General features: G+C 38.9%; 6 protein-coding genes and 1 long non-coding RNA gene across 7 annotated transcripts in view; 5 read left to right on the top strand and 2 right to left on the bottom strand.

Annotated features, from left to right (window-relative positions):
* The first annotated feature begins 34,347 nt into the window (after positions 1–34,347).
* LOC138943871 (fatty acid synthase-like) lies at positions 34,348–42,213 on the top strand. Its single transcript, XM_070314800.1, is given in 13 exon segments — positions 34,348–34,497; positions 34,775–35,092; positions 35,626–36,128; positions 36,292–36,596; positions 36,837–37,238; positions 37,338–38,341; positions 38,469–38,500; positions 38,502–38,708; positions 38,938–39,628; positions 40,075–40,903; positions 41,111–41,586; positions 41,723–41,974; positions 42,205–42,213. Coding segments are annotated over 13 exon segments (5,178 nt in total).
* A 1,358-nt stretch (positions 42,214–43,571) lies between these two features.
* LOC138943866 (uncharacterized) lies at positions 43,572–44,148 on the top strand. The gene is made up of 2 exons (XR_011448562.1): positions 43,572–43,827; positions 43,905–44,148. It is a non-coding gene; the product is annotated as an uncharacterized lncRNA (long non-coding RNA).
* Positions 44,149–47,418: 3,270 nt separating this feature from the next.
* LOC138943873 (uncharacterized) lies at positions 47,419–49,221 on the bottom strand. Its single transcript, XM_070314802.1, has one exon. The coding sequence runs from the start codon at positions 49,158–49,160 to the stop codon at positions 48,078–48,080; it is 1,083 nt and encodes a 360-aa protein (XP_070170903.1). The 5' UTR covers positions 49,161–49,221; the 3' UTR covers positions 47,419–48,077.
* A 13,372-nt stretch (positions 49,222–62,593) lies between these two features.
* Positions 62,594–65,570, top strand: LOC138943870 (uncharacterized). Its single transcript, XM_070314798.1, has 3 exons — positions 62,594–63,693; positions 63,778–65,520; positions 65,567–65,570. Exons 1-3 carry the CDS (start codon positions 62,594–62,596, stop codon positions 65,568–65,570), a joined length of 2,847 nt encoding a protein of 948 aa, XP_070170899.1.
* Positions 65,571–65,594: 24 nt separating this feature from the next.
* LOC138943867 (uncharacterized) lies at positions 65,595–66,352 on the top strand. Its single transcript, XM_070314795.1, has one exon. It carries the CDS (start codon positions 65,597–65,599, stop codon positions 66,350–66,352), a length of 756 nt encoding a protein of 251 aa, XP_070170896.1. The 5' UTR covers positions 65,595–65,596.
* A 2,104-nt stretch (positions 66,353–68,456) lies between these two features.
* LOC138943869 (uncharacterized) lies at positions 68,457–69,640 on the bottom strand. Its single transcript, XM_070314797.1, has one exon. The coding sequence runs from the start codon at positions 69,598–69,600 to the stop codon at positions 68,482–68,484; it is 1,119 nt and encodes a 372-aa protein (XP_070170898.1). The 5' UTR covers positions 69,601–69,640; the 3' UTR covers positions 68,457–68,481.
* Positions 69,641–71,899: 2,259 nt separating this feature from the next.
* Positions 71,900–72,089, top strand: part of LOC138943868 (uncharacterized) — a 732-nt gene continuing 542 nt past the window's right edge. Inside the window, exon 1 of the mRNA XM_070314796.1 lies at positions 71,900–72,089. This exon is cut by the window's right edge and continues 542 nt beyond it. Coding sequence (XP_070170897.1) covers positions 71,900–72,089 — 190 coding nt within the window.

The following is a 72,089-nucleotide window of genomic DNA, read 5'->3' as shown; positions in this document are numbered from 1 at the left end:
GCCGCCTCCGGGGGAGCACCGCGCTTCTCGCGGTGCATGAAGAGCGCCTCGGATTTATGAGGCGCCACCTCAAGGGCCATGTCGTGGATCGCGCGAACAACGCACGCCACCGCCACGTTGGCCGTCCTAACGGCTTCCCCCAGCTCCTCCCCCCGTGCCAGCACGATCGTGTCGTCAGCATAGCCGACGATGCTGCAGCCGGGGGGGAGGACGGTGTTGAGGACTCTATTGTACGCGAGGTTCCACAGAGTGGGGCCCAAAACTGACCCCTGTGGAACCCCACAGTACATCCCCCTTCTGCATGGGAGCACACCGCTATCGGTGTACTCTAGCCGCCTGTCCCGGAAGTATGACTCCAGGATCCCCACCAGGTAGGGAGGGAGGCCAAAGTTGACAGCGGCCTCCCTCACCCTATTCCAGGGTAGGGTGTTAAAGGCGTTGCGGATGTCTAAAGACACCGCAACGACCATCCTGCCCCCCTTCATGATGGACTCCGCGAGGGATCGTACGCGAAAGATCGCGTCGATCTTCGATCTTCCCCCGCGGAATCCATACTGATCCTGGTGGAGATCCATTCCATTTCGGGACAGGTGCCGGACGAGGCGGTCCACCAGCAAGCGTTCTAGTAGCTTGCCCACCTCGTCCAGCAAGCATATCGACCGATATGCGGAAGGGGAGCCCCCGAACCCGTCCCCCTTTGGGATGAGGACCAATTTGGCCCTCACCCCTGCCTGAGGCAGCTCGTAAAGAGCTGCCTCAGACACTCGGACAGGTGGTCCAAGGCGAGAACCCAGACCCGGCCGGGGATGCCGTCGGGGCCGGGGGCCTTGGTGCCACGCAGCCTCAACCGACGGATTACCCCGGCCATCTCGTCCCCCGTTACCTCCAAGTCCTCGGTCCAGGGAGGGGCGGCAGTTTCGCCGCCCTCCGAAAACGGGGGGCCCTCTGTGGGAAAGAGGGCCCCCAGGACCTCGTCGAGGACTTGGGGCTCAAGGGACTCCGTCACGGGGGGCGCCCATGCTCTCAACCTGTTGAGAACAAGTTTATAAGGGCGCCCCTATGGGTCCGAGTTCAGGGAGTGGAGCATCTCGTCCCACCCCCTCGCCTCGCCCTCGCCGCGCTGAGGGCGTTCCGAGCGACTCGGAACCCCTCATACGCGGAAGCCGTCCTTTCGGCGTCAGGTCGACGCCGAGCCCGGGTGAAGCGGCGTCTGGCGGCCACAGAGCGCCGAAGCTCGGCAATCTCCTCGCACCATCAGTACGCCGCCCTCCGTGGGCGGGGGTTGGTCCGGGGCATCGCGAAATCACAAGCGTCGCGTAACGCGCCCCGGAACCAATCTACCTCCTCTTGTATCCCCCGCCCTTCACCCCCCGGGCACGGCCAATCAGCCGCGAGGACGGCCGCGATTAGCCTGTCCGAGTTTAACTTCCGCAGGGCCGATCTCCGTGGTCGGGCACCCCCCCGGCCCTGGGAGCGGCTGAGCACCCCGTGGCGGGCGGCGGTGAGGACCATCTCTATATAGAGATAGTCCGACAGTGTTTCACACTCCGTCGCCACCCGCCAGCTACTAACGAATCGCGCGGCAGCAGGGGTGGCCCAGGATAAATCCGGGACCGACTCCCCCTGCCACCGCACGAAGGTGCTTCTCGACCCTGTGTTCAAAAGACACAGGCCGAGTGCCGCCGCCCAGTCCTGCAGGACCCCGCCCCTGGCATCCGTGAACCGGGAACCCCAACGCGTTGATTTCGCTTTGAAGTCCCCGGCCACGATGACCGGACGGGGCAGTTGGCGGCGATAAACGGCCGCCACCCCGTCCAGGAACGCCTCATAGTGGGCGAAGTCTACATTCGGGAAGATGTAACATCTCACAACGGAGATGGGCCCCCAACGCACCGCCACCAGTCCCCGTCCCGCCTCAATGGGCGTACAGCGGGGGAGTAGAGGGTCGTTGCGCCACGTGATCGCGACGAAGCCCGCCCCGTCGCCAATCCAACATGGATTGTCCACCGGGGCTCGATAGGGCTCCGCCGCGATCCCTAAACCGCAACCACGCTCCGCCAGGGTGTGCAGGAAGAGGTCCTGCGCCCGGCGGGCGTGGTTGAGGTTCGCCTGTATCAGGCGGAGGGCCGCTATGTTTAGCGGCCCTTAGGTTCGGCCATCATCTCCTCCGCCATGGTGGCGGGCGGAGTGATGGCCTCCGGCCTTGCCCTCGGGGTCCTTTTTTCTTTGGGGGCCTCCTCGGAGGTCCCCACTTCGTCCGCGCCCCTCTTGCGGGCGTCGGACGGCCGGCCGTCTGTGATCTCGGCCAGTTTAACCGGCCGAGATCCTTCCGCCGGTGCGGGGGGCCTCGTGCGACCCGCAGCAGCGGGTTTCTTTTTCTTGGGGGGGTGCAACGCGGTCCCCCCACCCTATGGTCCGCAGGGCGGCCCAATTCCGTGCAGAGGGGGCACTTCACCTTACTGGCGCAGTCTCGCGCTAGGTGCCCCCTCTCGCCGCAGCGGTAGCAGCAGCCGCTACGATCTATTTTGCTGCTGCAATGCTGTTGGACGTGGCCCCGCTCCAGGCATTTAAAGCACTAGAGAGGCCTCTTGTCCAGCAGCTCCGCTGCGACCCAGTACCATCCAATCTGAATGGTCCTCACCATGGCCACAGAATTGGCCGCTCCCAGCGGGCATTGGGCCCAGACCGTGCCCATGCCCTGGGTCGGGAACCTAACGTTCCCGACCCGCACTTCCTCCGGGAGGCAACCGCCCACACGGGCGATGAATGCGGCGATGTCCGCGGCCGTCAGGGAGCGATCGAGCCCCCTGAGGCGCAGCTCAGCCTTCCGGATGGGGCGGGCAAGCCTCGGGAGTGGTGCACTTGGACACAGTATAATTGGACACGGTGCAAATGGACACGTTACAAATGGACACGAGATTTTGCACACGGTTCAATTGGACACAGTGCATTTGAACACAGTAATTTTGGATACAGTAGCTTTTGGACACATAAGAAAATACGCATCGTTTACATGGACACCGCTCAATTGGACACTGCTCATTTGGACACCGTTCGTTTGGACACAGAAAGATGCGCACCGTTCATTTAAACACCGTTCGTTTGGACACCGTTATTTGCCCACCGTTCGTTTGGACACCGTTCATTTGCCCACCGTTCGTTTGGACACCGTTCATTTGCCCACTGTTCGTTTGGACACCGTTCATTTGCCCACCGTTCGTTTGGACACCGTTCATTTGCCCACCGTTCGTTTGGACACCGTTCATTTGTACACAGAAACATGCGCACTGTTTGTTTGAATATGTAACAGATGGAGAGAAATAAAAATCATTTTGGGAAAATATAATCAGTATTCTTATAACACTTTATACTGGTAAATCTATGTAAAATATGAAATCGTGAAAAGGAGATACATTTGAAGATTATAATATCTGTCAAAATAAAATATATTCATACTTATATATCTCTGAGACTGTCATTAATTTTACATTGCTTTTAGCACTTTGTTTAGCCTTTCGCATATTTGGATGTCATGCATGGATACAGTGGGTTCCGCCCCCCCTGCGGGGGGGCTCCACTTCCGGAAGATATAACCTAACCCAAACCTATTTCTTATTTAAAACAAAAATTTGGTGTGGATTACGTCGTATAATTTAAATCAAATTTTGGTGTCCAAACGAACGGTGTCCAAACGAACGGTGGGCAAATGAACGGTGTCCAAACGAACGGTGGGCAAATGAACGGTGTCCAAACGAACGGTGGGCAAATGAACGGTGTCCAAACGAACGGTGGGCAAATGAACGGTGTCCAAACGAACGGTGGGCAAATAACGGTGTCCAAACGAACGGTGTCCAAATGAACGGTGCGCATCTTTCTGTGTCCAAACGAACGGTGTCCAAATGAACAGTGTCCAATTGAGCGGTGTCCAAGTAAACGATGCGTATTTTCTTATGTGTCCAAAAGCTACTGTATCCAAAATTACTGTGTCCAAATGCACTGTGTCCAATTGAACCGTGTGCACAATCTCGTGTCCATTTGTAACGTGTCCATTTGCACCGTGTCCAATTGTACAGTGTCCAAGTGCACCACTCCCTTCATCATTGACTTTAAATCTTTGAACGTTAATTTTTCTATCATAATATTTTTTACTTATTTCTTTGGATTTTACTAAATTTTGCTTTGCCAAGTCTTGAGATGATTTTATCGTATCGAAAAGGTTAGTAAGATAATCTTGATAAGGGGTTTCGGTTACCTCTTCAGGAGTTACAAAGGATGACGGTATTCTGGGGAGATGTCCAAAAACTAAAGCATATGGTGTATAATTAGTACCCTCATGCACGGATGTATTGTAAGCGAACATAGCGGGTCTGAGGTGTTCATCCCATTCGTTGTTCTGGTTAGTGTACATTTTTAGGTATTCTGTTAGGACATGATGTGAACGTTCAATGGATCCATTCGATTGTGGATAGTAAGCAATGGTTCGACATTGTTTTATTTTAAAATAACTGGCGATAGTTTTCATTAGGAAAGTGAAAAAGATTGGAGCTTGGTCTGTTAATAAGGCTTTCGGTGCTCCGTATATGCAAATAAAATCTTTTATAAAGGCGTCGGCAATGGAAAGGGAGTCAGCAGCTTGCATAGGAGTAGCAATTGAATATTTTGTTAGAAGATCCTGGATAGTTAAAATGTAGGAGTTATTTCGGCTGGTTGTGGGCAATGGTCCTACGACGTCCATGGATATCTTATCGAAGGCAGTTCCCGGAGTATCAGTAATCATCATAGGTTGTTTTGTTTTCACTCGGGTAAGTTTTTTGATTTGACAGCTTCTGCAAGTTTTGATGTATTCTTGTATATCTTTCTTCATTGTGGGCCAATAATAATTCTGCCTTATTCGGTGATAAGTTTTATTTACGCCTTTATGTCCGCCGATTTTTGTAGCGTGTTTTTCGTAAATAATGTTCTGTCGTTCTCTTGGGTCGGGACAACAAATTAGAGATTTACAGATTGTTATTATTAAGGGTAGATCTACTAAAAATCTTTTAAGAGTTTTTAACATAAAGTTCCAGGGAATCGTATCGTATAAGTCACTCTGAGCAATACTAACAGATTTCAGTCCCAGTTCTATCACAACATCTCGTAATGATCGAATACAATTTTGAATATCGCTCTGTTCAATAGTGGTTTTATCATCTTGTTTTATCGGAAGACTTATTAGAAATTTTTTATTATTTAAATTTGTGATCCGCGCTCTCGTGAATGTAAGTTCTTCGAATTTTGGGAGTTTGTTTTCCTTCTGGTAATCTCTTGCTTCTTTATCATAAGGGGCTCCGTCAAGGGTTACGAAAATAACGTGGTGATCCTTCCTAAGCAAAGAGTCACGAGTATCATTTATTTGAAAAGGGCTTTCGTTGTCCGAAGATCTGGGTTGTGGGGAATCTTCATCTGTTTCATTTTCAGAGTTTTCGTCCGTTATTGATTTGTCCTCGTTAAGTTCTATTGGTTGGTCGTTTGAGTTCATTTCTTCTTCCGGGTTTATGGGAAATGGGAACTGTGGCTTATTGGTAATGATAGGAGGAGTTAATAAGGCATCCTCATTTAGATCTCTGATAATTATTTTCTGTGGAGGGCCTTCGGATATATCATTAGCAACGGAAGGTCTAGATTGTTGAGTATTTGATTGGGCTGTTTGATAAGAGAAAAGAGATTCATTGGAGCTGTCGTTGAATGTGATTAAGGGGAGCGTGAAAACATCTAAAGTGTATGGGTTTTTAGAGAGAGCGTCGGCGACAAGGTTAATTTTCCCCGCTTTATAATTTATTTCGTAATCATATTCTGAAAGTTTTAACCTCCATTTCCACAGCCTTGAACTGGGGTCCTTTATCGAGTGTAACCAAACCAAGGGTTTATGGTCAGTCAAGATGGTGAACCGTCTGCCGTATAGGTAGCGGCGGAAGTAAGTAACACAATACACAACTGCCAGACACTCCTTTTCAATAGTGGAGTATTTCCCTTCGGCGTCGTTCAACGTTCTGGAAGTATAAGATATTGGTAAATCTTTTTCAGCTTCGCCTTGACTCAATACGCCTCCTATGGCGTATCCACTCGCATCTGTGGTTAATAGGAAGGGTTCTTTAAAATTTGGATATTGTAAGATAGGTTCCTTGCAAAGTTCATTTTTAAGTGTTGTTATAGCCCGAGAAGGCTATATACGAATTATTAGATACATATTATTTTAGAGAGATATTATTTTATACAATAAGATATTGCTCGACGTGTAACGCGAATACGATCACGTTACGAACGTTGACCGAACGAAGCGCTGACAACGCGAGCCACGCGCGAAGCCCGAGCGACCGCGCAATCACCCATTACGAAAACGCGGAAACCAAGGCACGCGGAATAAGGATGTTGCAAAAATGCAACGTAGAAGTCCTACCGAAAAGCAGAAAGGAAATTGCGAAAATGCAAGCAAAGAAGTCCTACTTAGAACTCCTTAGCTTGCATCCGGATCTTGCCGCAAAATCGAGCGACACGACACATGGTCTTGTCGCTAAACGATCTCCTCCTGGGAAACCAAGGGGAGACAATAAAAAGACCCATCGCTAACGAGCGGCGGGCAGTCTTTACCATCAATTAATATTATGCGGGCCGTAACGCTAATAGTCGCGAGTAGTCACACTTAGTGAAAATCGTGAAGATCGAGAAGCGAGTCTCGCGACGTAAACCCGACTCCAAACACGCGTCCGCGAGTGTCAGATAACGCGATACGCGACACGAGTAGATGATAGACACGAGGACGAATTATAATTAAGACCATTTGTAGTGAATAAAAGTTTTATTGAATATAAAAAGTGTCCAGAATTTCGGGTAACCCGCCAGACGTATCCCAGATTCCTAAATCTAAATCCGGCAACGATCCCGAAAATTACCGTGCCTCACCCGAGGCATAACAAAATTGGTGGCAGCGGTGGGATTTGCCGGAGGACGTCAGCGAATTCATCCCGCTAATACCTGAAAAAGACACAACTGTATTCGAAAACGGGCACGCCAGCTACAAATCGAGTTAAAGTTGACGGACGGAAGCAGCCAAGCCTTCCCCAAGACCTGCAAAGCACCCCGAATGTAAACAGGGCAGGCACGCCAGCACACGTAAAACGTAAGCTGACGGAAACCACAAGTAAAGCAAGGACAACAGAACGAGCATCGCCGCAACAGCTGTAGCAGAAACGTGAGCCGCCAAGCCTCACAACCTACGATAATTCTACGGACAACGCACCGACGCCGGACAACGACCGCCGTACGACGAGCATCGTCAGCCGTATCAGCCGCCGAGCGAAGGACTGCAGCGTCGGCAACCTACTAACACAGCGAGCGATCATGCGAGCCGTCATAATATTGTAAGTCCGAAAAAATTTAATAATTAATTGCGTGAATGTCGGAAGGTTCGAATATACCGAAACCGATAGCGAACCGATCGTGGTTACTGAGCGAACCAGCCCGACGAGCGATTCAATTAAGATTAACACCGCGAGAAAATATTTATAACGCGCGAAAAAACTTAGAAACGCAATACTCGAGCGAAAGCGAGCCCGAGTTACCGGAAAACGTCGTCACAGAACGCGAATTTCCGTTTAACAATTTTGACGAAAGCCTACTCCCGCGTAATACGACTGACCCCACTGACGACACTCAACGCGAGACTAGACTTACGCGACCGTATATTAGTAGAACTCCAAGTAGAGTATCCCTACGGCGCGAATTTTCATTAACTTCCTACGAGAGCGATCTATTCGATCCGGAAGAAATTTATAGCCAACAAGAAAGTAATATGGCCGAATCGCGAAATCCGCAAGAAAACACTCCCGCGAACCTGCCACAAAGCGCGGTAGACGAGGAAATAGAAAGAATGCGACGATCCATTCACCAAATGAACCGAAATATAGTGGAGGCTGATCACACACCGCCCCATGAAACAAACCGCGAAGAAAAAGGAGATTATACACAGATAATCCACATTTTAAATGAAATACGCGCGGACATCCATTCGTTAAACATACGAGTAACGCGATTAGAGAGCGAGGACGCGCAATTACCCCGCCATACAGACATTAACAGAGAAAACGATAATAATGCGTTTGAAACAACATATGGGCGAACGGGACGCGATATCAGAAATCAACGAAGCGTCGCCCCGAATTATCTACCGTTAAAGGAAGTGAGAATAATGATCCCCGAGTTCGACGGAACCTCGTGACATAAATTGCAAGAATTTTTAAACGCGTGCAAATACGCTGTTCAGAACATAAACCCCGCAGACGAAGAATCGTTAATTCAAGCAATCTTATTTACAAAATTAAAAGGGAAAGCGATGCAGGACTTTGAGACGCGAGATATACAAACGTTCGACGAATTAAAGCAGCAACTCGAGACTTATTACCAGTCGAAACAAAGCACGACACATTTACAGATCGAATTCAACTCGCTAAAATAAAAGCCGAATGAAACTGCGTACGCTTTTGGACAACGCGTTGATCTACTAGCGATGAAATTATACGATTCGATGATCGAAGGACAAGAGCATTCCGCATTATCCAAACGCACGATTCAACAGACAATCCAGGCGCAGGCATTAATAAATTTCCAAATCGGGTTACACGACGAATTACAAGTGCTCGTACGCGCGCAGCGATATACGACGCTCCAAGAAGCGATAACGGGCGCGAGCGCCGAAGAAAAACTCAGACCGGGAACAGCGAGAACGAGTGGTTTTGCTAATAAAAATAAAACCGAATTTAGTTACTCGCGAAATAGTCGACATCCGACACCGCAATGCTTTAAATGCGGAAAAAACGGACATTTCGGACGTGATTGCCGTAGCAGCCGATACGCGCTCCCGAAACCGGAAAAACCCTCGCGAATAAACGCGATAAGTAAATACTGCTCGCATTGCAAAAGAACAGGACACAACCGCGACGAATGCTGGAGTCTAAAAGGAAAACCGAAAAACGATACAAATAAACTAAAAGTCGGAAATCAGCAAAAAACGCGCGACAAAAATATACGCGATCGAAAGAAACCGCGACAACAAAACAGAAACGCCGATAGCGCAAGTAGCAGCAGCGAAGACGAGCAGGAAGAAGCGAGAAAGAGACAACCGCGACCTGCATCTGAGTATCGCGTTACGCATATTAAAGATATGCCACGTGCAAAGAAAAAGACGGACTTATTGCTAATAACATTACCAATGCGACAAGTGAAAAACGAAAAAATACAGATGTTGTACGATTCAGGATCGACCATTTCATTAATAAAATTGAAACATTTAAAAGATGACACACTAATACATGAAGGTAAAATCGCGCTTACAGGCATAACCGGGCATAAAGTACACACCATAGGAAAAATGTACGCCACTATTAAAATGGGCAATCACAAGGTAAAATATGCATTTTACGTTGTAAGAGACGACATTCCGATAGAAAATGAAGGAATAATAGGAATCGATTTCCTTCGACAACATTCGGTATCCTGTGATTATAATCAAAATCAATTAAAAATAGGAGACGCCGTGCTAAGATTCCATACGTTTAACAAAACAATTCTAAAACCGCGCAGCAAAACCATCGTAAAAGCGATAACAAAGCAAAATCGGATAGGAATAGTACGAGCAGAGGAAACAGCTCCAGGAATCTACCTTGGAAACTGCTTAGTAGAACCGAAGGATTATACTTGTCCCGTTAGTATCATAAATACAACCGATACGGAAGTCGAGATACAAACGCCGAACGTCACACTCGAAGACATAGAACGCGAAATCGAATTCAAAATACACACGATACAAGCAAGAAAAAATTTTAAGTATACTAACTCGAGACACGGACAAATATGACAACTACTACGCACGCAACATTTAAATACGGAAGAAAAACAGGCACTCCTACGGATATGCGAAGAATATTACGATACATTTCAGTTGGACGGAGAACCACTGACGTGCACCGCGACGGTAGAGCACGAGATAAACACGCGCGCCGACACCTCGCCGGTGAACACGAGACCGTATTGTCTTCCCGAAAAGCACAAAACGGAAGTAAATAAACAAGTGCAAGAAATGCTGAAAAACGGCATAATCCGAACAAGCGCGAGTCAATGGAACGCACCTTTATTGGTGGTACCGAAAAAGGCCGACGCATCCGGAAAACCTAAGCTCCGAGTAGTAATAGATTTTCGGAAGCTAAACGATTTAACAATAGGCGATTCATTTCCACTGCCCAATATCACCGATATACTGGACCAGCTAGGAAACGCTAAATATTTTACTAGACTAGACTTAGCGTCAGGATATCACCAGATACCGATGGCTGAGCAAGATAAACAAAAGACAGCTTTTTCAACGCTCTACGGACACTATGAATTTAATAGAATGCCGTTTGGATTGAAAAATGCGCCAGCAACATTTCAGAGATTGATGAATTCAATTCTAACAGGAATGCAAGGACTTAAATGTCTAGTTTATTTAGACGACATCGTTATATACGGATCGAGCCTAGAGGACCACAATAGAAGACTCAAGGAAGCACTACAGAGACTCCGAGAAAATAATCTAAAATTGCAACCAGATAAATGTGAGTTTTTGCGCAAAGAAGTAATTTATCTAGGTCACATTATTTCGGAGAATGGAATATCTCCGGACCCGTCAAAGCTAACCGCGATAAAAGAATTTCCGACGCCGAAGAAAGTAAAAGATATACAATCTTTCATAGGACTAGCCGGATACTACAGAAAATTCATAGAAGATTTTTCAAAAATAGCCAAGCCACTAACGAAATTAACAAAGAAAACGGAAAAATTCGAGTGGACAATGGAACAGCAAAATGCTTTTGAAATATTAAAAGAAAAATTAATGACTGCGCCAGTGCTAACGTATCCAGATTTCAATCAAGAATTCATAGTGACCACCGATGCTTCCGACTATGCAATCGGAGCAGTATTGTCACAAGGAAAAGTAGGTAATGACCGACCAATTGCTTACGCCAGCAGAGTTTTATCGCGAGCGGAGCAGAATTACAATACAACAGAGAAGGAATTACTAGCAATTGTATGGGCTGTAAAACATTTTAGGCCATACATATACGGTACGAAATTTAAAATCGTAACCGACCACAAACCATTAATCTGGTTATTTAATGTGAATGATCCCGGATCAAGATTAATCCGATGGAGATTAAAACTCGAAGAATATGATTATGAAATCATCCATAAGGACGGACGAGCGAACGCGAACACCGATGCACTGAGCCGCAATGTAACAAGAGAAGCGCATGAAACAGAAGAGGAAGAACGAGATCTTCGCAATAGAAGAGGAAACAAACTCCGACGAAGAAAAAATATACACGGAGGAAGACAAGAAACAGATATTATATGAATATCATGACGCACCCACAGGAGGACATCAAGGAGTTGAACGAACGGTTAAAAGAATCCGACTAAATTACAATTGGCCAGGAATAACGAAAGATGTAGAAAAATACATTGCAAAATGCGAATTGTGCCAGAAAAACAAACTATCGCGAAAAAATAAAGTACCGCTAATAATTACGGATACGCCTACTAAACCGTTCGAAAAATGCGCGTTAGATATTGTAGGACCGCTAACAGTTACAACAAACGGAAATAAATATCTTTTAACATTCCAAGACAATTTAACGAAATTCAGCAAAGCGATACCGATTCCAAACCAAGAAGCGAACACGGTCAGTAAAGAATTCGTTACAAAAATTGTACTTGAACACGGAATACCGGAAAAAATTTTAACGGATCAAGGCACAAATTTCCTCAGCGACATATTTAAAAATACATGTAAATTATTAAAAATAAATAAAATACAAACAACTGCCTATCATCCGGAAAGTAATGGCGCGTTAGAACGATCGCATCGAACATTAGCAGAATATTTAAGACACTACATAAACGAAGACCAGACAGACTGAGACGAATGGATACCGTTCGCAATGTTCACATATAATACGACGCCACACACAGCTACGGGGTATACACCCTTCGAATTAGTCTACGGGCACCAAGCGGATTTACCTACGTCACTAACGAGACCGCCTAAACCAACATATAATTATGACGATTACGCGCAAGAAATGAAAGAAAGACTAAGGGCAACGAATCAGCTCGCAAAAGAGCATATCAAAGAAGAAAAATTCAAAGCCAAAAAACAATACGACAAAAGTACTAGACAAATAAAATTTAAAGTCGGAGACAAGGTATTAGTACACGACGAGACGCTCCGACGCGGACGATCTAAGAAACTTGAATCCCTATGGACCGGACCGTACGTAATAATTGAGAAAAATTCGGACGTGAATTATACAATTAAGAAAGGAAGAAAAGCGGTGCGCATGCATACAAACAAATTAAAGCAATTTATAGAAAATTAAAATAAAAAACTTACCTATTCGTTGCTGGAACGACCGACCATTCGCATCCGATATAAAGCGCGACGCATCTGCGCCATCGAACGACCTCGTTCTTCGAATTCACGGAGTGAAGGACGGAGATGAAAATCAAAAACGCGCCCTCGAATGCGTATAGGCATCTCCAACCAAAGTCGTCGTAATAAGGGAATAAATCCATCGGGAGGCTCATAACGAGGCACCCAAAAATCACTATCGAACCCGTCGTCCACCTCATTCATATCTGTTTCTTGAGGCTCAATAACCAGCACTTCACCATCATTGTCGATATCTTCCTCCGAAGAGGGAAAATAGCGAGATCGATCTTTTATATTAGCACAAACCATGCTAGTGGTATACTCAGTAAAACACGACTGAATAAAAAACCACACGACGCTAAAAGCCAGCAAGAAGAAACCTAATAAAATGAGAACCGATAAGACGGTTATATGAAACATTTAATATGAAATTACAGGATATTCGTCAGCTGGAACAGTCGACAGGCCGAGAGTCGCACGGGACAACATGAAACGGATTCACCTTACAAAATTCAAGAATTCCTACACAATCCCGGCATATATTTCGAAAAAATCGGGCAATTACAGCAAGCGACCAAAGCGTGGAAATTAGTCATTAAATTAGATATAACAACACTAAACGACAAAGTATGGCAAATAAATCAATACATCCAACAAACCAACGAGATGTGCGAACAAATAAAGTCGGAATTCCACCATAAACGCACTTGTGATAATTTAAAGGAAATCGTAACAAACGAGTCGAAACAATTAACGAAATTGATCACTCTAATAAATACGCTATATAAGACACGGACGAACGGACGTAGAGGTCTCATCGACGGAATAGGCGGAATAGCGAAAACATTGTTCGGTACAATGGACGCGAATGATAGAGAATTAATAAACGAACAATTAAATCTCCTACAAAATAACCAGCAAACCATTCAACATGTCGCGAAAAATCAAATAAAAATCTTAAATAGTACGATAGTACACCTAGATAAACTAGAAAATATATTAGACCATAACGGTAAATTATTAAATCATTATGTTCGAGAATATAGTAACCGCGAAGAAATAACCAAACATTTTACGGTAATCATCGCGATGATAACAGATTTAATTCGGGATGCGAAAGATGTAATAGAATATCTTACGCATGTACGCAAGGGCATTATGCATCCCGTACTAACACCTATTAGCGACATTATAACACATTTAAAAGAAGCAGCTATCCAATTACCTCACGGTTTATATTTCCCTTTCGAAATTCGAAACGACGAATGGCTAGCACTAGAAGAATATATTAAAATAACTGCATACCGTGAAGGATCAATCATATTTACTGTATTGCGATTCCCACTAATCTCACAACCAGTATATGATATAATAAAAGTAACCCCATTACCTACTTACGATCATAAAAATATATTTACGCACGCGGAAATAAATCACGAAATAATCGTAGTTAATAGAGAAGGATTAACGTATATCATAATAACGGAGGACGACTTAAAAAAGTGTATCCAAATAAATTCCAGATACATATCTGAGAAAACACAACCAATACACCGTATTAATCCAAACGCGCCGTGCGAAATACAAATGTACTTGCAACCACAAAACCAAAACGAGGCTTGCAAAAGTAAACATGTAATTGCGACAGAAACGATATGGATATCGTTGCAACAGCCACTTACTTGGCTATACTCAACTGTACGCGAACAATCAATAATAATTCAATGCGAAAATTATAACAAGATTAGAAAAGTAATTAAAGGTACAGGGCAAATTACCCTCCAAAATAAATGTAAATTAATAACAACAGAAATGACGATCCAATTAAAAGAAGTCATACAAGGTAACGAAATAGAAACGTATTTACCGGAAATTAATATTACATTTATACGAGACAATACAGACATACTAGACACGAAACAACAGAGTATCGTACAGCATTCAGAATTAACAGAATTAAGAAATAAATTGAAAGATATAAACAATGATTTACAGGACAATAATGACAAATTCTTTACGAAAAAACAATTCGTATATCCTATGGCGACGAGTGGAATAACCACAATAATTATAATAATATTAATAATTTATATAATTGTAAAAAATAAAAAGAAATATACAAAACGACCGTCAGTCAGGATATACGAAGAAGACGAACCACGTATGTCCTACAGATTCCCAAAACCCATACTAAAACGAAGTCAAAGTACACGATTTTAGATAAGTATAGGAATAATAAGAAACGATTATATCTCATATTGTATACGGGAAAAATGTTGTACATTAGAATAAGAAAAAATAATTTTTAAAATAAGTTTGTTTTGCGAAAAACGTCACTTTTACACCTCCGTTTTTCTTTTTTTTACGGGGGAGGGATGTTATAGCCCGAGAAGGCTATATACGAATTATTAGATACATATTATTTTAGAGAGATATTATTTTATACAATAAGATATTGCTCGACGTGTAACGCGAATACAGATCACGTTACGAACGTTGACCGAACGAAGCGCTGACAACGCGAGCCACGCGCGAAGCCCGAGCGACCGCGCAATCACCCATTACGAAAACGCGGAAACCAAGGCACGCGGAATAAGGATGTTGCGAAAATGCAACGTAGAAGTCCTACCGAAAAGCAGAAAGGAAATTGCGAAAATGCAAGCAAAGAAGTCCTACTTAGAACTCCTTAGCTTGCATCCGGATCTTGCCGCAAAATCGAGCGACACGACACATGGTCTTGTCGCTAAACGATCTCCTCCTGGGAAACCAAGGGGAGACAATAAAAAGACCCATCGCTAACGAGCGGCGGGCAGTCTTTACCATCAATTAATATTACGCGGGCCGTAACGCTAATAGTCGCGAGTAGTCACACTTAGTGAAAATCGTAAAGATCGAGAAGCGAGTCTCGCGACGTAAACCCGACTCCAAACACGCGTCCGCGAGTGTCAGATAACGCGATACGCGACACGAGTAGATGATAGACACGAGGACGAATTATAATTAAGACCATTTGTAGTGAATAAAAGTTTTATTGAATATAAAAAGTGTCCAGAATTTCGGGTAACCCGCCAGACGTATCCCAGATTCCTAAATCTAAATCCGGCAACGATCCCGAAAATTACCGTGCCTCACCCGAGGCATAACAGTGTGTTAAAAGAATTTTCTTGTAAGGTGGTCCAAATGAATGATTTATCTTTCTTTAATAGGTCTGTCAATGGTATCGCAATTTTTGAGAAGTCCTTTATGAATCTACGATAATATCCAACGAGGCCTAAAAATTGTTTAATGTTCTTGTGATTTTTAGGGACCGGAAAATTTTCTACTGCGATAATTTTATTAGGATCTGGCCTTAAACCGTCACCTCCTATAACGTGTCCCAGATAAGCTACCTCATGCCTTAGAAATTGGCACTTATCAGGTTGTAGTTGTAGATTTGCTTCTTTCAATCTCTGCATAAGCTCTCTGATTTTTATTTTGTGTTCTTCTAGTGACCTGGCGTATATAACGATATCGTCGAGGTAGACGAAAAGTTCATTTCCCTGTAATCCTGTGAGCACGTTATCCATCAAACGTTGGAAAGTCGCAGGTGCGTTTTTAAGTCCGAAAGGCATTTGTTGGTATTCGTAATGTCCATATGGGGTAGAGAAAGCCGTCTTCGCTTGATCTTCAGCAGCCATGGGTATCTGATGAAAACCTTGGACGAGATCAAAAATAGAAAAATATTTCGCGCTTCCCAACTGGTCTAATATTTCTGAAATATTAGGCAGTGGGCATCTCCGATCGTTTTTTTATTCAGTTTCCTGAAGTCAATTACCATTCGCCATCTTTTCTGTCCGTCGGCCGTGGACTTCTTCGGAACTATCCATAAGGGAGCGTTGTATGGTGAAGCTGATGGTACAATAATTTCGTCAGTTAATAGTTTAGTTACTTGCCTATCTATTTCCTCCTTATGGATAGGTGGATACCTGTACTGTTTTACATGTATAGGTATATTGTCTGTAGTAGGTTTAAGATGTTGGACAAAGGTAGTGGACTTAAGATTTTCTCCTGGGAGATGAAAACAGTCAGCATGCTCTCTGAGTATGCTTTTTACCTGCTCTGCTTCTTCGTCATTTAAATGCTCTGTATTTATGAGAGCTTGAAGCCGTTGTACGCGGCTAGAGATTACATCTGAAATTTCAGAAGGGACCCTCGGGTCTGGAGATATAAGAAATGTGTCAGTTGTTAAAGACATGTTTGAAGATTTCCCATAGTCGGTGAGCTTTCCTTGGCTCTTGGAGTTAGAAGGCGAAGATTTCCCATAGTCGGTGAGCCCTTCGTTGCTCGTAGGAGACTCTGTCAGATTCCCGGTAGCGAGAGGCTGAGCAGAGTTGGTTGAAGCGCAAAACTCCTCGGAGTTCAAAGAAGAAAGTGAAGATTTCCCATTGTTGGTGAGCTCTTCTTGGCTCTTAGATTTAGTAGATGAAGATTTCCCATTGTTGGTGAGCTCTTCTTTGCTCATAAAATCAGGAGTACCCTGATGGTATTCCTCAGAATCACCTAATACGATATAATCCTCTAAGGGCATTGGGTACACCTCGATCGTGTAATTATACTCTGTCAAATTATAGGCTTTGATTTGCCCTTTCCATCGGGAATTTTTGACGAAAGCTTCTCCCAAAAATAAGCCTTTTACTGGCTCGTTACGAGGAACGTATCCTTCCTTCTTTTCTGGATTTGTGATATTAAAAGTGACATCAACCACCGATCGCGCGGATATTGTAACATCTTTGTTTTTGAAGAAAGGAACTTGAATGTCTTCGAATGCCAAGCATCCTTGTTTATAGTCGACAATGGCATTATTATGTTTCAGGAAATTAGTACCTATTATGCCATTTGCGGGTATGCCAAAATCGTCCTTAACGATGTAAAATTTAATTTTCTTCCCCATAATTTCGATAGTGGTTGAGCCCAGTGTTCTTATCGGTTTCTTCGCTATCCCTTTTAATTGGAGTGTATCTTTATTATTTATATGAACGTTCTTTAATATTCCCAGTTTTATTAAATTCACGGAAGATCCCGAGTCTACCATGAAGAAACAGTACCCTTTAAATTTTTCAGAAGTAATCGCTACTTTAGGTTGGTACGTTTCTTATCCCAGATTCGCTATCCCTATACTAACTTCTTTACTTTCAAAGTTGTTAGTTGGTTCGACGGCCGGCGCTGGGTCGTTATAAAATTTTGATGAATTTTTTAAGGAGGACGAGCCCTGATTCTCGTTCCTTATGTTTAGGTCTGGCTCGTCGAGGGTTTTGGTTGTATTGTGATGGAGCGCGCGGTTGTTTGGGCCGGTTCCCTGGTCGCGCTTACCGTCGGGCGGCCCTCCGCGTTTCCCGATGGTTGAACTGCGTTTCTGAATGCTAATTTCCGACATTCGGAAACTCTATGCCCCGGGGCCTTGCAGTAATTACATACGGTTGGCGAATTTGGTCCGGGTTGTCCGGGTATTAAGGGGCGGATCCACGGTCGCGGGACGTAATTATTATTGGGGTTTTTTAATATAGATTTAGGTTGTTCTGCATCTGGAGGTCTTTGGTTGCCTAAATCTGAGCGCATTAGTGGGAATTGTCGCGGCGGATTTTGTCGTTCACGTTGCCTTTCAACTTCCAAATTTTTAGAAATCTTAACGGCCCATTCGATGGCCTCGTCTAATGTGGCAATATTCCGATATTCCATACGCGTGATGACATTTGATGGTAAGCCGTTTATGAATGCTTCGAGGACTTCCTCCTCGACCTCGTCATGGAAACCGCGATGGTTCTTTCCTTGACGTCTGTTCCCATCCAATATTGCGGTTCTTAAATCTTTGATCCTCCCCGCATATTTCAGAATGGTTTCGTTGGGTGATTTATAAGCGTTGGCTAATTCTCCGCGATACTGCGCAACCGACTTGTTTGGGGCAAAGATAGTTTTTAGTTTATCTAGAAGATCTACGACGCGCATATATATATTTCCCTCAACTACTTGATACGCGTCGCCTTCAATTTTGTTCATTATGAACTGTACAAGTTGTGGTTCTTGTACGGGAGGCAATAAATCTCGGGCGCGCTCGCATGCGCGAGCGAATTGGAAAATAGAGGTTCGATATCCGTTAAATGGGAGAATATTCGCTACCACATCTTTTATCTTTAAGGCTGGCATTACTATAGGTGATGCCTCTTCATGTATTACCTGATCTATGCATTCATCGTACGCGGATGCGGCGCGAGAGGCTTCGCTCATCCTTTGCTCTAGGTTATTCACTTGCTCCGGTAATTTTCGTAATTGCGATAGCTCTGATTGTATTTGCGAGAGTACGCTAAATAACGAATTTGCGTCTATTGACTCGTTAGGGCGTTTGGTTGTTTCTTCCCGCTCCTTAAGCGACTTTTTTGAATGCGATGATTTTTCACGGTCTTCTATGTATTTTTGTTTCTTTTCAATTTCTGGGTCGACGCTTACTGTACCGTGCGATCGCGTAAATTGGGCCATAACTCGGGGTATTATATTTTGTTTATTGACGCAGCAACTATAGCGGTATAAAATGGGGCAATCTTTTTATAATTCAGCGGGGATGTACACAGTAGTCTCTATTTTATATATATATAATTTCAAAATTCTATGTCCAAAAATGAAAGTTTATAAATTTTATTTTGAGTTAAATTTTGAAATTAGAGGGATGAAAATTATCTCATATATTCCCCTCTTTTAGAGTAAAATAAAATCAACCGCGTCCTTCTCCGATAGCGCGTTAAAAACAAGATGGCAGAAAATTTTATTTTTCTTTTCGTTTTAGAACGCGTATGCTTTTTCCAATCGGACTGAAATTCTGCACTAATGGTCAGTGGGCTTCCCTGCGTCGAAGGAGCTCACTCTTGACCCTTTACGGTTACGCGTTAAAAAGAAAATGGCGGATTTTTTGATCATTCGGATTTATCTGAAATTTTGCATGGACCTTATTTTGAGTGTTTAAAATTTATCTAGAGCAATTTCGATCCGAAAATCTCACGTATATGAAAAAAAAAGATGGCGGCCAAAATCTTATTTCCTTCCGAAACGCCTAGTGCCAGAATTTCATTAAAATCGGAGATGGTCTCTTATTTCGTGTGTATTTCAGAAAACGTTAGTAATTTTAAAACGTTTATTGGTTTATGTTGTCCTTATACAATAATTGTTAAAATAATATTTAATAATATGAACTTTGTTGTAATACATACATTTGAATAGCGTATAAATGCTATGGTTCCTTAATCCTGTAAGAATATAGGTTAGTACAACAGGTTGGTTTGAGGATTAAATAATACACGTATGAAATGGGCTTAATCTTCCAACCTTATAAATATGGTATAATTTAGTAATAATAAAAATATTATAGTATACAAGATTAAGCAATATATTAAAAGATAATAATAAAAAGACTAATAATTTTAGCAATAATATATCAAAAAGCAAATGTATAAATGCATATGATAAAATAAAGCAGGATAGAAATATATATATATATATATATACTTTCTTTATTTATTCAACTTATTCAAGTTCTTCTTCATATGCCTCAATTGTCAGAACTGTAGTATCGTCGTCAAATGTTGCTTCAGGCAAATCTTCTCGAAATTCGGTAAATCTTAGAAAACACTCAAAACATTCGTTCCCGATTCTGGAGACAGTTAATTTTTTGCGACACTTGTCACAATAGTGACTGATAAGGATTCCGCCAATTATTAAGGTGTGTCTAAAAACTTTACGCCAATTTGGTTTTTCAGACGGATCTATTCTATCACAACACTGTTGGCAAAATGTAATTCCAACCCTTTGTTTCATATATACTGTTGTTTTTTGGCAAAAATAAACTTGTCCCGTTATTGGGGGAGGGGTTGATACTTCGTAAATCGGCGTAAGTGGTTTTGAGAATCTATGTGGACACATGAATATTTATTTTACCTTGTAAGCAACAATAGAATAGTAATATGAAGCGAACAATATAATATATGTATATATATATATGTATATAAATAAGTTATGCGATAAAATATAAGAATATTCCGAAAATAAGATAATACAATTATAGGGCAGGGTATAATAAAACACATAAAATAGTATATGAAAACAACAATGATATATATATATGCTTCTTTTATTCGTCGCTGGCGCTAATGTCTGGAATTTGAGTCTGTGCGTAATATTCGCGACGCGGGTCGTTCTCCGGAATTTCTGGATATTGCAACGGAGACTGCTCGACCGTGATCGGAATCAATTTGTAAACGAAAGTTCTTCTCTCGGTTAGCTGTTCGCGACCTGAGGTACTAGAATTGTCTGTAATATTTAACCCGTCGTAACAATTCGCTGCTTCTCTAAGTTGCGCTCTTATTAGGCGTCGGAACTGGTATTTCTTTCCTGCGCGACGCGTTTTTGGCATGTCTTGTCTTCACAATATCCGCTCCTTGTTTCGTTCCAAATGTGCGGAATCCTGGCTCACCAGAAGGAACGAACAGGGCGAGAGCGTGCGGCGTTTCCTCACCACTCTCAACGGCCTATTGATTGTGTAGGATTTCGCAGCAACAATATAGCGGTCTATCCGTTCAAAGCCGTCGCTCTCAATTCCGTTCACAAAGAACACACGCAATTTTTTTGTAACAATTCGGCGAGTTTAGAAACATGAAATTGGAATAAGGATTCAATTTTAGCAGTGCCTCTCGTGCAGTGACTCTCTGAGGCACTTATTTTGCCCACATAACGATATCCGTCATCCTATTCCAATCTCAGTGTGCGGAATCCTGCCTCACCACTCTCCGTTTATCGTATGTACACAAAAAAGCCCAAAGCAACGACGAGCGGCTTATCCGCCCAGAGCCGTCGCTCCGAGTTTGCGGCACTTCGAAGAGTCAACTTTCACTTTTACCAAAATCAATCACTTCTCTACTGCGTGGCGTGTCTTATTGGCTTTATAAAACTATTTAAACACTGATGTCTGTGTTACATTCGCGTTCTCAACGTGCGGAATCCTGCCTCACCGGAGAGAACGCTCCTGTTACAAGTGACGAGCGGCGTATATACCAGCTACCAAGACACTGTCGCAGAACCAGGTATTGTTCAATAATTCTTTCGTAGTGATAAGCGAAATATATTCGCTCCAACTCACAACGTCAGAATGTCGTTATGCCGTCTTAATATTGCAATCAAAGCACACGCAGTCGAGAATAATCACAAAATTCTAACAGCGTTAATGGAAATAAAATCCAACACGAATATAACGTGTAAATTAAATGAATTGGCAAAATCTAAATAACGCGGTGTATAATAATCGAATAAAATTATAACCGCACTGTAATTCGCAAAATAATTCAAGAAAATCTGAATGATATTAACCGAGACTCAAATTGAACGTTATATCGCGCACAATTCACTTCCTGAAATAAAGTATGATTATTAACACAAAAGATGACAAGTTGGCTTCTGCGATCCCACCGCTGCCACCAAATTTTAAATGTCACGTCCTAGTAGTCGAAGTTAAGAAAAAAAAGGAAATTATATTACTGATGTTAAGTGACTTATTAGAACGCGACTATATTGTTTAAATAGTTGTTAAATTGAGTTTAATCTTTTACTGGTAAGTATTTATGGAAAAGATATTATTTTTGGGTCACTCTGCATTTCACCGAGTCTACCCGGGATCAGAAAATGTCAACTTGTCATTCAATGCTCAGTGGTACCTTAACTTACCAAGTTTTACGTATTTGAATATATGTTAGAGTAACTGCCTATGTAGCACGCTGAATTCCTTTCTACTTAGTAGTCCTCCAAAGATTTCGATTGTCGTGCGATGAATGACGGTCGATCAAGGAAGTAGGAACAACCGGTCGTCGAATAAATTGCAATCCGTAATATAAAGTACTCTTTATTGTTTTATTGTTATACGACGTTTGATTAACAATATTACAGTCGCAAGACTTGCGACTGGTAAACTCACTATTCAATAATGGAGTATGTCTAAGAGTCTCGAAGACTCGTACGAAATTTGTCGACGCCGTCGAGATTCGCGTGCGCCGGATTATTAAATGCTAAACGCCACGGCAATGGAGACAGAGAATGATTTTAGTACAAAAGTAGTAACTGTGTTAACCGTATGAGCGTCGAAATAATAATGCTGGATGTCGGACTTGCACTGAGCTCCTCCGGTCTTCGGGTGTTGGTGGGAGAGATGCTGCAGTGGGATCGCCTCTTGTAGATGGTGGGATATTCTTCCTATGCTTCGCCTTAGGCTTTCTGATGCTGGTGGGAGACCCATGGGCAGGAGCAATGGCAAGTGGAAGCGCCGCTGGTAGGGATCTCTGGGCGAGAAGGACAGCTATATCGTACCCTCGCAACATTCCAACTTGTTTGTCCGGCTTAATCTTATCGAGCGGCCGGATAACAATATCGATCGATGGCTAGTCCGCATACCATGCACAGTTTAAGGCTCTTATAAAACTCTTATAATACTATAGTGAATAAAATATTATTTCCTATACTCCTAATGTCGCATTATTAATAATAAAAGCGCTATGTTATATAGGATACGTATACGCGTAATATAGAATGTATAATGTGTATGAAGATTCTTAATGCTACTAATATAATATTATGGTGTGCATATAAATGTATGTGTACTTAAAATTATTATATTAAAGCGTAATAACGTTACATTTGCATTGTTCACTGTTTCATTCTTTTCGCTTGTATCTCCTAATTGAATTTAATGCTATTGAAGTTAGATCTTTTGTATACTCATATATATATATATATATATATATATATATATATATATTGCGACGACTTTTCTACCGTCTCGCGGCTGAGCGATAAACGCGGCCGCCGACTCGTTCTCTCCGTTGCGCGGGTGTAAATTGCGTCGACGAACAGGAGCTAATTCGCCGAAGGGGAGAAGCGAAATGGTCGTTGACAAAAACGGGAAAACGGAGAAAAAGGGGTCCACGCGCCAGGTGGGAACGGGATGTTAGGAGTTCCGCGCGTACCGTGACGAGATCCGAGAGATAATCGCGAGAGTCGAACTTGGGCGCCAGATACGATCTTTCACGTATCAATTCACGAAACACGCGAAATAAACGCGAGGTAAACGCAAAAGCAAGTTGTCGGAATTCGCCACGGGCTGGCTAGCTCGCCTAACGGTAGAGGGGCAGGGCGAGTGTTGATCGAACGCGATAATTTATGCAAGAGGCGACAATTACGGAAACGACAAACACAACTGAAAAGAAACTCGCCAATTAAACAAAGAGGTTAACAGATTTATTATAATAGCGGGAGCCGCAGCTCCTCGAGAATAGTAATGACAAACCACGCGGATATACGGCTGCAGTAAAAGAAACGCGGCTGCGAGACTGGGTGTTAGACGCGGGGCGCGAAACCCCGTAATGCGTACGCCGAGACCAACCCGTTAGGTCAGCCGGAATGGTCGCTCGGCTTGAATTACGCCTCGCACTGCGAAGAAATTGAATATTACGTTCTTCTATAATTCGGGTGCAAGACCGCATCAATTCTCGATATTGCCTCGCCAACGGCGATATTATCGCCCGCTATTACCGCGAAATTATTACGACGCAACTTAAGATTAACGTGCACTTAATACAACGCAGACATGCTTCGATTTCGGACGGACATCTTACGCAGAATCGAATGCTCGGCACACACACGCACGCCATTCATGCAAGAATCGCGAGGAAATTCTCACCAAAACGCGCTCACAATTTCGAGACGCGGTGCTTTACAGCCGACATGTATCGTCGAATTTACGCGATTCACACTCTCACGTAACCCGTATAATAATCGCGAAAGACAGATGTATCGGGCGTGTACGCACAGTTTCGACGCGAAGATTCACAAACGAGAGACCAAAAAGAATATAACAAATTGACGCGAATCACACTCACACTCAGACGACCGACATACAGTACCAACGAGTCTTAAACGCTAGACGTGCGAGACCCCACGCAAATATAATCTACGGAATCCGAATCTCCAGAGAGACGACACACGGTTTCTTAAAAACGCGAGGTAATGTCTCGATCCGCGGAAACCGATACTTTCGAGGCTCCGGGGCCCGAATCGCTTGACGACGTGGCCGTGACGCGAAAATCTACACTAAAGAATCGGGCTTAGCCCGTACACCAAAGTACGAATTCACGGCGACGACGACAGAACGAAACGATTCCGGGCGTAATCGCGAGTGGCGAATATGGCGGAGGGTAACCTCACCGGTACTCTTCCTCCCGTCGGGACGGTCAGGGGTCGACGAAGTCCTCTCGCGCTCACACTTCTTCGCCGTCGATCGCCGGGATCCTCTCCGCTCGTTCACGCAACCACGATCTCGCAATTGTTCTCGCCACAAACGGTCCTCTCGATTACGCTGTTGCTCGCACGCAAGCTCACGCCAGTCTCCTCCTTGGATCGTCGCGATCCAGAATCGATACCTGTGGGCCAGCCGGGGCTGCGCACACGGGGTGCGTATTATCGCGACCAATCACGCGTTATCACGCGTTGTAGCCGGCGGGCGGCGCGCTCACGGTCGTAACGGGGATGCGCTCGCCCCCGGTATTACGAATAATAATTCGCTGGGGCCCGTTCCGCGGGGCCGTCGCGAGGTCTAAGGCGAACGGCTTGGCCGGAAACATCGCTGCCACCTTTCTTTCCGTCTCTTCCGGGGCCGCGTCACGCCATCGGGTGCAGGATTGCAGTCCCGCCGCGGGGGCCGTATCCGCACGGGCCTGAGCCCTTGCGCGAGGATTTTCTCGCTGTCCTGTGCGTCGCGCATCACGTGTGCGGGTCCTGATCCCGTCGTGACGTAGCTAGCTTGGCCGTTAGATAATTTGGATTTCCAAATTGCTGGCTCCTTGCCCCTCTAAGATCTTCCTTGATTGGCGATCGTAGTTTCCGTGACGTTTCAGCGACTCTCCGCTCCTTCGCCGATGAGGCTCCCAAATGAATTATTCATACGAAAGAAAAGCATAAACTAAATTAATATTAAGCTCGAAATCTCAATTAATGACGCCTCTCTGGAGGTAACGGTACGGTTCTCGCAATGATTCGACTGGCGCGGCCTTTTAGTCCGCGCTTTTCGATCGGAGAGGGACTCGGCGGACGCGCGCGAGACGGCAACGTCACAATATATATATATATATATATATATATATATATATATATATATATATATATAATATGTAATACAATTTTTAAAGCGTTTGAATCGTCTGTCTGATTGTTCAGTGCAAATATAAATTATTAGTTATTCTTATGGTTTATACATATAATAGTTATTTTTGCGTCACCCGCTGGCGCGCTCGAGCGTCGGCTACATACGGGGTGACTCTCAAGTATGAATACTATTTTACAAGTTAGAACCTTGCCTTGAACGAATAATTTTCCCCGGATTTTTACTTCTTTCACCTCCTATGGGTGAATTAACAATAAATATATTGTTTAAATAAAATATGACGTGCGGCTAAGACGTCACACAAGTTTCCTTCGTTCGGAACGTTTTAGCCACGTGTCGGCAAGTGAGATATGCAGAAAATTCTTGTATAACATCAAGGAAATTGAGTAGAAACACTTCTCTGCATACAGAGCTAAGATCGCTATGTACACAAGTTTCCTTTGTTCGGAACGTCTTAGTTACATGTGTTTCAGTTAGATTTGCAGAAAATTTTTGTATAACATCAAGGAAATTGAGTAGAAACTCTTCTCTGCATGCAGAGTCTAGATCGCTATGTACGCAAGCCTCCTTCGTTCGGAACGTCTTTTTACGTGTCAGTGAGTGAGATTTGTCGAAAATTCTTGTACAACTTGAAGGAAATTGAGGAGAAACGCTTTTCTGCGCACAGAGTTGAAATCGCTATGTACGCAAGTTTCTTTCGTTCGGAACGTCTTAGTTACGTGTGTTTAAGTTAGATATGTAGAGAATTCTTGTAAAACATCAAGGAAATTGAGTAGAAAGACTTTTCTGCACACAGAGCTAAGATCGCTATTTAAACAAGTTTCTTTCGTTCGGAACGTCTTAGCTACGTGTCGGCAAGTGAGATATGCAGAAAATTCTTGTACAACGTCAAGGAAATAGAGGAATCACGTTTCTCTGAACACAAAGCAGAGATCGCTATGTACGCAAGTTTCCTTTTTTCGGAACGTCTTAGTTACGTGTCGCCAAGTGAGATATGCATAAAATTCTTGTATAACTTCAAGAAAATTGAGAAGAAACACTTGCCTGCATGCAGAGCCAAGATCGCTATGTACGCAGGTTTCCTTCGTTCGGAACGTCTTAGTTACGTCTTAGTTACGTGTCAGCAAGTGAGATATACAGATAATTCTTGTACAACGTCAAGGAAATAGAGGAATCACGTTTCTCTGAACACAGAGCAGAGATCGCTATGTACCCAAGTTTCATTCGTTCGGAACGTCTTAGTTACGAGTCGACATGTGAGATATGCAGAAAATTCTTGTGCAACATCAAGGAAATTCAGGAGAAATGCTTTTCTGCGAACAGAACTGTGATCGCCATGTATGCAAGTTTTGTTCGTTCGGAACGTCTTAGTTACTTGTCAGTAAGTGAGATTTGTCGAAAATTCTTGTACAACTTGAAGGACATTGAGGAGAAACGCTTTTCTGCGCACAGAGTTGAAATCGTTATGTACGCAAGTTTCATTCGTTCGAAACGTCTTAGTTACGTGTCGGAACGTGAGACATGCTGAAAATTCCTGTACAACGTCAAGGAAATAGAAGAATCACGTTTCTCAACACACAGAGCAGAGATCGCTATGTATGCAAGTTTCCTTCGTTCGGAACGTCTTAGTTACGTGTCGGCAAGTGAGATATGCAAAAAATTCTTGTACAACGTCAAGGAAATAGAAGAATCACGTTTCTTTGAACACAGAGCAGAGATCGCTATGTACGCAAGTTTCCTTCGTTCGGAACGTCTTAGTTACGTGTGTTTAAGTTGGATATGTAGAGAACTCTTGTAAAACATCAAGGAAATTGAGTAGAAATACTTCTCTGCACACAAAGCTAAGATCGCTATGTACACAAGTTTCTTTCGTCCGGAACGTCTTAGCTACGTGTCGGCAAGTGAGATATGCAGAAAAATCTTGTACAACGTCAAGGAAAGAGAGGAATCACGATTCTCTGAACACAGAGCAGTGATCGCTATGTACGCAAGTTTCCTTCGTTCGGAACGTCTTAGTTACGTGTCGGCAAGTGAGATATGTAGAAAATTCTTGTACCACATCATGGAAATTGAGTAGAAACACTTCTCTGCACACAGAGTCAAGATCGCTATGTCCGCAAGTTTCCTTCGATCGGAACGTCTTAGTTACGTGTATTTAAGTTAGATATGTAGAGAATTCTTGTAAAACATCAAGGAAAGTAAGTAGAAACACTTCTCTGCATGCAGAGCCAAGATCGCTATGGACGCAAGTTTCCTTTGTTCGGAACGTCTTAGTTACTTGTCGGAACGTGAGACATGCAGGAAATTCCTGTACAACGTCAAGGAAATAGAAGAATCACGTTACTCAACACACAGAGCAGAGATCGCTATGTACGCAAGTTTCCTTCGTTCAGGACGTCTTAGTTACATGTCGACATGTGAGATATGCAGAAAATTCTTGTGCAACATCAAGGAAATTGAGTAGAAACACTTCTCTGCATGCAGAGCCAAGAACGCTATGTACGCAAGTTTCCTTCGTTCGGAACGTCTTAGTTACATGTGTTTAAGTTAGATATGTTGAAAATTCTTGTACAACATCAAGGAAATTGAGTAGAAACACTTCTCTGCGCACAGAATTGAAATCGCTATGTACGCAAGTTTTGTTCGTTCGGAACGTCATCAAATAGAGGAATCACGTTTCTCTGAACACAGAGCAGTGATCGCTATGTACGCAAGTTTCCTTCGTTCGGAACGTCTTAGTTACGTGTCGGCAAGTGAGATATGTAGAAAATTCTTGTACCACATCATGGAAATTGAGTAGAAACACTTCTCTGCGCACAGAATTGAAATCGCTATGTACGCAAGTTTTGTTCGTTCGGAACGTCTTAGTTACATGTGTTTAAGTTAGATATGTTGAAAATTCTTGTACAACGTCAAGGAAATAGAGGAATCACGTTTCTCTGAACACAGAGCAGAGATCGCTATGTACGCAAGTTTCCTTCGTTCAGAACGTCTTAGTTACGTGTCAACATGTGAGATATGTAGAAAATTCTTGTGCAACATCAAAGAAATCCAGGAGAAACGGTTTTCTGCGAACAGAACTAAGATCGCTATGTACGCAAGTTTTGTTCGTTCGGAACGTCTTAGTTACGTGTCAGTAAGTGAGATTTGTCGAAAATTTTTGTACAACTTGAAAGAAATTGAGGAGAAACGCTTTTCTGCGCACAGAGTTGAAATCGCTATGTACGCAAGTTTTGTTCGTTTGGAACATCTTAGTTACGTGTCAGTAAGTGAGATAAGCAGAAAATTCTTTTACAACGTCAAGGAAATAGTGGAATCACGTTTCTCTGAACACAGAGCTATGTACGTGTTACGTCCCGGTAATATCGCGGCGCGATATCGGTGAATTCGCGTTCTCGGATTTGCACCGGGCTATTTCGCTATTTCGGAATGTTTCCGGGGATAACCTGCGACTGAGGATTACCGGATTTTCGTAGAATACGCGAAGAGAATAGTGAAGATCGCGACCAATTGCGTGATTTGACCCAAGGCGAGTTATAGTTAACGGTGCAGATTAGGCAGCTGGGGCACTTCCTCAGTGCGGACCACCAGATTATTTTGTACAAGATTATTAATTAAACCGTTTATGCTCGTAGGGTTTTGGTCGAATTCGTTTAACTTGTCGGTACACAAACGGCACGAAATTCCTGGTCTAGCGAAACTCAAGGCTTTGTCGCATTTACAACACACAATTCTACCGGATGCGTAGTAACCTATTTCGACTATATACAAAGATACCGCGGACCACTCGCGCATTTCGATGTTTGGGAGATCGCGATAACAATCGTTGCAAAGGGCAAATTTACTTAATGCGTGACATCGTCCAAACGTTCGGACGCAAAAATAGGAGAGAAGGGTCTGCGTTGCTTCTATCCCGAATACCCGTTGCACATCATGTATGAACGATGGACACATAGATGGTTGACTAAGATAACAGTAGGAACTAAGTTGGTTTATAATTACTTCTAGAGATGTATTGTTACTTGGTTTTAGAAAGGTCTCTGATGGCTTTGGGTCAAAAAGGTTTTCTTTAATGGCTTTCCTAATGGATTTGGGTTAAAAGGGTCTTTAATGGCTTTGGGTCAAAAAGGTTTTTCTTTAATGGTTTTCCTAATGGATTTGGGTTAAAAGGGTCTCTAATGGCTTTGGGTCAAAAAAGGTTTTTTTTTAATGGCTTTCCTAATGGATTTGGGTTAAAAGGGTCTTTAATGGCTTTGGGTCAATAAAAGGGTTTTCTTTAATGGGTTTCCTAAGGGATTTGATTTAGGAGCACCAGAGGTAAAGATGACCAGATAAAATATAGATACAATCCTACCTTGGAGCGGCATATTATTCCAGTAACACGGGGTGGTCTGCTGTCCCCCAATGCTCAGGCGTTGCGGCGTCGTACCAATGGTATAGGACTTCTGCTCGGATTTGGAGGTACCTTGTCCGTCTCGGATCCTTTTCGTTGATGTCGAAAGGCGGGATCCACGGGTGTTCAATAGTTATGGCAGTCAATTTATTTGGCCACTCCACGAGGTTAATGCTATTATTATTGTTCAGGTCCACGACTGAATTTACTGTATTAGGCTTAAAGAATGCCTCGTATTCAGGATCGTAGCGCGATTCTATCCCGATATACTGAGACTCGTAGGAATTCACAGGCTCGATGGATAATTCTATCAGTTGACGTCGCGCACGTTTCTTTACTCCGCCTCGTCTGTTCTTTGGCATTTGTTAGTATTACAGATGGAATCAAGAACACTGGCTTTATACGTTGATTGTATGTATAGTCGCGTAGCGTGCGAGGGACCGCACTGCCGTGCTTAAGAATATGTGTGGTATGTGATACAGCGTGCGAGGGGCCGCTCTAGCTGTATTGCGTATTAATATCTAATAACAATAGTGGCGTGCGAGGGACCGCACTGCTGTATTGCTATTAGGTGTGTATGTGTCCGTGAGTATGGAACGAATGAAGCCAGGCGAAATTTGAATTTTAGTTTCCCACTTTAGTACGCGTGGCACAAATATTTAAGAATAACGAATAAAATTTAGTAGTCGCGTAGCGAAGTAAAATAAAACGATACGTTGATTACGTGTTAGCGTTGACGAAGCACGAAGTACGCTCGGTAGAGAAAAAGGCTTTATCGTTAAAATAATTAGCAAGAATTTATCATACACTAAAATATATTTATTCACTACTTATACACAGTGGCTAGTACACTTGAGAACTTATGTTTAACGTTAGTTTGAATTAAACTAGAGTTTACAGTTAGAGTATAATTAGAATTAAACTAGAATTCGAGTTGGAGTTAGAGTTTAGCTTTGAGTTGGATGTCGAGTCCCGATTTCGACTTGTTGTCGACTTGAGATCGCGGATGAGACTGACGAAGTCGGGGCCTGCACTGAGGTCCTTCGTTTCGGCGGCTCGGCCGCTGCCGTCGCCCGCAAGTGGGGGTACGTGGTGGTGGGATCGCGAGGTAGTGGGACGACACGCTACTATGGTAGCGCCGCGCTTAGCTACTAGAAGAAGCAAGGTGTCATGGCCGCCGAAGGCGGGCTTTTCGAATCACGTAAAAAGGACTTAGTGTTCCTTTTACCGGTTTCAAGAATATAATAAAGGAAGGAAATTCGGAAAAATGGTCGCGGTACGTGACAGTACGCGAGATTCCTTCGTTCGGAACGTCTTAGTTACTTGTCGGCAAGTGAGATATGTAGAAAATTCTTGTACAACATCATGGAAATTGAGTAGAAACACTTCTCTGCATGCAGAGTCAAGATCGCTATGTACGCAAGATCCTTTCGTACGGAATGTCTTAGTTACGTGTGTTTAAGTTAGATATGTTGAAAATTCTTGTACAACATCATGGAAATTGAGTAGGAACACTTCTCTGCACATAGAGCTAAGATCGTTATGTACGCAAGTTTCCTTCGTTCGAAACGTCTTAGTTACGTGTCGGAACGCGAGACATGCTGAAAATTCCTGTACAAGGTCAAGGAAATAGAAGAATCACGTTTCTCAACACACAGAGCAGAGATCGCTATGTACGCAAGTTTCCTTCGTTCGGAACGTCTTTTTACGTGTCAGTGAGTGAGATTTGTCGAAAATTCTTGTACAACTTGAAGGAAATTGAGGAGAAACGCTTTTCTGCGCACAGAGTTGAAATCGCTATGTACGCAAGTTTCCTTCGTTCGAAACGTCTTAGTTACGTGTCGGAAAGTGAGACATGCAGAAAATTCTTGTACAACGTCAAGGAAATAGTGGAATAACGTTTCTCAACACACAGAGCAGAGATCGCTATGTATCCAAGTTTCATTCGTTCGGAACGTCTTAGTTACGTGTCGACATGTGAGATATGCAGAAAATTCTTGTGCAACATCAAGGAAATTCAGGAGAAATGCTTTTCTGCGAACAGAACTGTGATCGCCATGTACGCAAGTTTTGTTCGTTCGGAACGTCTTAGTTACGTGTCGGCAAGTGAGATATGCAGAAAATTCTTGTACAACGTCAAGGAAATAGAGGAATCACGTTTCTCTGAACACAGAGCAGAGATCGCTGTCACGTCTCAAAGTTCGAAGTTGATAAAAAAAATTAAATCTAAATTATTAATGCAAAGCTATTTTCTGAACGTGACTATATTAATTTTTTATGATAATAGTGAATTAGAATTTACTCGTTTAAATTGAATAAGATATTTATGCCTTTTAGATGTTTTATTTCTTTTTTGGTCACCCTGCATTCACCGGGTCTACCGGGGACCAGAAGACTGATAACTTGTCCGTATAAGGCGTTAACTTACTTAGGAATATACGTCGTCAGGTCGGATTCCTCCTGCGACGATCCCTTAAGATTGAATATTTATATATGTTCTCCTTGATTATAATAATATAGGCTGATGTTGGGTGAATAGGTAGCCGGAACGTAGTAATAATTGTAGAATCGAATATAGCAGTATATAACACTTTATTTTATATTCAACGTTTAAATGGTATTATTATTACAGTCGCTATGCTAGCGGCTGGTAAACTCCGTTTCAGAGTATAACTAAGAGTCTTAAAGACTTGTACAGAAGTTTGACGACGCGTAACGCCGGATTATTAACGCTTGACAAAGGTATTCAGAGCTCAAAAGTAGTAACGTGTTAACCGTTTGCCGTCGCGAATAGTAATGCTGGATGTCGGATTTGCACTGAGCTCCTCCGGTCTTCAGGTGTTGGTGGGAGAGATGCTGCAGTGGGATCGCCTCTTGTAGATGGTGGGATATTCTTCCTATGCTTCGCCTAAGGCTTCCTGATGCTGGTGGGAGACCCATGGGCGGGAGCAATGGCAAGTGGAAGCGCCGCTGGTAGGGATCTCTGTGCGAGAAGGACAGTTATATCGTACCCTCGCAACATTCCAACTTGTTTGTCCGGCTTAATCTTATCAAGCGGGCGGATAAGAATATCGATCGACGGCTAGTCCGCATACCATGTACAGTTTAAGGCTCTTATAAAACTCTTATAATACTGCAGTGAATAAAATATTTTATAATGAATATTCTTATATGCCTAGTTCCTTATTGTTACCTATATGGTTAATAATAAAGTCGTAAAATATGTGTATGAAAATAATGCAAATAAATGCGCGTATGAGGATATAAGATTTTTAAGGCTAATATGAATATAAAGTTAAAACGAATATATATATATGTTCGTGTTCTTAATTATTTAAAGCCTGTACCGTTCATCTCGTTTTGCAATACGGGATACGCACTTTTTGTTAACGATATTATAATTGCACTATTTTTGGGTTTCTCTTATTATTATTTTTATTGACTTTTAATGTTCCAGAGTTAGTTTTTAAAGTTACATTAAAAGAATCTGGTATATATATGTATATATATATATTATTATAAATTTGGAGTGTCCATCTTGACCGTTTAATTGTATAGTCTTGAATGCAATTATAAAATTATTAACTATTCCTACTTATTAGGATTTTCGTATAGTATGGTTATTTGTTTGTCACCCGTTAAGACGCTTAGGAGCTGGCTATATACGGGGTGACTCGTAAGTATGAATACTATTTTACAAGTTAGAACTTTGTCTTGAACGAATAATTTTTTCCGGATTTTACTTCTTTCACCTCCTATGGGTGAATTAACAATAAATAAATCAGTAAATCACAAAGTAAATCAGTAAGTAAATCACAAAAATAATATATTACGATGTAATATTTAACAATTATTAAGATGTAACATGTTTGTTTGCAATTAAAATTTAACAATTTTTAATTTACACATATGTTGATATTCTTAAATAATTGTTAAAACATAAAACAAAGTTAACACGTATAATATCTTCAGTTTGTGAATTTTGTAATCCTTTGAGTTACATTTATTAGGTATAATGACTAAATTTTGATTAAACTAAACTAAAATATAGTAATAATACTGTAGGAAAAACGTGTAAAATAAAGATCAACAATTTCTCTAGAGATTTTATTTTTATTTGTTTAGATCAAATAAGCAAAAATATTATTTAAGACTATGTATTACACGAAATTATAAAATAATGTAATTATATACGAGTATTCTTTTTAAATATTGGTAGGTCGAGCTTTAATGAAATTTCCAGCATTCATTAAAACAGTCCAAAAATGCGACACAATTTTAAGACCTTACGGTATATCGGTGACGGATATTCTAACAAATGAAGACAAAGATATTGTCGATAACGTAGTTAGTTTATTTGTAGGCCTTATTGGATTACAGGTACAAACATATATTTATAAATAAAATATATTGTCTATAGTATATGCTGCAGGACTTTTTTGTATTGTCTCATTTTTTACAAAGTATCTTATATTTAAAGACCAATATTTTATAAACAGCTAAAATTAACTATAAAATATATAACTAAAATCATAAAGAGTTTATTACATATACATAATTATATACATAATGCTAAATTTGTAATATTTTATAATCAGATTTTATTCAATAGAAAAATACATTAGAAAGTTGTAATAAAAAATTATATGTATTACAGATCGGAATAGTTGATCTTTTAACAAGTATTGGTATCATTCCTGATATTATAATGGGTTATTCCATTGGCGAGTTGATTTGTGGATATGCCGATGGATGCTTGACGGCTGAAGAAACGATCATGTTAGCATATTATGTCGGCTTAGCATTTCTTAAGTCAAAAATAATAGAAGGCTTAATGGCCGAAATTAATTTCGATTCCAAAACTGTGAAAAATCTCTGTCCATCGGATATTGATGTAGCATGTTACAATACCTTATGTAATTCTGTTGTGAGTGGACCAACGTCCTCTGTAAGAGCATTCCTCGCTAAGCTACAGGTTTGTAAAAACGCTTAAATAGTATTAAATTATATATATACAGAGTGGCCTACGTAAAGTGTTACAAGCTAATAACTCTAAAAATATTTGTCAAATAAAAATATTGTTTAGGAGAAAGTTTCATGTTTTCGAGGGGCCTTTCTAACTACATAAACGTAAAATTTTCACCGCTCCTCCTCTAAACGGGGTGAGGGGTAACTTTAAAATCTTAAATAGAACCCTCCCTTTTTTATTGCATATTTTTATAGCTTATCTCAAGAGCTTTTCAAAACACTATAATAAAATATTTTTTCATTAAGTACTTTTTGAGTTATTTTATATCGTAATCTGATATATTTTGATATAAAAAATAAAATATCTTGTTAAATATTTAGTTTTCGATAATCTTGCCGTAATACTTTTATGTATAGAATAATGAGACAAATCAATTCGTGTAAAAAAAATTATATATATATATATATATATATACATATATATATGCTTACAATTATATGTTTAATTTTAAATAAATAATAAAGTTTATTCTTATTCAGAATGACAATATTTCTGCAAAAGAAATTTCCTTTGGACATATACCTCTTCATAGTCGTTACGTCGAGCCCGCAAGAATTAAACTTTTGGAATACTTGAATCAAATATTGCCACAAGTGTCTCCAAGCTCAAAGTGGTTGAGTGTACCAAATGAGTCTTATGAATGGTTCAGTGAATTTCCAAAGTCAAGTCTAGCAGAATATTATGCAAATTATTTGCTAGCCCCCGTATTATTTTCAGAAACTTTACGCTTTATTCCAAACGACGCAGTGACGATTGAGATAGCGCCGCACGATATTCTACAATATATTCTTAATGATTCTTTAGATACCACAGTGACAAATGTCGCTTTATACAAATTCTCTCACAAACCGAATATTGAAATATTTTTACACGGAATTGGAAAACTTTATAATGCAGGATTACAGCTGCAAATCGCAAATTTATATTCAGAAGTTAAGTTTCCTGTAAGTCGTGGTACACCGATGATTTCTCATCTTATAAGGTAAATTCTACTTAATGTAACACAAGATTTTTCAGTCATATTCGTTATAGAAAAATAGTGAAATTTTAAGAAGCAGAAAATTAAATTGTATTATTTTTAACAACAGTAAAAGAAACGCGATATAATATTTTATATATTGTTTAATTAATGATATTTATTGTAGATGGGATCATTCCAAAGATTGGTATACGTACCGTTATATCGGACAAAGAACAATTGACAAAGGAGAAGTAATTGTTACTATTAATGTGTTAGAGGAAGATTTTATATATATGACTGGACATGTTATTAATGGAAAAAATTTATTACCGGCTACAGAATATCTTTTGCTTATATGGAAGATGATGGGCTGGTTAAAGAAACAAAATTATCTCGATATACCAATTATATTTGGAGATGTCAATTTTCTACGCTCTACAATATTATCAAAACAAAACTCAGTCGATTTAATTCTTATGATACAAAAAGGTAACTTGTACAATTAAATTAATCTTGCAAACTAGATATACAAAAAATGAAAAATTTTTGCATAAAATACAAATGAAAGAGACTATATAATATACATATAATTATACATATAATAACAATTTGTATCCAATAAATAAATTATTAGAGCAATCCGTCAATAGTATGACCGTAGATTTGAGCAGGTAAATACAGTATTAGCACTAACTGATTTACAAGAAACTGATATCGATATTCTTACAGGTAGTGGCAAATTCGAGATAATGGAAGGAAGCAATGCTGTCGTTACTGGAACAGTACGAATTCCAATTAATATTGAAGACGAAAAAATATGTATTACATTTATTGATCGTAATGACAATGATGAAGAGGAGATGAATATGAAAGATATCTATAAAGAATTGAAGTTTCGTGGTTATCAATATACTGACGAATTTCGTGGATTAAAAAGCGCGTCAATTAGGGGAAAAAATGGTCATATTGTCTGGACTGACAACTGGACAACATTTAATCACAACATGTTACAGATGATGATTTTAGGACTGGATTCGAGAAATCTCTTTGTACCAACCAGAATTCGTAAAGTAGTAATCGACCCAGAATCTCATATAGAACAAATTGAGAAGTTTCCAAATGAAGAAAAACGTATGTTGCAGTAATATAAATAAACACAATATTTAGCCCGATATTATTTTCCGAAAAATATATGTATAAAATTGCACTATTGTGCAATTCATATTGCAGAAATCCTTGTACAAAATTATAAGCATTTAGATGCTTTGATATCCGGAGGAATTGAAGTAAGCGGCGTCGTGGCTACAACTATATCTCGCCAACAAAGATCAATCCATCCCGTTCTTGAAGAGTACAAGTTTGTTGCTCATCGGGATCTAGATGTAATGTCTTTAGAGGATATAACAAGAATGTCGGTGCATATTGCGGTCGAATGTTACAATATGATAAACGTAAAAATCATCGAATTTTTGGAAGATAGCGATCAAGTGATGCCGGAGGATTTAAATTGTTTATTTGTGAATAAAATTCTAGATGATTTACCGCAAATTCAATCTGATATCAAACTGATAGCAACACATAAGCGATTCAAAGATATCACCTTGCCTGACAATATTTCTACAATAGAATTTGATGAACTGACAAAAAATCAAAATTGTTTGATGATTATAGGTTTTGGAATTTTAACAAAAAATAAAAACGAATTATACGAACAATTATTATCTGTCATAATGTCAAAGGGATTTCTTCTAACAATCGAAGAGTTGGATGCTATTTATGATTACTCATGTCTGGATAAGTATGGGTTAAAAGTAATTTTGGAGAAATGCACCAACGATAAGACAATTATATTATTAAGAAAAATACACAATATTAAGAGGAATGAGCAGATTGTGCTTGTAAACAATTATGAATTCTCATGGATAGACAGACTTAAATCATTCATGAACGTAGAAAATGAAATTACGAGAATTATAATCGTTGCAGAAGGGGACTTTGATTGCGGACTAATCGGCCTTGTAAATTGTTTACGAAAAGAACCAGGTGGTAAAATGATTAGAGGTGTATTTATTCAAGATAAAGATGCGCCTATTTTTTCATTGCGAGAATCGTTGTACATGAAGCAACTACAACTGGATTTGCCCATCAATGTTATACGTTCTGGTAGCATTTGGGGTTCTTATAGGCATTTTCCATTACCATTACTACAACAGAGTGCTTATGTTTCTCAAATGGTACGTCAAAAAGATTCAGTATTTAAAAATTGCAATAATGTTTTGTGATATTTTTATTTATAAATTAAGTAATGATTTACTGTAATTTTAATAGGATTAAAATAATTGTTATATTTATTTATTTTAGGTGCGAGGTAATCTCAGCACTTTTTGTTGGGTGCAGAATATCTATGATCAACAATGACGAAGAAAATCTGATAAGAATAGTTTACGCGTCTATCAATTTTAGAGATATCATGATAGCTAGTGATAGACTCATTTCGACTTCTGTCGCATCTTTCGAACGAAATAATAGCTTTTTAATCGGAATGGAATTTGTTGGTTTTAATAAAAATGGACAAAGAATAATGGGATTGTGTTCAAATGGGTAAGATAGTAAGATAGGTCACGTACAGATGTTAATTAATATATTTTTAGTAAATAAACAGTTCAACATATTTTTTTTATTTAAGTTAATGAAGCTTTTGATGAAATAAAAAAATGAAAAATTATTATATTTTGCATGTTTTTTTTGTATATATAGGATATCATTGAAAATAAAAAATTTTTTTAAATGTAACTTTAATATAATAAATAATATAAATCATTATTTTTAGGTTTGCAAATATTTGCGTAGCTGATAAATATTTCAGTTGGATCATACCTGACGAGTGGACGATGGAAGACGCTGCGACAGTTCCTTGTGTATATACCACTTGCTAGTATGCTTTGTATTTGAAAGGTAAAATGAAGAAAGGCGACAAAGTATTAATTCATTCTGGTACGGGAGGCATTGGTCAAGCAGCAATTAATCTTGCACTTAACCAAGGTTGCGAAGTATTTACAACGGTTGGAAGTATCAAGAAACAACATTTTATAAAAAAAACATTTCCTTCTATTCCCGAGGATCATATCGGAAACTCTCGAGATACAAGTTTTGAACAAATAGTTATCCAGAAGACGGAGGGTCGCGGAGTAGATATCGTATTGAATTCTTTAGCTGAAGAAAAATTGCAAGCATCCATCCGTTGCTTAGCAAAGGGTGGTCGTTTCCTCGAAATTGGAAAGTTTGATATGATTTCCAATAGTCCTTTAGAAATATTTGCATTCTCAAAAGGCATTAGTTTCCATAGTGTAATATTGGATAATTCTTTTTATGACAGACCAGAAAGTAAGATAATATTGTCGAATAAACTAATAGAAGGTTTAAAGGAAGGAGCTATCAAACCATTGTGCAGAAAAGTCTTTGAAAGAGATGAAATAGAAGCTGCGTTTAGATATATGGCTGCTGGAAAGCATATTGGCAAGGTATGATCATTTTTTCGTATACGTACAATAGAGATATACGTACAATATATATATATATATATATATATATATATATATATATATATATATATATATATATAGTTTTGTTCTCTTTATGTTATCGTTTATATTACAAATTGATAAAAACTATCTTCGTTTTTTGTTTGTGATATATATATATATATATATATATATATCATAAACAAGAAACGAAGACAGTTTTTATCAATTTGTAATATAAAAGATAACATAAAGAGAACAAAAACTGTGTGCCCTTTTTTGAGAATTTAATAGTAACAAAAAACGAACATATATATACAAAAATATTGTTTTATATTTTGAAATATATATACATATATATATATATATATATATATATATATATATATATGTATATATATTTCAAAATATGAAACAATATCCTAATAAATTAATATTATTTGCAGATAATGATAAAAATTCATAAAGAAGATGAACTCTTGGATGCACCTATACTTGCACATGCTCGGTACTATTGCCTGGAACATAAATGCTACATCGTTTTAGGTGGTCTAGGTGGTTTTGGTCTAGAATTAATTGATTGGTTGATTTTACATGGTGCAAAAAATCTTGTAGTCACCTCGCGAACTGGAATAAGGAACGGGTATCAGCGATCAAGAGTAACATTATGGCAATCTTACGGTATAAATGTACAAATCGTTACAGCTATTGATACTTCGAGATATAAAGACTGCGAATCTATATTAAAATTTGCCGAAGAACAAGGTCCTGTGGATGCTATATTCAATCTCGCAGTTGTATTGAAAGATGCCATATTCAAGAATCAATCCCCACAAACATTCGAAGAATCTTTCGTGTCAAAGGCATGGACGACGAAAAAGATGGACGAATTATCGAGAACAATTTGCACTCAACTTCGTCATTTTGTCGTTTTTTCTTCCGGTTCATGCGGAAGAGGTAATGCAGGCCAAACAAATTATGGGATGGCAAATTCCGTAATGGAAAGAATTTGTGAAAGAAGAATGAAAGAAGGTTTACATAGTTTGGCTATACAGTGGGGACCAATTGATGAAGTTGGGCTTGTCGCAGATGTGCAAGAAAATGACAAAGAAATTGGTATTGAAGGTTTATTGCAACAAAGAATATCCTCTTGTTTGGACACATTAGAAATATTTTTACTATAAGATCGGCCAATCGTAAGCAGCATGGTTGTTGCTGAGAAAAAAAATTCTAGCCAAGCAATGAATCCATTTGAAGCGGTTGCAAATATTATAGGTGAGTTTATAAACAATTGTAATATAAAAAATTTGTGACAAAACATTTATAGAAAGTAAATTTTTATTCAATAATATTATTAAAAATATATTATATTGATATAACAAAGTGCATTAAAGAATATACAAGAAATGTAAGCTTTAATAGATGTTAAGATAAAATAATGTCTGATTAAAAATATATCAAAATATATAATTTTTAAAATAGGATTGAAAAATATAAACATAGTGGCACCAAACGTATTACTAACTGAGCTAGGCATGGATTCAATGATAGCGGTAGAAATTAAACAGACATTGGCGAGAGAATTTGATATTTTATTGACAGAACAAGATATTCACAATCTCAGTTTTGCTGCACTTCGAAAAATGACAAATGCAATCAAGCTAGACAAGACGTACGCTGCTGCTGAAGCTGCTACAAATAATTTGGACGGTTTCAAAATATTGACACGAAAACTTAAGGATTCTGTTTTCAATCCAGATATTTATGTAGAACTTGATACAAAAAGGAACGTCGCTGGAAACATAATATTCCTTATACCAGGACTCGACGGATCTGCAAGCGTATATAAATTGATAGAATCGAAAATTAAATCTTTGGCGATATGTTTGCAACACGGTGCACTTTATATGCCGGATGTTGCTCATTCAATAATGAAATCAGCAGCATATCCTCTGCCTGTATGTAATTATAAAATAATCTATTTGAAATCGTTATTTAAATTGCTGAGTATTTAAACAACAATATTTGATTATACACCCGCTTTCACGCTTTCTTTACGTACTATCTTATATATGCTTATGTTTATTTTTTTAGTATATAATGGAGAAAATGGAAGATCAAAAAGAATTTTTAATAGTGGGTTATTCATTTGGATCCTTAATTGCTATTGAGTTAGCAAGATTATTAGAAGCTAAGAATTTCGTTGGACGGTTATTACTTATAGATGGAGCTCCTGATTGGTTAAAATTTTTGATTGAATTTCCTAATTATACTTCACAACAAAAACTACAAAATGCCATTCTACTTCATTTCGTGAAAATGTATCTCGAATCTGACAATGAAATGGTTAGTCAATTATTAAGACCACATTATGATTTTTTACTACGAAAATGGTTTATGTAATTGAGTTCATATACAATATATATGAAAGAGTATAGAAAATTATTTATTAAAATACAATATTTAAATATGGTTCTGAAATATGCATTTATAGGCATTATATGCATTTTTATATGATAAAATACTTTTTACCTTATATAAGGTAATATCTTATTTATATATAATACAAATTATAGGAGCTTTGAAAGACTTGATTAAATGATTTTCAATGAGTAAGAAAGAATGATAATAATGACAGTATATAAGAATTATACAATATTTACAATGATTGAAATATAATGTTTATTTTTTGAGCATATGTGTAAAATGCATATCAAATTGAAACAGTAATCCTTAATTACAAATTATTGCTAATAATTAAAAGATAAAATAATTTGACTTACATCCCAGACAGCACAAGGATGTCCTTAGAACGTCCAAAGGGCATCCAGGACATACATGTAGGATATCCTCAGGATATCCCATTGTAATCCTCAGATCTCCTCTGGATGTCCTGAGGAAGAGTAAATGATAGCCGTATATTAACCTCTGGAGAATCCAGGGAGATCCTGTGGAACATCCTAAGGATTTTTATAGGGTATGTTAGGGATATTTTTCGTATGTTTCAAGGAGCAAATTTTAAAATTTAAATATAGATTAAAATTATGTTTTGTTATTTACTGCCAATATTAAAAATCTAATATTAAAAATAGTTCACCGTTCTTTAATATTTGAGGCTTTCGTGCTGTACATGAATATTTTAGGTTTGGCTCCCGGGTTTGAGTTGTGTAATAATTTCTAAACAATCCAATATCTGAATTCCCTATGTTGGGATTGCATCAGAAATTGAACTGATAGAAAATAATTACATTTGTAATTTCCTGTCAGTTGCACTTTGCAAGCTTTATATAATTCTCATGACCAAATCTCAAATACGAGTTCGCGTGTCGCATAGCGGTAAACAAACGAACTAGCGGTTGAATACTATTGTTTGTGAAGTTTCTGGAATGTTGCGAACAGTAACATTTCTCATAAAATATTAAATAAATAATAATTTTGGATATATAAAAATGTGCGCATCAAATTCAATTATTAATATTAAACGAAATTAATGTTAACAATTAATTGCATATGTATATGTCCTCCGGAAATCCAAAAGACATCCAATATAAGAGACAGGGCAGATATATCCTACAGACATCCAGGGGTTATCCAGTGGACATTTATAGGACATTAATACTTATTATAATACTTAAGATTTCTAAATTATATTAAATAGCCGACACAACTAAAAATAATTATGTATGCATATTAAATTTTTATAAATATATTTATAATAATATCTTAAAACATCCTACAAATGTCCTGAACCGTCCTGGACATATTCAGGATGATCCTGAGGATGTTTTGTGCTGTCTGGGATAGTTCAAAAATAGAGAAAAACTAATTAAGTAATAAGAATGCAGACATGTAGTATGTCCGAAATGTAAAAATATAGTCTCAATTTTAAGTGTAGATTACCATTTTATTAATATTTACATAAAATACAATAATTATGTTATTTACAGTCTGCGTTAGAGCTAAATAAGTGCAGTACATGGTAGGAAAAATTAAAACTATTTACTGCTCACCTTTCGGAGAAGATCAATGTATTAAGTGTTGAAAATCAAAAATTCTTATGTACAACAGTTTACGATCATCTAATGGCTGTACAAGATTATGATATATCTTTATTGCCACCTTTAAAATCATCTATAATACTGTTAAAACCTACACTTACGCCTATCACTTTTTTTGAAGAGGATTATGGTTTACATAAGGTAAACTTTTGATTAAAGAGTACACAAACACATTTTATCATTTTTATGATGTTTTTTACAAGAGAAATTATTTTTAGGTTACTGAAGGTGCAGTGAAAATACATTACGTACAAGGTTCTCATATCACAATGATGGACAAAGTAGCATCATTTATTAACGAAGAATTCTAAAATAAATAGCTCTGTATCAATATTAAATTATCACTTAACGAATATTATTGGAAAAATTATATAATTAAATATGTTTCTATTAAAAAAAATATAAAATTTGTAAAAATGTGGATACGTAAAAGTATTTGACAAAATAAAAGTTAGATCTATATATATTTGTTTATATGAGTATGCTGTTTGTCCGATAATAACTGTATCACGGGTACCACTGTACAGCGGGTTTGAGGACGAGTAGGGAAATTTTCTATCATTTTGCCAGAATTAATGAGAAATTAATTTTTAAAAATTGACTAATCCGTGGGAGTATAAGTACGCGGCGAAAAAAAACATTCCACTTTTACGCGATTGCTAGACACGATACATAATTAAACTTGATTATTAATTAATTATTGATTGCTGGATTACTAATTTCAGTGTGTTTTATCGCACAGAAATTATTGGGAAAATCACATAATGCAAGAGAATTTTTCTATTTGGTTTAATTTGTTTTACTTATACAAAAATGCTGGTGATACAATTATACTTATACGCATCAATATATATATATATATATATATATATATATATATATATATATATATATATATATATAAGACAATTAATTGTGCAGGGTAAAACTTTAAACCAAAATGTGGTTCTCTGTAAACAAAGTGGAGAAATTTTATTCATTACTTAACAACAGTTATTTACATTATTTACAATCATCGCAATCTTACCTGTAAACAAAGAAACGACAATTAAGGTTTACAATTACCGCTTCTTTATTCACTCTACTTAATTGGTTTAATCTCTCTGTAATTTACACGTGTGCTCCACCACGAAAAATGACTGTTTCTAACTGTGTTTCGGTCTCTATCTTCAATTATCCTGGTGATTGTACATGTCACTCCATCCAACGGTAATTAATCAGAAGGCGCGCGGGGCATGAGAAGCGCGGCAAATTCGAATTGAAGAAAGTATACTTTCTTTACATCTTCCCCCCCCCCCCATGGTAAGTCTTGTCGGGGTACTTCCCTGTTGGATATATTATCTATTCTTCTTCTTCTTCGTCTGTGTCTTCTTCTTCTGTTGGTATTAGTTTTGATATATGGAATAAGCTTGTTTCCGGTTTCTTCTTGTTAGTTCTGATTTTGTATAGGGAGTTTGATACTTTTTTTATTATTTCGAATGGTCCAATTCTCAGATGGTCTAGTTTTTTTCTGTTCAGTCTGTTTCCGTTTTCTATATATACCATGTCTCCTGCATTGTACTCCTGATGTTTTCTATTTTTGTCATACAGTTTTTTATTATAATTATGTGATTTTATCGACCTTTCCAAAGCTAATTTTCTATCCTTGGTCCAATCATCTTTGTTTTTCTTTCGTTTTAGTTCTTCTGGTATGACACTTGTGTCCGTGCCATTTAATAAGTACTCTGGTGCAAAACCAGTGACTAAGTGTTCTATCTTATTATATCTATCTACACATTCTCTAGCAACCGTTGTCCAGGCTTTTTTTTCTTCTTTTTCATTTATTTTACATCTTATTTTATTAACTAGAGTCTGATTTAGTCTCTCGTTCAAGCCGTTTGAGAATGGTGCATTAACTGCTGTAAATATCAGTTTAACGTTCTTTTTTTTTAGAATTTCTTTAAATTCCGTTGAATTTATTCCCGGATATTGATCCGTTAGGATCATCCCAATTTTATCTGTTTCTAACACGTTTTTGACTAATTTGATAAAATCTGTGGCGTTCTGTGTCTTTGAGGTTAAAATAAATGCGTATCTCGTGTAGTGATCGACCAATAAGTGGAGGAATTTTTTCGTTGATCTTCGTCCTCCAAATCCTCCAATGGTGTCTATAGACATTATTTCATACGGTTCAGTTGCTGGTCCCAAGTGAGACATGAATCCAAATTTGCTTTGGCCTCTTGTTTTATTTTTTTTACATATGTCACAATTCTTACATATTTTTTTCACATTTTCTGTCAGATTCTTTGATGTATAGTAGGGACATATTCTGTTCATGGTTTGTCTAATGCCTGTATGGCACCATTCTCTGTGTATGTCTTTTATCAATTTGATGCTCAATTCTTCTGACAAGATTATTTTCTCCTTATTTTTTACTTTTTTATAAAATATTCCATTCTTTTTTATTAATTTTGATTTCATTTTTCGTATTATTTCATTCTTTTCTTGGTCCGTTCTTATTTCATCTATTTGTGTCGTGTTTACTATTGTTAGAGCCTCTTCAGTGTTTTCGACCGGTTCTAGTACCGGATTTCGACTTAAGCAGTCCGCTTCAGCGTTATCTTTACCCGGTACGTATTTTATTTGGAAATTATATTGTGACAGGTAATACGTTAATTCACCTAATTCTTCGTCCGTTCTCGCTTTTATGTTCAGGTTTTCAAGCGGTTTGTGATCCGAGTACACCTCAAACCTTCTTCCAATCAACCAATGTTGCCAGTATTTTACTGCTTCTTTGATTGCCAGGCACTCCAGATATATTGCTTTTTTTCTTTTTTGGGCCTCATTCAACTTCTTCGAGAAATATGCTACTGGTTTTTCTCGTCCATCTATTTGTACTTGTTTTAGTACTGCTCCAGTTCCTTCTAGCGATGCATCTGTGTAAATTTTTATTGGCAAATCCTTATCGAATATTTCTAAAACTGGTTGAGAACATAGTAATTTCTTCATTTCTGTAAAAGACTTCTCGCATTCTTCTGACCATATAAATTTTATATCTTTTTTTAATAATCTATGTAATGGGTTTAACATTATTGAACTATTTGGTATGTATTCATGGTAAAAATTGATCTTTCCCAAAAATTGTCTGATATTTTTTTTTGTTTTCGGAGTTGGAAAATTCTGGATTGAAATTAGATTATCTTTTATTGGTCTTACTGTGTTGTTTTCTATGATGTGACCCAGGTATTTTATTGAATTTGCAGCGAATGAACATTTTTTGAATTTCAGTCTAAATCCTTCTCTTATAATTGCTTCTAATACCTGCTCTATATGTCTGATGTGTTCCTCAAAATTTGTTGAATAAATTAATATATCGTCGATATAATTTATTGTAAATTCTGTTAATTTGTGTTTCCTTAATATGCTGCTCAGGATCCTTTGGAATATTGCTGGTGACGTTTTTAGACCAAATGGTAAACACGTCCATTGATAGTGTCCTTCTTGTGTTACAAAACCAGTCTTTTTTTTGTCCTCGATTCGGAGTGGGATTGACCAAAAGGCGGAGTTTATATCTAGTGTTGTAAAATATTTACAGTTTCTAGTTTTAATTATTAGGTCGTCTATAAGTGGAAATGGTTGAGCTTGTGGTACTATATTCTTGTTTAGATCTCTGAAATCAATGCACAGACGATTTTTCTTTCCTTCATCTCTTTTATATGCAAGTGTCACTGGTGCCGCAAATGGATTGTAGGATTCTTCAATTAGATTTTTTTCTAATAGCTTTGCCACTTGTGTTTCTATTTCCTTTTTATCTTCTATTGAACACCTGTATGGTCTTTTACTATGGTATTTGTCTACTATTAATTCAATTCTTGCCTCATAATCCTTTACCGTGCCAATATCGTATTTGTCTTTCGCAAATACAGTTTTATATTTTTCTATTAATTTTTCTATCTTAATTTTCTTTATATTATTTAAATGTTCAAATTTTATCTGAAATTCCTTTTTCTCTATGTGTTCATTAAAATTTACTGAACACTGTTTAGTTTCATTATCTTTATTATCTATCTTAATCTTTTTTTTATATCTATCATTTTTTTGTGATATTTGTAAATTCTCATCTTGAATTAATTTGAATTTTTTTATCATATCTAATCCTATGATGAAATCTTCAAAATCATCCCTCTCTATAATGAATACATCAATGTATTCTTCTATGTCGAAGATTTTTATCTTTATAGTTACTAAACCTTCTGTATGTGTCACACCATTGACTGTTTTTAAAAATATTTTATTTACATCTGTCTTTTTCTTTATTTTAATTAATTTTGGATTTATTAAGGAAACTTGGGAACCTGGGTCGTATGTTCCGTTTACCTCTAACTTATCTTCTAATAATATTTTTATTTTAATCAATGGTGTGATTTCTCGTTTTTTTCTTCTGTGTTTAGATTTACTTCTATGACTGAGTTGCTTCCTATTACTCTACCTTCATTTCTTTCTTTCTTTTTAAACCAACATGAGTCTTCAGGATGATATCTGGTGCCTTTATTTAAGCTTTCACAATTCTTACACGGCTGTTTTCCTTCAAGTCTCTTCTTGTTGTCATATCTGTCTTCTTTCTTTTTTGCAAAACTATTTTTATTCACTAAATTTTCACATTTTCTGATTTCATGTAGTAATTCGGTCGAATTCTTACAATTTTCTTTATCTATCTTATTTCTAACAAACTCAGGTAATCCTGCTGCTATAAGCAATACTAGGGTTTTTTGACTGATGTCATTGTCCATATCTAGTAGTAGTTTCTCTTTCCTCATAGCATATTCAATCAATGAACCTTCTTTATATCTATAATATATAGCGTATATTCCTGTACTCCATCCTTTGTCTGCAAATGATTCTAGAAATCTTTTTTTCCATTCAGACCATCCAGCTTCCATTGTCAATATTGTGAGGGTCGCTGAGTGCCAATCTGAACATGATTTGTCCAGGAATAGCCTTAATATTTCAATTTTTGTATTATCTTCATTGATTTCAAACCTTTTACATTCTTTCTCAAATGTCTCCAGCCACTGTTTTGCATTTGAATGTTTAGATGTAAATTTTTCAATCATAAATTTTTCTGCTATGTGTTTTAAATTAAGTTGACTTTCTTTCTTCTGGGTGGGTTCTACTATATCTATTTTTATTATTTGTTCTAAATATAAGTCATTAAACATTATATTACCCTCTTTATCAAAGTATGTCTGCTCCATTTCTTTTGTCAGTGTGATCCAGACTGTTCTGTCTTGACCTCTTTGAGTAAAACTTTTTTTTACTCTTTTATAGACATCTGTCTTCATCAGTTCTTCATGCTCACTTACAAATCTCATTTCTTGTGGCAACACATATTCCTTGTTATCCTCTGTTCTAATTGAGGTTATGGCAACAATACTTGTCTTCTTGTCCCTCGGCGATGCCACATATTGAAATGCGAACTGCAATCTTCTCGACATTATAAACAAAAATTGTCGTTTTATAAGACAATTAATTGTGCAGGGTAAAACTTTAAACCAAAATGTGGTTCTCTGTAAACAAAGTGGAGAAATTTTATTCATTACTTAACAACAGTTATTTACATTATTTACAATCATCGCAATCTTACCTGTAAACAAAGAAACGACAATTAAGGTTTACAATTACCGCTTCTTTATTCACTCTACTTAATTGGTTTAATCTCTCTGTAATTTACACGTGTGCTCCACCACGAAAAATGACTGTTTCTAACTGTGTTTCGGTCTCTATCTTCAATTATCCTGGTGATTGTACATGTCACTCCATCCAACGGTAATTAATCAGAAGGCGCGCGGGGCATGAGAAGCGCGGCAAATTCGAATTGAAGAAAGTATACTTTCTTTACATATATATATATACATATGATTATGCTATTATACATATTCAAGATCTAAAAGAAAGAGAATCCAGAAAATAAGAAGAAAAATTTATTACTAGCTTACAACGTCCAAAATAATTATTTCACAATTATGTTTGAAATTAAAAGCAGACAATTCTAGCAAAAATAGAATTCTATAAAACTAATGATGACTGCGACTTATACTAGAGAGAAAAATATGATATTTTACAATATCGGTGAAGAAGAGATACATAAATATATTCTAAAAATATATTCTACATGCAATTCTTACTATTTCTTAATAGATTAAATTGTTTTTTAAAACTGGATGTATTACATGAATAATCCTGCACACATAAGAGCATATACGAATTATTTTATATAAAACCATATATGCTAATGATTTATTTATAATAAATAAATAATCAGTGCATATGCTCTTATGCAAAATAACTCGTGTATGTTCTTATGTGTGCAGGATTAGATACATAATCAAAATTCAAAATTATTAATCTAACTTAAATATTACAACAAATTTGCTAATATAAAGAAATGTCTATTAAGAATGTCTATTAAGAATGGCCCAGTAAGAGCCCAGCGCAGTATTAGGGACGCATATAAATTTATTGTAAAAATAACTCAATGTAACATAAATAAGCGTAGAACGGACGTTTCGGTTAATCTTTTAGCTATCATCAGCGCATGGATTAAAATTAAAATTAACCGGAAGATAAATCGTTAAAAAATCCAATTAATATTCATTAACTTTCGAATATGTAAGTAATGGAGAAATTGGCCATCTTATCTGTTACGTCCTGGCGATTCCACGATTCCTTCCTTCCGCAAAGTGTCGGTAATGATCGTCGATTGGTGAGACAAACGATCGCTCAGTAAACAGACCAACGTAAAATTTCGGTGATGAAACCATGAAGGTTTCCTCAAGATAATATAAAATTTTCTAACGAGATACCTAACAAACACAGCTGCATCAATAACAATATAAAAGTTTCTAACGAAATACCCAACAAACACAGCTGCATCTATAATAATAAACATTTTCCAACAAATATTCAATAAACACAGCTGCATCAATAGCAATATAAATTATCATAGGAAAATAGGACCTTTTCTTAATCTGAACACGTGCAAGGAATCTTCGAACGAATATCAAACTCATCAATGGACGATCACCACGGGTAAAACGTGAAAAGTAGGAGAAACACCCGCTTAACGAAGATACTGGCACATTTTTAATTTGCTAAGATCGAAAAATCCCCACTTTTGCGCAAATTCAGTTCGTCAAAGTTTTGGAAGATTCCCACTCTTAGAATTAGAATACGCCTCAAAAAGAAGATTATAAAAAGAGAACTCGCAAACACATCACGCACTATTTCTCCGGTCTTCAACTTCACGCAGTCTTACTCTGTGCTTTTGCACCGTAATTCACGAGTTAGGCACTTGTGCCACCAGTGTCCTTACTTGGCATTATCTCTAGGCCAACCACGAATCGAACATCAGGCTGCCGATATAAGACACAGAGCGAAACACAGTACAAATTGGCCACCCCTCTACCTCTGAATTACTACTTAAAAAAATAAATTTAATTGAATAATAGTTCTTTTCCTTCTTTTTGTCTTGTTTCTTATTTAACTCAAAACTTTCCTAAGAATGTCTCATTCCTTTAAATCATCAACCCGTTCGGGCGATAAGTCTTAGGAAGTTTTAACTCCTGATCTTAATCTAACACGTATGCGAGCGACCAATTTTATACTTCTGATCGTTATTAACATATACAACTTATTTACTTATACTTATTGAATTTGATTTTATTTTTTTTATCCTTTAATCAAATACATTTTTATATTGTATTAACCAGTCGGAGCACCTAAATGTTAACGATAGAATCTTTCCCTTGCATTCTGACTGATGCCCTCCGTATTAATGTAACACCTGCAAATTAAAACACACACACACATACACACATGCATTCACCGAGAAATTAGAATCAACAATATTTTATTTTTTATTTTTATATAATCATGTACATCCATTATTTATTTTAAAATATGAATAAATTCATACTTTGTTTATTTAAATAAAAGAATTACTCGTTATTAAAACCTCCATTAATTCCTAGTCGAAATATCGCACTTGATCCCATCCCGCGTAAAAGAGATTAAATTCTCTTACCGAAAAGGGACTACCGAACAAACGTCTGAATAACCAGCGTAATAGCGACTCAGTCGTTTATCTGTTTTTCAGATTTGTCAGTTTCGACCCGATTCCAAACGCCACGAGATGTTTAACTTCGGGATAATATAGGATAGTTGTTACGCCCTTTCGTCGACTCATCCTTCCCCGAATCTGGACGTAACATATCAATAGCAGTGATGCGTTTGAATATATCATGACGATTGAGAGATCTTGGTTGTACGGTTTTTAACATTTTGCGGTTAATCGACTAACAAGAGGACCTTGCAAACTCGAAAATTCTGATTTTGATGAAACTTTACAGACATGTAGGGGAGTCAATAGATAAATTTAGAAATTTTTAGTTGCTGCCCGAAAACTGTTCTAAGGGGTGAAAGCACCCTCATATGTAGAGCGGCTTTTTGTTATTCTCGGTATATCTCAAAAACTATGAGATATCATAAAGTGTTTTATACAAAAGTTTAAAAAAAAAGTTTGGTAAAAACAATTCTATTTAACTGCATTAACAAACATTTGAAAAAATAATTTTTTGAAAAGAATTCTGACAAAATTTTCGTTTTAATTATTTTTTCAAATTTTTATTAATGTGGTTAAATAGAATTGTTTTTAAATAAAATTGTTTTAAAATTGTTGTTAGTATAAAACTTTCGTGTAAAACATTTTTTGATATCTCAAATAGTTTTTGAGATATATCGAGAAAAGCAAAAAACCGCTGTATGTATAAGAGTTACTTTTACCCCATAGAATCATTTTTTGGCAACAACTAAAAATTATTAAATTCATCTATTGATCCCCTACATGTCTGTAAAGTTTTATCAAAAACAGAATTTTCGGGTTCGCGTGATTCCTTTGTAAAAATTTGCGATGCGGTCTATATTTCGGTTAATTTTAATTTTAATCCGTGCGCTGGTGATGTTTAAAAAATTAGCCGAAATGTCCGCTCTACATTTATTTATGTTACATTGAGTTGTTTTTACAATAAACTTTTATATGCACCCCTTACTGCGCTGCGCTCTTATTGCTATTATGTCCCATTTTTAATAGATTTTTATATTAAGAGCCTTATTCTTATATTTAATATAGAAATGTGATTATACACTATTCTTCTGAATAACATTTCTGGATAATTCAATCAGTAATCACTTTACATTACTTTTATATCCAAATAGTATTTATTTAAAAAATTATTGATAGAAAAATTATTAGAGCGTATGCACATTTACAGATGCAAGATAACATATCATATGTGCAGTTTTACAAAATAACATGGTTCATTAAGAAACAGCAGCAACTATATAAAGGTTCTCTTTGGAATATATTCACATCTTACTAACCAATAGTATAGGATAGCATGTCTTGGTCTCTAATACAAATTGCAGTTATCGTTAGTCAGTTTTATAGAATTCTAATTTTGCTAGAATTGTCTGTTTTCATTTCAAAATTCATAATTATGATGTAGTAAGCTAGTAAAAATTTTTCTTTCTATTTTCTTAAACCTACTTGTGTATATCCATTATTTGAAAATTGATTTTTCCGGTTCAAACAGATCATTCTAAGAATATAATATAGTACACCAATATATTTTATCTAGAATGTGTTAAAATTATATACATCGTATGAGTTCGTATAACGTATTTTTTTCAAAAACTAAATTATACGTGCTTATACGATTTTATGGGATACATATTAAATGGCGGAGAAAATTTTTTGACGCCAATTTTAAGATCAATGTAATTTTTTTTTAAATGGTATCATATAGTTTTTTCTGTATAATTTTGTAACATATTCTGAGTAAAATGTTTTATAAAACTGAAAAATCTATTTTTATGTGAAAGATACACACAAATGTATTTCAATTATGCGGAAAAACCAGCAGATAAGAGCCAAGGCGCGGATACTAGTGCGCGAACTAATTATTGTTGAATTTTATTAACAAATGTGCATTAAAAATATACGCTTTGGACTGTTTTTTGGTTCATCTTCAGCTTGGATATAAATATGTAAAGATTAGATCGAAATTTTAAAATTTGACCTACACAATATTTGTTATTATATAAAGTTATATATTATATAAAGTTATTATTATAAAAAAAATCAAATTTCAAATTAGAATTAATTAGAAAGAAAGGCTCATTCAAACTCGCGTAAGGTCTGTACAAATTAGTGAACAACGTCCACGCGCCATCGCCATATGTATATTTGTCGGTGGTTTATGGTTTATAAATGTAATGATGCCCCATGTTGACCGGTCGGTACGTTCACATAAACAACGATCATAAACTGTTTTATGATCAAAGATGATCATAAACAAAAGATTTAAAAAAGCAAAAATTGCGATAGAAATACTAACGCGGCAAGTTTGGTTAATTTTTACTTCCAATTCAAACTTTCAAATCAAATTAAAATTTAAGTTTCCTAATCAATCAATATTTGAATTTTTTGGCAAGTTCTCAATTATACAAGAAATACATACAAGTCACAAAAACAAGCCATAAAACAAAATAAAACCAAAAACGGTAGGAAAAAGAAAACGAGATAACTTTAATTAATTTCTAAAGTCAATCCAAATTTTTAAATTTAAATTCAAATTTTAATTTCCAAACCCATCAATTTTTAAATTTTGCCAAGTTTTCCACTACAGTGAAGATACGTAACAAAGATCACGAAAACAAGACAAAAAAACAAAAACATTGGGAACAAGGCGAATGTGGCAAATTTAATTAATTTTAAAAATTTAATCTAAATTTTTAAAATTAAATTTAAAGTCCATATTTTTAAATCGATTAATTTTTTGACAAGTTCTTCATTATTGTCATAAATGGTGTAAATATTTTGTATTACCCTGCTGGCCATTCTTTTGCCGCTTAATGAACAGCACTCCGGAGACGAGCCTTTTACCGAGCGAAGTTTTACTGTCAAAAATTTCGACTCCATTCCAGTAAAATTCATGATTGATCTCAAATCTGTAGTTCGTAATGACTCAGAGCTGTGATTGATATGTTTCTACATATATGATTTCGACGTTCGGAAATCCTTTTCTTTAGCTGTCTACAACTTTGTCCGACATAAAATGCGTCGCAATCTTTACACAAAATTTTGTACATTAAGTTGTTGTGCTCAATCCTTAAGGATTGAGTCTTTTTGTACTTTGACAAAATCATTAAGTTTATCAAAACCGGCATATGATAATCTCGTATCAAGATCGTAGAAAAACTTATTTAGATTGCTTTGAAAAGATAATAATGTAAGATATCGTAAAGAATTGAATGCGATTCCACTGGTTGAATGTTTTCTCTGGTCACAGCTGTCGGTTGGTTTTTTGTAAATTAGAATTTTATACGTTCACAAATCGTACTAGAAATGTAAGCCAGGAGATAACTATTGTCTAGGAAAATGGCAATTATCAATTTTAAGTTTTTCTGGTGAAATCTCGGGTATGACAATAAAAAGGCTCGGTCCATCAAACCAATGATGGTTTCTCTTTTATGACATAGTGAATGGTTAGATTTATAATTCAGGTATCTCCTAAAAAAGGTGAATTTATGATACTATTCCGAATTCTATTACATTGTTATTTACAATTATTGTGACGTCTAGAAAATTGTGTTTATTGTCTACTTCTTCCTCCATAGTGAACTGTAGCCTCGAATAAAACGAGTTGAAGATAGTTAGAATCTCAGTAAACATAGAGGAAGGAATCGCCAAAACTATATTGTCCACATATCCATAATAAAAAGGCAAATTGAAACGAACATACTGTAATAAACCGCTTTCGCGAGGCGGTCGTGGATAACTCGGTCGGGATCCGGGGCTCGTGAAAGGGTATCGAGAGACGAACGATAGATGCGTTAGGTAAAATATAATTTATTGCGTTTAAATATATGTGTGTATACAGAGTGAGTGTGTGTGTGTAATTATTGTGTGTGTCGGTGTGTATGCGCTTGTATGTGAGTGAGTGATAAGCGAGCGAGTGCGTGTGCGAACGTGTGATATCTGCGTGGGATTTACAGTGTATATCGCAAGTATGTGTGTGCGATCGTGTGGATGCAGCCAAACGCCCTCGCGTACGTGTGAATGTCGGAATGGTCTAGCGGCGGTCGCGTCGGTCGCTGTGCGTCCGAATTATCTGCACGGATTCACGGATGCACGGTGCGGAATGCGATTTCGGCGGATTCGCAAATATATCGATTACTTTGCACGGATCTGGATTTCGGCAGGAGCCGCTAGCTACCGGGCGGTAATTTCGGTCGGGTCGGTGGGCGGTCCTTAAACGCGTCGGTATCGATCTGATTGCGGCGATCGATGTCGCGGCCGGTTAGATCCTCCCCCTTGAGCGGGACTTAGCGCGCCGTATTAATGGTGATTTCGATCGCGGTAATGGCGGTCGCGGAATTACTACAAGTTCGCGGATATCGCGGTATTGTTCCGTCGGGGATGATTTTCCCGTAGAATGCAGGAGTGCAACGGCCGACGGGAACACCCGTCAACGGCAGGGAACTCCCTACCGCTGGATAATTGCCGTTGCACGCAGGTGGACGGAGGCGGGTGAGGTGTCGAGAACTCTCGACGGAGGCTGAGTACGCCCAACCCCGTTTTCCTCTCTTTGCAATAGATCGGAAGGATCGCTCGTGGAGATGCCGCAAACTCTCGGCGGAGGCTGGGTACTCCCAACCCCGTTTTCTCTCTCTTTGAGCGGTTATAGGATCGTAGCGGATTTCCAGGCGTCTTACAGACTCTGGCGGTTGCGGAAGATCTGGTCGTGAGATGTAAACCGTGCCCTATTTATACCGCTTTTCCGGCGGGTGCGCGTGCGTAATATGCCTGATTGTTTTAAGGCATATTATTTAACGGCGAACCGCCGCGCGCGACTCGGGTAGTTTCGGGAACGGTCGGTACGGTTACCCGAGCGCGGCGACGGTTCCGGGTAAACACGCGTCTTTAACGGCGGTTTACAAATCGGAACGTTTTATAAATCTTTAAAAATGGGCGCTCGGCGCCTCCGCATTATGCCCGACCGGTGTTTGTCGGGCGGCGGACTTCCGGCGGATCGACGGCCGGGTAACGGTGGAGGGATGCATCGTTACAATACCTAATAGCTCTGTTTTAACTATGGCTTTTTTTCAATGTTATTATACACATATAATTATATTTGATTATGTATGGACTTTTTTCGGGATATCATAATTGCATTCAATTCATCGGTGAGAGATAACGTATATATACTCATTGTGCTCTCTTTATCATCCTGAAAACATTTTGAACTATAATACGCAAAGTTGTGATCAATTATAAATAAAATGTTTTTGCTAAGCATTGATTTCTCTGCCACAGACATCTTTATTATAATTAGAAATTTAATAAAAAAGAAGAATTTCATATTTTCCATAAAAACATATACATTTTTTCTTTCCGCTACTTTGTTGCTATTTAAAAATTTGCAAACATACTGCACAGTTTATATCTAGTAGTCTGATAATGATTTACAAAAATAGAACAGAGAAAAATAAAATAGAACATAGAAAAAAAGGATAGTAACAAATAGGATGGTAACAAAAATAAATATAAAACTTTATATTATTTAACAATAATTTTTAGATAATGATGCGGAATACATTACAGGATGTTGGAGAAAATTAATTATACAGAAATTCCTAACGAAGATGAGCATGAAAAATGTTTAAGGGAAGAGGCTGCAAAATGAGCATTTATTACATCGCCGGGAGTGTTTAAAAGAAGTCAAAAATAAATTAATGCAACATTTTGGGGACCCTAGAAAACATATTTTTTATATTACATTTATAGCATTTTTATGCCTACTTTCTTATATTTTACAATGTTGGAAATTAAAAGTTATTCAATTAAATTACACAGAATTATATGCTAAAGTTTTATAACAGAATTTTATTTTCTCCGATATAGACTTTTACCATGGTGGAAAGAATGGACATATCGTAATGGTTGGTTTTCGTGCGAGGCAGACTCCATTTGGCAAGACTTGTATAATATGTAAGTGAACAAAACTGATAATAAAATTTCTAAATTCTTAAGTTGCACTCAAAATATTGATATCATCAAGGACTATTTGAGAAGCCTTCACTTTCGCACAGTACAATTGGACACGTTGCAATCGCACACTGTGATATTAGACACATAAAGTTGCGCACCGTTCGATTGGACACATTTCAATTGCGCACGGTTCGTTTAGACACATTTTATTTGCGTACAGTTCAATTGGACACGTTGCTTTTGGACACAACACATATTTTTGTATAATTTAAAATACATACACACGCATGTATGCATGTATAATTTTGAAATTTTTTGACGTTTATTATTAATTTCATTTGGTAAATAAACGTTTGTTACTGTTCGTTTACACACAGTTCGTTTGCACACAGTTCTTTCGCGCACAGTTCTTTCGCGCACATTTCTTTTGCGCACATTTCTTTTACGCACATTTCTTTTGCGCACATTTCGATCAAGCGTATCGCATCTGAATATTCATACATTCTGACTGTTGATATATTTAAGAAAAGGCTGTTACAACTGTGATTTCTTGCTGTCAGATTTGCTGTAATCGCTTATAATTAGAATAAGAAGATGAGAAAGCTTATAATTATAAACATATTTCTACTTTTTATATGGTACGTGCTGTCCATAAATAATAATTAATAATTTTATTATACCATTTTGTATCTTTGCCTTGGACATAGTTATTATGACAGATTTCCTAACCTCTCGTAATGACACAGCGTAATAATTAATTTTTTATTTTTAAAGAGTCAAACTTGACTGTAAATTCTCCAAATCTTTTTTTCCGGTCGGTGTCATTGCACACGTAACAGACACAACGTAATGTAATCAGGAAGTAAGAAAACATATCAGTTAAATATAAAGTTAAATTAATTGTAATTTTCATCTGACATAAATTCTTATTTGAGCTTCAATTAGATACATCACAATTTCAGTAAGTATTGTGTATTCAAATACTTCGAAATAAGACAAGAATGCAGTTTAATGATATTCCTAGCAATAGTCCAAGAAGTAATAGATCTTTCTTATTTTCAGTGACGAATCATATCTATGTTATAGATAGCATATCATGGTATTTTGTGCAATATCTCCATCAATTCCGTGAAAGAATTCTGTGTATGAAATTCTAATATATTATGCTATTTATTATCATTTTTTAACGCTTATTTCAGATATAAGAGAACTGAGAGCCATGTATGCTATACATCCATAGTAATTTGCACAGCAGATTTGTCATCGAGCACTAAAAAAGAATTCATTAACAAAATACGAGATTCTTTTAAGCGAGAGTTTATTAAAATTTTCTCCGCTATTAGAATCTTGTGAAATGTTATGAAAATATCGATATCTCCTTCAGTGTTGTGAAAGAAGTCATTTACAATACAAGTTGCTGTTTCCGTAGCTTTAGGGTAATCTACTATTTAATAAACTGTACGTACGTATACTATAATATAATATAATAATATAATATACTCATGAGATTTGATAATATTTCTACTAAAGTTATTCTGTATATGAAATTCTAATATATTATGCTATTTATTAATATTTTTATATTTAGGTGATACTTTTGCTGAAATCCTATCGTAAATGCATACATTGGCTAGTAAGTACATACACTTACTAAATTTACGCTTTTACTATATTATATATATATATAGTATGATGTAGCTTTTTGTAGTTTTGTTTTGATTGCTTGTAATGGACAATAAATGTCACTGTACAAACATGCTTTGAGAATAAAAGATTAATTTCCAAAAAATATAAATAGATGATTGTTGATATTTTCATAACATTTCACAGAATTCTAACAGCGGAGAAAATTATAGTAAACTCTCGCTTAAAAGAATCTCGTGCGAAAGAAATGTGCGCGAAAGAACTGTGCGTAAAAGAACTGTGCGCAAAAGAAATGGGCGCAAAAGAACTGTGCGCGAAAGAAATGTGCGCAAAAGAAATGTGTGCAAAAGAACTGTGCGCGAAAGAACTGTGTGCAAACGAACTGTGTGTAAACGAACAGTAACAAACGTTTATTTACCAAATGAAATTAATAATAAACATCAAAAAATTTCAAAATTATACATGCATACATGCGTGTGTATGTATTTTAAATTATACAAAAATATGTGTTGTGTCCAAAAGCAACGTGTCCAATTGAACTGTACGCAAATAAAATGTGTCTAAACGAACCGTGCGCAATTGAAATGTGTCCAATCGAACGGTGCGCAACTTTATGTGTCTAATATCACAGTGTGCGATTGCAACGTGTCCAATTGTACTGTGCGAAAGTGAAGGCTTCTCAAATAGTCCTTGATGATATCAATATTTTGAGTGCAACTTAAGAATTTAGAAATTTTATTATCAGTTTTGTTCACTTACATATTATACAAGTCTTGCCAAATGGAGTCTGCCTCGCACGAAAACCAACCATTACGATATGTCCATTCTTTCCACCATGGTAAAAGTCTATATCGGAGAAAATAAAATTCTGTTATAAAACTTTAGCATATAATTCTGTGTAATTTAATTGAATAACTTTTAATTTCCAACATTGTAAAATATAAGAAAGTAGGCATAAAAATGCTATAAATGTAATATAAAAAATATGTTTTCTAGGGTCTGCAAAATGTTGCATTAATTTATTTTTGACTTCTTTTAAACACTCCCGGCGATGTAATAAATGCTCATTTTGCAGCCTCTTCCCTTAAACATTTTTCATGCTCATCTTCGTTAGGAATTTCTGTGTAATTAATTTTCTCCAACATCCTGTAATGTATTCCGCATCATTATCTAAAAATTATTGTTAAATAATATAAAGTTTTATATTTATTTTTGTTACCATCCTATTTGTTACTATCCTTTTTTTCTATGTTCTATTTTATTTTTCTCTGTTCTATTTTTGTAAATCATTATCAGACTACTAGATATAAACTGTGCAGTATGTTTGCAAATTTTTAAATAGCAACAAAGTAGCGGAAAGAAAAAATGTATATGTTTTTATGGAAAATATGAAATTCTTCTTTTTTATTAAATTTCTAATTATAATAAAGATGTCTGTGGCAGAGAAATCAATGCTTAGCAAAAACATTTTATTTATAATTGATCACAACTTTGCGTATTATAGTTCAAAATGTTTTCAGGATGATAAAGAGAGCACAATGAGTATATATACGTTATCTCTCACCGATGAATTGAATGCAATTATGATATCCCGAAAAAAGTCCATACATAATCAAATATAATTATATGTGTATAATAACATTGAAAAAAGCCATAGTTAAAACAGAGCTATTAGGTACGTTCGTTTCAATTTGCCTTTTTATTATGGATATGTGGACAATATAGTTTTGGCGATTCCTTCCTCTATGTTTACTGAGATTCTAACTATCTTCAACTCGTTTTATTCGAGGCTACAGTTCACTATGGAGGAAGAAGTAGACAATAAACACAATTTTCTAGACGTCACAATAATTGTAAATAACAATGTAATAGAATTCGGAATAGTATCATAAATTCACCTTTTTTAGGAGATACCTGAATTATAAATCTAACCATTCACTATGTCATAAAAGAGAAACCATCATTGGTTTGATGGACCGAGCCTTTTTATTGTCATACCCGAGATTTCACCAGAAAAACTTAAAATTGATAATTGCCATTTTCCTAGACAATAGTTATCTCCTGGCTTACATTTCTAGTACGATTTGTGAACGTATAAAATTCTAATTTACAAAAAACCAACCGACAGCTGTGACCAGAGAAAACATTCAACCAGTGGAATCGCATTCAATTCTTTACGATATCTTACATTATTATCTTTTCAAAGCAATCTAAATAAGTTTTTCTACGATCTTGATACGAGATTATCATATGCCGGTTTTGATAAACTTAATAGTAGTAATACTAGGCCGGTTCTAACTCAGGTCCTCCGAGGGGAATGCGGGGCGAGGGGAAACCGCGCGGGCGAGGGGGCATGACGTCACGCGGGCGGAGGGGGATTTTGGCGGCGCGGGGTCCGCGGAGAGGGGGAGGGGACCGCGGCGGAACGGTAGGCGCGGGGTCCGCGGGGAAGAGGGAACGCGAAGGTACGACGTCGCAGCGCGGTGTATTACAAAGGGCGAGTGTCGATGTCCGACAGCTCTATAATTTATTATAAACAAAATAAAACCATCGCGGTGGTCTCTTCATCTTTTTTTCCAGGAAGAGCCGCTCGCGCACTATTGCGCGTAACATTAAAATTAGATGATAAGGCGAGGCGTAACATTAAAATTAGATGATAAGGCGAGCGCCGATGTCCGGCTGCTAGAATTCGCGTCGAGACATGTTTATCGGTGTACTTACAAAAGGCGGGTGTCGATGTCTGAAATATAAGGCGAGCGCCGATTTCCGGCTGCTCGATAATTTATAAATAATAATAATATAAACAAGATAGAACCATCGCGGTGCTCTTTTCATCTTTTTTTTTTCCAGGAAGAGCTGTTTATCGCGTCGCTTGTCGGGATACGTTTCGCGATACCATAACGCGATAGATTAAAAATATATAATGAAGAACGAAGGGTGTCAAAAACTCAGTATGCGATTTGAAAGCTTACGGTCCGTATATCGACTGAAACAGGTACAGCGGGTACATGTAAATTTTTGTGATTGAGATATACGACGCGATAAGTGGCCGGTCCTGCTCCAATTGCAGACTTCCGATGTATCAGATCTTTCCGTGCAATATGTGCCTAATTTGCACACAGTAAAAAAAAAACATTGGCATAAAAAGTGTGAAAAAATAATAATAATAAAAACATGGAAAACACCGAGCAAACCGAACGCGACCTGTTGGAGCTGTCGCGTCGAGTCGCTACCTTGGGCGAGTATTTCGCGTGGGCACAGCGATGCGAGGAATTTATCAAACAGCTCGAAGAGCACAGTCGTGTCAAGCGTCCGCGACTCTCGATCGGAGTTCGACAATCTTTGGTGGCTAGAATCGCGCGAGTCGAGGGTGCGAGAACTCGATTAGAGAGACGATTTATACACAGCGGTGGTGATTACAGTGGTGACAATACCGCGGAAAGACTCGTTTGGCGAGAGATCGATACCGCGTTCGAAAACCGTATACTGACCGGTGCGGTGATTAACGCAGATTATATCGAACCGCGACAATTTCTCGAGGACGCCAAAGACATCGTGCTCGAACACGTGCAAAAAGTTATGGAAAGACATAATAACGTGAAAGTGAACACTGTGTTCAACGGTGAATTCGTGTCGGGTGATAAGAGCGCAAATAAAAGTGTAAATACCAGAAACTATGAACTCTTTCGTACGTCCGATTTACACGAGTGGTACGAGCGACGCGTCGTCGAGCCCACGCTTGCCTCGCTCGAAGAATTTCAAGAACGCGATAGCGGGTGGGCTTTGTCGCGAATTCTCGATTTAACTGTAAATATAAATAAATATAATCCAATGCGCGCGGGGTGTCATATTAAATTACCGCGAGAAATAACAATGAAGAGAGCGGTAATAAACGTGCAATCCAAAGACAATGCGTGTTTCGCGTGGGCGGTGGTCGCCGCTCTACATCCAGCTGAAAGAAACGCGGAACGGGAATCTTCGTATCCACATTATACGACAGTGTTAAATCTCCAAGACATTGAGTTTCCGATGACATTGAGTCAAATTAAAAAATTTGAACTTCACAACAACATTTCGATAAATGTATACTGCATCGAAAAAGAAAATAACATTGTCCCGATACGTTTGAGCGAACAAAAGAAGGATAAACACGTCAACTTGCTGTACATGCAAGATTCGCAAGACGTCGGACATTTTGCGTGGATCAAGAATTTATCCCGCCTCGTGAGCTCGCAATTGAACAAAAAAGAACACAAGAAATATATCTGCGATCGGTACGTATATATTTAATAAAAATGCAATATATATATATATATAAAATATACGAAAGAAAAATTAATTATTATTTTTTTTTACAGATGTTTACACTATTTTGGATCGGACGATAAGTTGCAGTCGCACATTGTAGATTGCCGAGAAATGAACGAGTGCGCTATCCGGTTACCGAGCGATAAAGACAAGTTGCTCGCGTTCAACAACTACAACAGAAAGGAGCGACTTCCCTTCGTCGTATACGCCGACTTGGAGTGCGTGCTGAGGAAGACCGACGGTGATCCGATGGCGTCTACGTACACGTTTCAGCATCATCAAGTATTTAGCGTAGCTTATTATGTACATTGTTCGTACGACGAATCGTTATCCGCGTATCATTCTCACCGTAGTACCGATTGCGTTTCGTGGTTCGTGGAAAAATTAAAAAATTTAGCGCAACGCGTAAAGATTATTTTAGCCACGAATGTCCACATGATAAATTTAACGCGAGATGAGCGGGAAAAGTTTCACAGCGCGACACACTGTCATATTTGCGAAAAACCGTTCGCGCAAGACGACACGCGCGTACGCGATCATTGCCATCTTACCGGGCGGTATCGAGGTCCCGCGCATTCAAACTGCAATTTAAATTATAAAGACTCTTTTTGCATTCCCATAGTATTTCACAATTTATCCGGTTACGATTCACATTTTATCATCGAGGAAATAGCTACCGCGTTCGAAGGCTCGATCAACGTACTACCGATAACGAAAGAAAAATATATTTCATTCACGAAACACGTTAAAGATACCGCCGAAAAATCAGATTGCCGAAGCGATATAAAGTTACGGTTCATCGATTCGTACAAATTTCTCAGTACTAGTCTCGAAAAATTGACATCGTTTCTAAATAACGATAAACTTCAAATTTTAAAATCAAAATTTCAAAATTTATCGATCGAAGAGTTCAATTTATTGACGCGAAAAGGTGTCTTTCCATACGAATACATCGACTGTGTCGATAGGTTGCACGATACGTGTTTACCACCGCGCGAATCATTTTATAGTTCCTTGACCGGTGACACCGTATCCGAGAGCGACTACGCGCACGCCGAAAACGTTTGGAAGCGGTTCTCCGTTCGAACGCTAGGCGAATACAGCGACTTGTATTTAAAAACGGATGTCTTGTTATTGGCCGACGTTTTTGAAAATTTTCGCAACAAATGTATCGAGAGTTACGGGCTCGACCCCGCGTATTATTATACTCTTCCCGGATACACGTGGGATGCGATGCTAAAACATACGAATATTACGTTCGAATTACTTACCGATATCGATATGGTTATGTTTATCGAACGGGGAATACGCGGTGGCCTGAGCCAATGTTCCGGCAGATACGCGCGAGCCAATAACAAGTACATGCCGTCTTACGACCCATCGAAACCATCGTCGTACATGATGTATTTCGATGTAAACAACTTGTACGGTTGGGCAATGTGTCAACCGTTGCCCTATGCCGATTTTCGATGGGTCGACGACATCTCTGACTTTGACGTTAGCGCGATCGCTTCGGATTCAACCACAGGTTATATTCTCGAGGTCGATCTGGAGTATCCGCAACATCTTCACGACGCGCACGTTGATCTACCGTTCTGTCCAACGCGCGATAAGCCGCCCGCCAAGCGGCAGGATAAGCTCCTCGCGACTTTATACGATAAGAAGCGTTACGTCATACACTATAGCAACCTACAGCAATGCACGCGTCACGGCCTTCGCATCGCAAAGATACATCGCGTATTGCAATTCGCTCAATCCGCATGGCTCCGCGATTACATCGAACTCAACACCCGGTTTAGAACGCGCGCGACGAACGATTTCGAGAAAAATTTATACAAGTTAATGAACAACGCGGTATTCGGAAAAACTATGGAAAACGTGCGCAATCACGTCGATGTAAAATTATTAACAAAGTGGGACGGGCGATACGGCGCGGAGGCGATGATCGCGAAACCAAATTTTCATAGCAGAAGCGTCTTTTCGGAAAATTTGGTCGCCGTTGAACTGCGCAACCTCGAGGTGAAATTCAATAAACCGATCTATGTCGGTATGTGTATACTCGATATATCGAAAGTGTGTTTATACGAATTTCACCACGAGTACATGTTACCGTTATATCGCAAAAATTGTAAAATAATGTACACCGATACAGACAGTTTGATTTATCACATCGAGTGCGAGGATGTGTACGAGAATATGAAACGCGATATCGCTAGATTCGACACGAGCGATTATCCGGCTAACAACGCGTACGGTATACCGCTCGAGAACAAGAAAGTGCCGGGTTTGATGAAGGACGAGAATAACGGTGCGATCATGACTGAATTTGTCGGGCTTAGAGCAAAAATGTACGCGTTGCGAGTAAATAGTAAAAAGGATACAAAAAAGGTTAAAGGTGTCAAGCGTAACGTCGTAGCGAGAACGATAACGTTCGACGATTACACGCGGTGTCTGCGCGATGACATTGAAATGACTCGACAACAATCCTGCATAAGATCAAAATTGCACGAAGTGTACACAATCAGCGAGACAAAAATCGCTCTAAGTCCGTACGACGACAAGCGATATATCGTACCTGATTCGACCGACACCCTACCGTGGGGACATTACCGGATACCCTTATAATGTAATGTAATGTAATGTAATGTAATGTAATGTAATGTATGTATATATGTATGTATGTATGTAATGTATGTATATATGTAATGTATGCAATGTATATATGTATGTATGTATGTATGTAATGTATGTAATGTATGCACGTATGTATGTATGATGTATGTATGTATGTATGTATGTATGTACAAGGAAAACAAAAGAAATATATATATTCCTATCTTTCTTTTTTCTTTTTTATATTTCATATTTTATATGCTGTATACATCTTACATATATTTTTTATATTTCAGATACTTTATATGTATTTCATATTCTTTATATGTTAAAAAAATAAAATACAGTTTGTACGAATTAAACCACATTGTCCTTGTGTATCCAAGAGTTGTGCGATCCATCGAATCCCAACCATTTGACGTAAACCTCGTCACCTCTCCTGCGCAGTACTTTCTCCACGAGATACACGTCCGGATAAGTCGCGCGACGCAACTCGTACTCGTAGAACGCTCCAGCGACAGATTTTTTGCGATAGTCCTCGAGTAGATAAGTTACGGGATTAGTACGTTGCACTTTAACGATCTTAAACACTTCGGTGGTCCAGTTTGGCGTGTAACCCTTCTCGAAGATCGTCTTGTACTTGCTAACGCGTACCGGGTCACCTACTTTGAACTTTGCCGGACCCGCGATCTTTATCGCGCTGTACACAGTATCCAAGAGTCTTTCGGCGATCGCGGGGGTAACGTCGGCGGGTCGCATACCGATCGTTCGATGCTTGCGCGTGTTGTAATCCGATACGAGTCGCGGCAACGCGTCGACCCACTTGTAAGTTCCGTTGAGCGTAAACATCTTCCACATATCGTTCTTTAACGTACGATTGAATCGTTCGACGACCGATGCCTTCAACACCGAATACGTGGAATAATGATTGATGTCGTGTTTCTTCACGAGACGTTGCACGTTGGCGTTGTAAAATTCCTTCCCCATATCGGTTTGCATATTTTTCGGACGCCTCTCGCTATTTCGAATTATCTCCGCGATAGCGTCAGCCGTCTCGCTTCCACCTTTATTCTTGAGCGGTACGGCCCACGCGTACTTGCTCAACACATCGATGACGGTGAGTATGTAGTGGTACCCTCTGTTGAAACGAGAGTACGGACGCATCTCGACGATGTCGGCTTGCCACAGGTCATCGTAACCCCGCACTACGACGCGTCTTCGGGGAAAATTTCTTCTCGCCGAAGCATGCAGTTCCTCGACGAGTCGTAGCTTCTCGATATTTTTACGTCCGTTGGATTTTAACGATGTCATGTTTTTAGCGGTGCGGCTAGTCGGTGCGTAATAATACGTGTAAAGAAATTACACTATAATTTATATCTCTAACTTTTAACCACTCAATAACCGTTTATTCCCGGTCATCGTCTTTCAATAGTGGTTCTTTGTCATCCGTCATTCGTCGCCGTTCGATAGCCGTTCGTAGCCGTTCCTGACCCGTTCGGTAGCCGTTCCTAATTCGTTCGCAGCCGTTCCTGAACCGTTCCTGAGCCTTTAGATAACCGTCCGATAACCGTTCCTGAACCGTTCGACCGTCCTTCAACCGTTCGTAGCCGTTCGTGAACCGTCCGTAGCTGTCCGTGAACCGTTTCTTGTCGTCCATTGTCGTTCGTTGACGTTTCGTTGACGTTTCGTTGTCGTTCGTTGACGTTTCGTTAACGTTTCGTCGTCGTTTCGTTGTCGTTCGTTGACGTTTCTAATCTAGCGATATTCGCACGCCGAAGCTCGTTTACCACGATCTGTAACGCTCGCACGTCTTTCTCTAACGCTGCAAGCTTCTCGTCTAACTCTTTCAGTTGATTTCTCAACGTTTTAACGCATTGATCCACGTACAGTTTGTTGATGGCGTCGGTATCAGCCACAGGTTGCGCTACACGACGAATCTTGCGCGACCTCGCGTCAAAGTCCGTAACGGTGCGACACAGAGCGTTATCGCGCACGAAATTTCTCATTACTCCGTTCCATCGACGATACGAAATGGCATTCGTCGCGTCTTTGCTCTGCTCGGACATTCCAAATTTGTTGATGCGCATCATCGATGCGAGAGACGTCGGTCGATCGATTGATTAGTTTTGCCGAGATACCGCTTAATTTATAATAATACCGGCTTCGCGAAGTTCCTCGATGATCGATAGGATCTCGTTGTCGTGGCCGTTGTGGCCCGCTTGGTGCGAAGCGTCGAGCAATCGTAAACGATCCACCAACTCGTTGGGATCGTCCCAGTGCACGTAATCGATCTTGTTATCGGTTAGCGTCATCGCGCGAAGCGCGAATAATCCCTTTCCAGATTTTGTTTTTTTGGATTCGATCGGTATCAGCTTTGCGATTATTTCTTTGTACTTGTATCCCCTGTTGCCCATTAATCGACCCTGCGCATCGTGATTGCGTTTATGCGCGTTCGTCGTCAACAGCATACTCTTGTACGTTTGCTTGTCATCCTCCGTATAGATGACGTCATCGGGGACTTTTTTGAAGATTAACTCGTAAAGACCAGGTGTGCCGACGTATCGTACGCCGTCGATAATTATGTTATCCGCGTTGTCCACGTCAAAACGTTTATTACCGAACATCATTCCATCGTTGTCGAAATAAACACCGTACACGGTGTCAATACCGCTCTCTCGATCGCCGCTCAGGACAGGCCAGACGTACCTCCGACCCAGCGGACCTAACTGATCTCGCAGCGTTTCTCGGCCTTCCAGTGTTTGCAACTGATTTCGGACGGATGTCACGAGCGAGTCGTCCGTGGTTTCAAAAACATCCTCGTTCGCGAGTAATTCGGGCATCGTAGGTTGTACGGTTCTCATTGACGCTGATGGTGTAGAGGTTATCGGCGATACATCCAGTAGAGGGTCCGACCGTTTCGATTTATGCGGTGCTGGTGAGCGATCCGACCTGAAGTTGGATCGTTTTCTTTTTTGCGGTGTCGCATCATCTTTCTCGCGCTTCGGGATGGATAACGCTTCGATTCCCGCGTCGGTGTTACTCCCCGGCTCGTTCTTCACAGCGATCGAGCTAGAGTTGTCGACGATCTTTTGTAGCGGCTCGATGAGAGGTCTAAAGCGCCTGTCCAACACGATATCCTCATCGATCTTACCGGTCTTCAAAGCGCGATGTTTCTTGCGAATCGATTCGCTCGTTTTCACAATTGCCCTCGCAATCTTCTCGCGCTCGCGAATATCCTCGCTCTTATCGATCGCAGCCATCGCGGAAAAGCAAAAAAAAAAAAATGTCAATCTCTCTCTTATATTTCACCTCCGACGAAGTATCGGCAACGACTAATCGTTTTGCGGTATCGCGAACACGTTAAATCCTTTTCTGTATCGCCCATCGTTGAGCGAGCTGTCTTCATCTATCACTACGAATCCATACTTGCATTGCCAACAATCGCGACACAATGCGCAAAATTCATCGTACGGCATGTCGGTATTCACGTGATCGTTGTACACGTGTTTCAGGTTGGTACCATCCTGTTTGAACAGGATCAGCAGGTTCGCGTTGTCGCGTATCAGATGTTTAGGTATTCTCGCGTACGTCTGACAGAGATAAAAGCAGTCGACGCTCGAGTGCCGACCCATTGAGAAGTACTCTCTCACAGCATCTTGCTTATCACATGCTACGTCATCGAACACAAAGATCGAGTTTGGACGCGCCTCGCTCGGCGGAATGACGTCACTGTTGTTGGAGAACGTGAAGTAGCCGATTTCGTCGATCGATGTCAGCAAATTCTCCAGATATCGATATTTTGGTTGTTGCAACGACTTTGAGTACACGTACACGTTTTCGAAACGTACACCGTGCGGACTTTCCAGCAGGCTTATCAGAACGTTGGTTTTACCGCAATTCGAGGGACCGCAAACGATCGCGCGTATAGTAGTCGGTAGCATCGCGCCATGCTTGCGCATCTCCGCGTTGTCCCCCATCGATCGTAATCTGTCGTCGCAATTCGTCACGCGTATCGCCAAAGGTTGTCGCACGAATCTCATTTTTCACACTATCGACTGAGGAACGCTGGATCGAACGCCTATTTATAGGTGCGCGGAACCGCGAATCGCTCAGTAACGAAAATGTTCGTCCTACTGTCGAGACCTTCCGATATTTGCGATTTGAGCGCCGAACAGTTACAATTTGTGCCGAAAGTTGTTCTGTTGCGAATGTGCGGCGATCACATCCACTACCTGTGGGACAAGCTTCCGGAACATATAAAAGCGGATTTAGAGGTTCAACAATATCGACGCTGTTACGAACATTACAATCAACCGTGGCAGCGAACGCACATCGACGGTCCAGCACCGTTGATAAAAGATTGCGGCGAATGTCAACGAAAATAGGTACAGGCCTATTAAATCGTGCGATAAACGCCCTTCCTTTCGAGTTACATATCCCCGGCTATCAGTTTTGCGGTCCGGGCACTCATTTGGAAAAACGATTGGCGAGAGGTGATCGGGGTATAAATCCATTGGACGCGGCCTGTCGCGAGCACGATAGAGCGTATTCTCGGAACACCGATCTCACCGAGAGACACGCGGCTGACAGGATACTCGCCGAGAAAGCGCGAACTCGCATCGTCGCGAAAGATTCGACTCTCGGTGAGAGAGCCGCAGCTACAGCTGTTTGGGCAGCGATGAAAGCCAAGACAAAAATCGGCATGGGTATGAAAACGAAGACAAAGACGAAGATGAGGACTACGCGGAAAAGGTCGACGAAAAAGCGGATACTTCCGACAGCGAAACGAGGCGGTGTATTGCCGATTCTACCGATGTTGGGTGCGCTCGGATCCTTGATCGGCGGAGCGGCTGGCGTGGCCAAGGCGGTGAACGACAGCAAAGCCGCGCGCCGTCAGCTGGAGGAGCTGCAACGCCACGATCGCGCGATGGAAGGTCGCGGGCTTTATCTCGCTCCGTATAAATACGGACAGGGACTATATCTCGGCCCGTACAAACGTGGACAAGGAGTGGCAACGAAGAAAAAAAAAAAACGTCAAAAAGACGCTAAAAATGCCTATAGGTGTGACAACGAACATACAATTAGAACAATTGGCGAAACGTATGCGTATACCGTACTTTAGAGGGGTTTTCATGCGTGATTCGTTACCGATCGGTGGTATATATCGAAACAAAAGCGGTATCATGAATTTGGATAACGCCAAAGGACCGGGTACTCATTGGGTAGCGTACGCAAAGAGGGGAAATCGCGTTATATATTTCGACGGTTTTGGTAATCTTCGACCTCCGAATGAATTGGTGCGATATTTCGGATGGAATGTGACGAAGATCGAGTACAATCGCGCGTCCTTTCAATCTTACGATCAAAGCATCTGCGGACAATTGTGTCTGCGGTTTCTCCAAACGGTCGACGACAATCGGTGCGAACTTAAAGCCTGACAATGCGCCGTTAAGATTCAGTATTCGTTAAGCAGTTTTGTCGACATGTCTATGACATTCACGCTGACCGGGAAGAGTAGCGTCCTCGCGGCACACTACCATCCAGCCATAGATTTGAGCGATGGTGATTAACGCTCGTCACGAATTGATCTTAATACGATCGCGCAACGACAACAATTGCCTGATTGGAAATTTGGTGTTGGAGCCTGTGATCGACATATTCAAGATACAATGGCGAATGCCGCACGTCGTATTGAACGAGATTAACAAGTTATCGATGCTGCGCGCCTTGGAAAGCGGACAATACCTCA

Source organism: Polyergus mexicanus, unplaced genomic scaffold (genome assembly GCF_030449975.1).
Source record: "Polyergus mexicanus isolate NDT 795.1 unplaced genomic scaffold, iyPolMexi1.0 SCAF_49, whole genome shotgun sequence".
In the NCBI taxonomy this organism is placed as follows: domain Eukaryota; kingdom Metazoa; phylum Arthropoda; class Insecta; order Hymenoptera; family Formicidae; genus Polyergus; species Polyergus mexicanus.
Note: the sequence above shows the minus strand (reverse complement) of the source record. Positions and strands in the feature narration are given on the sequence as shown.

What these genes read in the sequence shown, in the direction of transcription:
- LOC138943869 (XM_070314797.1), bottom strand. Translation starts at nt 69,600, where the DNA reads ATGGCTGCGATCGATAAGAGCGAGGATATTCGCGAGCGCGAGAAGATT.
- LOC138943873 (XM_070314802.1), bottom strand. Translation starts at nt 49,160, where the DNA reads ATGTCGAGAAGATTGCAGTTCGCATTTCAATATGTGGCATCGCCGAGG.
- LOC138943867 (XM_070314795.1), top strand. Translation starts at nt 65,597, where the DNA reads ATGGAAAACGTGCGCAATCACGTCGATGTAAAATTATTAACAAAGTGG.
- LOC138943870 (XM_070314798.1), top strand. Translation starts at nt 62,594, where the DNA reads ATGGAAAACACCGAGCAAACCGAACGCGACCTGTTGGAGCTGTCGCGT. An exon ending in AAGAAATATATCTGCGATCG is followed by an intron (nt 63,694 to 63,777) that starts GTACGTATATAT and finishes TTTTTTTTACAG; the next exon opens with ATGTTTACACTATTTTGGAT.